This window comes from Triturus cristatus, chromosome 8 (genome assembly GCF_964204655.1).
Source record: "Triturus cristatus chromosome 8, aTriCri1.1, whole genome shotgun sequence".
Classification (NCBI taxonomy): Eukaryota; Metazoa; Chordata; class Amphibia; order Caudata; family Salamandridae; genus Triturus; species Triturus cristatus.
In genome coordinates, this window is record NC_140591.1 from 1051272711 (window position 1) to 1051344799 (window position 72089).

Here is a 72089-nt window from a genome sequence, read left to right on the forward strand (position 1 = left end):
TGAGGTTCCCACACATCCGATTTATAGAAGATATACTTTAAAATCTAAATTACGATGCATTGTTACCTCCAAGCCTTGCAAACATGGTAATTGTAGGCCACCTTCTGTGTGAAGGTGGGGATCATCCAGAGCAAGAGATAGCTGTTACTCAATATTCACACCACCGCAATCTGAGCATATGCTGCATCATACAGGCCTTGTTTACAAGGGTAAAAGGAGTCTTTCTATGCCTCTTAATGCCTCTTACCTTGTTTTATTTAAAAACATTGTGACAATCAATCATAGCTAAACGGATGCACCTGGGAAACACTACGGGGCAGATTTACAAGCCCCGTATGCCACATTTGCACCACCGTTGCGTCACTTTTGTGACACAGCGGCGGCGCAAAGCCAGCACCATGCTGCATGGTATTTACAACGTGACGCATCTAGGGAGATGCGTCACGTTGGAAAGCCCTGTGCCACAAGTGGGTGTTCCGGCTCGGGGTGGCGGCGTTCCTCCTAAAAGTGGCTGAGTTTAATCTACAAGATTTCACTCAGTCACTTTTACGGCCATGCTGCATCAAAACCCTGCACCTGCTTGAAGCAGGCGTAAGGATTGACGCAGCATGTTAGGCATAGGGACACCCCGAGCCTTGCTGGAGCTGCGTCACCTTTACGGCAGCAGATGCGTCACACATCTGTCTGTTCTTGCGCCATGGTACGCACAATAACTGGCGCATCCCTGCTGATATGCAGGGTTGCGCCAGTTATTGTAAATCTGCCCCACAGTTTTTGATGGAAGCATTTAATGATGCTACAGAGAAACCCTGTGGCTACTTACTGTTTGACTTAAAACATAATACTCTAGAAGACTGGAGAATACATGCTGATATTTCCCCTCCTGATCTCCCCATCACTTACACACCTAAGACTAGGCCCAGAGCCTATAAAAAGAGCAGCTAAAGGCATTTTATAACATTTACAATCTAGACCTTCTAATGTAAGGCATTGACCATATCTGGCCATCTACGCCATAATTCATCCCTCCCAATAATGCTTGGTACAGATAGCTCCACCAAAGAAAGGCCATACTGTGCACATCTTTGGACGAGTTAGTGGAATTCATTACAGAAAAAGCCCTAATGCCCTAAAGGGAATGTCCCTATATCCGAGTGCCAGTTACCGGTGCTGAACAAGGAGCATCACCTCATCAAGAAGCTCCATAATATAAGTACTTACCTAATTTCCAAGAAAAACTGGTAAAGCATTTGGATGGTTTTATAGGTTCCCTTTTTGGGCATAGCTATGCCCATAATTACAATCATCATATTTGTGCGGTGATGGAGCCTTCCTTGAAGATGTATCAGGTGACCAGACAGCAGCTGGAACTGCTGTGTCCATCTACAGATGACGCCTGGGATATAAGGAAAAATGAGACGCTTCATCTGTATGTTGAGATTAAAGACATTTTGAACCGGACTGATTTAAAGCTGTACGTCAAAGCAGGTCTTTGCTCCTACTCACTAAAAAGCTTTTACAAATATTACAAACAATGCATTACTGAAAAAATAAGCTAACTGTACATACCCCAGACTCTGAACAACTGCCACCAACCCTGGCAATGCCTCAACAACCACTGCCTCAGGCACCACCCCCAGCCGCAAAATCTTTGTTGACAACCTGTTAAAAAATATAAGCCAAAGGTACCGGGGGTAGAACAATGTTGTTTAGTAAAATTGCAGATTCTGAAGACCTGACATTGTGGAATGAGCAGGGCGAATTCCTCTACAGAGGGCAGCTGATTGTTGCATCCCACACTTACGAACTAGTCAAAGGTCTCACACACCTCAAACCAACATCTCTCAAAAATGATCCTAGAGGCTAAGATCACCTTATGCGAGCCTCTGCGGAACTCAACATCCCTTCGGCGCTCATGGATAATGGCAACCACAGACATATGCTTGAAAGTTTGAAGTTCCCCTTAACTCGATCGCCAGCAGCCTCTGGTGTTCCTCTGCTATCCCCCTCTTGGAGCACTGTGGTTACATCTGCGGAACCTAGAAAAAAGACACTGGCTAAACCGCACACTTGTTTTGCAACCTGATGTTTCTCCAGACATACACGTGTTACACGGCTTTACAATTTTAACAAACAGTGTATTCTGTTTTAACAGAATGTTTTAACAGAATGCACTGTAGCCCTGATGTTTTCTTTTACATATTTCACAACTATACTGTCATTCGAATATAGATTTTAAAAATTTCTAAATGTCATACCCTCTGAAATTTTACTAATAAACTATATACAGTGTTCCCCACATGTGATGGCTAGCGAATTCTGTACCCACATCTTGATATACTCCACCTTAGCATCAGCTTTTTTTACATACTTGAATATATGTTTTGTATAGATTCTATGTTTGGGGAACGTGGCTCGACTGTCAAACACTGTAACCATGGCAATATCCAAGAACAGGGCCGCCCAATCTATTCTACCAAGCGTGTGGGGTACTTCTACACCTATTTATCCAGGTAGTCCTTTGCTTGGAAAAACACATAAAAAGGATTTCTTAGCGTATTTATGAAGGCTTAAGAACTCTTGTATGTGAACCGTGTCCATTTCACAATATTTTAAAGATAGTCAAACAAAATCAGCCAGGCGTGGTTGACCTGAATGATGCTGTCGAATACAGAGAATACAACCACGTTCCCATTTGAGGGCAAGGGTTGACTAAACCATATTTCAGCTTCTAGAATTCCATTTTTGACTGAGTTATAATGGTCGCCATCTTCCATGTCACAAGTCATATCGAATGTGAACAGTGTGTAGCCGGCCCTATATCCTTCTCTTGACATGACTACCCAGAGTCCCGCAGGTGTTTCCCTGTTATCAAAACAAGACCGAGATATTCCCTGGTAAAATTAGTTGTTCCAAAACTTTGAGTGTAGGGTTTTCAGGAATCACAGCTCCCTTGTGGACCAATGCAGCATAGCTGATGTCGTAGTGTTTGAAATTGAAATGTTTCGAGGTATAGAGGCCACCAAAAGATATATTGTCTACAAAACCAAAGATAAAAGATTTAGGTAGTTGCCCCAAAAATACATTTTGCTGTTAGGTTAATGGGTTAATGTTAATGTTAGGTTAGGGGTGTTCGTAGCAGCTTTACAGCGTTTCCTGGGAGCCCTACCTGATCAGCTCAGCCTCAGAGGGGAACCGGGGGTACGTGACTTCTCCCTGCCGCCGCCGCATCCGTTATTCCTTCCAGCGGCCGCAGTGTGCTAGGGGGACCAAACTACACTCCCCAAGCTCCTTTGCGGCGGAAGCCCGCCAACGCTACCACCGTCAACGCCTGGGGGCGTATATCTTCACGGACTTCCCCGGCAGAGCGGGTGTTCGTAGCAGCTTTACAGCGTTTCCTGGGAGCCCTACCTGATCAGCTCAGCCTCAGAGGGGAACCGGGGGTACGTGACTTCTCCCTGCCGCCGCCGCATCCGTTATTCCTTCCAGCGGCCGCAGTGTGCTAGGGGGACCAAACTACACTCCCCAAGCTCCTTTGCGGCGGAAGCCCGCCAACGCTACCACCGTCAACGCCTGGGGGCGTATATCTTCACGGACTTCCCCGGCAGAGCGGGTGTTCGTAGCAGCTTTACAGCGTTTCCTGGGAGCCCTACCTGATCAGCTCATCCTCAGAGGGGAACCGGGGGTACGTGACTTCTCCCTGCCGCCGCCGCATCCGTTATTCCTTCCAGCGCCCGCAGTGTGCTAGGGGGACCAAACTACACTCCCCAAGCTCCTTTGCGGCGGAAGCCCGCCAACGCTACCACCGTCAACGCCTGGGGGCGTATATCTTCACGGACTTCCCCCGCGACGCGGGACGCGCGCGGGCGACGCCGGGCTAAGCCCGGGCAAAGGGCGGGCCGTCTGAGGCCGTCCGAGGTTGGACTAGGTTGGGTTGGGCCAGGGACTTTGCCTGAAATTTCTTTTCTACCATTTACGTACCCATGAGCAGTGCGATCTACACAGGGTAATTATTACTCCTACCTGTATATTGTGCTCTAAGTGTATTGATTATTGTAGTCACTTCATTGGTCTTACTCATGCCTGGGAAAAAACAAACCCCATCAAATAATACTCTAGATAATTATTTGATCCAAGTTGTGGCTAAAATCAATAGTGACAGGAGATCCTCATTGGGATTGGATTCATCCAACCAATCCCATACGGTCGATAAAGAGTATGGGGATTCTTTGGCTTTACACAATAGTAGTGCATCCTGTGTGGCTCATGTCCCTCTATTCGATACAGACCCCATCCTGCCTAGTGGTGTAGTCGCTCTTAATGAACCCAATAGCGATAGTGAAGGGGTGTCAGTGATATCCACCAACATCGAGTCCCCTCCTTTTATTATCCCTGTACCAGCTCCGAGGGTTACTCGGGGTAAAAGTAAGGTTATCCAAAAAAGAGGGGGTCTAAGATCAGGCAGAAACAAAATTGCAACCCCTTCAAGAAAAACATCAGAGGAAGAGGAGGCGGAGGTTGATCTGCTTAGTGAAGCCCATTTTACCCTTTCTAACGCTCAATTTACTAAACTATGGAGTATGATGGATACAAAAATCAAAGGTATAGTCAAACCCCTGGTTAGTAAAATTGATAAATTAACCGCCGAGGTCAACAGACTAGGTGGTCTATTAGAGAAAATCTCGGTGAAGGAAGGAAACATTACTGATGTTGTTGTAGAGCCAGTACTGAGCAAAACAACACTTGCTGAGAATAGGGGATCTGTCTCCAATCATGTATCTTTGCCTAATGTATCTACTGGTGCCTCTGTTGATCCACCACCGGTCGCTCCCATTAACAATTCTAATATAGGGAAAGGGTCTTCCGAGCTTGTAGTTGAAGCCTCTCCATTAGTTCTTGTTCTTGCAAATGTTCCCCCTCTGGCCTCTGGGGAGGTTGAATCTGCACCTTCTCTATTAAACAAATCTTTATCATGGCTTACTAACAACATGATAATAACACCTTGGGGGAAGCAACAACTAGCTGTAGAACTTGCTAATGCCAGAAGGGTTGAGTGGATTGGTAACAGCGTCAAGAGGTTCAGAGGGGATTGTGTTATCTTAACCTTCACTGACCCTGAGGTTTTATTAAATATCTTACCTAACATCTTGCCTCCACAGCGTAGGTCAACTTCAATTGTACCACTGACCCTGGACTTTTTCTATTCTCGGAAAGGTAGAGGCACGAACCCTAACATTCTAAGAACTAAATGGAATGTTGTGACCAGTAGGAATAGTAACGATGTTGGATTTCGTGAATGGGGTCTATGTGTGGAAAATAGGTTTTCTGCCTTGTCAAACCTGAATGCTTGCGATTGACAACCATCCCTCCGTTTATCTGAATCACCCTGTACTGATGAGCTGGGCCAACGAGAAGGTTCCCGTCCTGAGACTGTTAACTCGGAGGCCATAGCTGGTTCAAGATCTGAAAATCTAATATATAATGGTTTAAATCTAATACAGAATGGTTTAAATGATAACACGATGAGTGTACTTACTCTTAGCCCTAAACCTGTAATGGCACATGACTTTGGAAACTTATTATCTTGGAATGTGGCCGGGCTAGGCTCAAAGCAGGGGTGCGGTGATTGGTTTAATTTTGTTAGTAATTTTGACGTTTGTATTTTCCAGGAAACATGGGCGTGTGACCCCGTTTTTGCTTTGGGGTACTTAAACTTCTATGTGCCAGCTTCCAAGGGCCCTAAAGGGCGTCCGATGGGGGGCCTTACTATATGGGTCAAACAATCTTTAAAGGCCGTTGTAAAAAACGTAGAGTCTGGTCAGAAAGATATTCAGCTCATTAGACTCATGAGTAATCTATCCTTGTCCATCGACATTTATAACATCTATGCCAGAGGTGGAAATGTAGGAAAATCTGCGGTTCTTCTTGCTCTGTATAATCTTCTCGAGACACATTCAGGTGGCAATAACATAATAATTGCTGGGGATTTAAACCGTACGTTTGAACCTCTTGATACAGGTGAAGCCTTTCTAGGTGCAGAGGAAGACAAACAATGGGACATCCCCCCCATTAGATACCATCCCAGTAACTCGTTGGTCAGAGGACATTTTGGGTTTGAACGCAATGTGCCTTGAACAAGGATTAAGAGCTTTGAATGGAAGGACAAAGTCAGACAGAGTACCAGCTATGACCTTTGATAATGGGAGAAGCAAAAGTCGTATTGACTATATTATTTGTAGCTTTTCCCTTTGGCCTACTGTTAAAGACATGGTTGTAACAGAAATGCCAGAGAGTGACCATAATCCGTTATGTATCACCCATAAATGGTGGCTGTCTGAATCCAACGCTTCTACTTCTCTGGATGACTGCCTACCCCCGCTCATTGTTCCAACAAACGAAATGCGTAGGCTAAGATGGACAAGTGTTAGGACAGACCAGCAAGCTATAGATAATATAGGAGCTGCGACCGACAAGGCCATTATGGCCCTCGACGGCGAAGCAGGGATTAATATAAACCAAGTTAATATTCCTGAAGTACATGAGTCCCTTTTCCAAGAAATCAAAAGCTACTTCTTGAAGCCAGTAAACCCTAGGGCGAACCGGGTTGACAGAGTAGCCAAATGGTATAATCATGCGTGTAAGGTGGCACGAACTTCTTTGGGAGATGCAATTAAGAGAAAAAACCTGGGGGCTATCCGCTCTGCAAGAAAGTTATATAAAACTTGCATTGCTAAAGCAAAAAAAGATTGGGATGAAGCCCACTGGGAAAAGCTGAAGTGTGCTAGTGATCGAAAAGACTCTAGATTATTTTGGCATATTGTCAAATGGGGGCAAGAAAGGCCTGAAGAGGCTTGCAATAATCATGTCCCGCAGGAAGCCTGGGTAAACTTTTTTAGTGATCAATATGCTAACAGGGTCCAGATTGAAAATAATATCAGCCCTATCTATATAACTTCTGAGGACAATGTCTTTACGACGGGCGAAATTCTGTCGGCTCTCAAAACTGTACACAGTGGACGTGCTCCTGGCATTGATGGAGTTCCAGCGGACGTTTTCTTAAACGACACTGATAGGTGGTGTATATATATTCACTTATTAATAAACCACATAGCGAGGGGATCAGCTATCCCGGCATCATGGCGGGGTGCTGTTATCATCCTTGTGTACAAAAAAGGTGACCGTTCCCAGCCTAGTAACTACCGCCCGATTAGCCTAATCGATACAGTGCAAAAAATCGTTGGGCGAGTGATTGTTAATCGATTGCTCGATTGGGCGGAAGAATTCAATATTCTATCTCCATTTCAGGCTGGGTTTCGAAAGGCCACTAGTACTGTGGACCAAGTTTTTCGGTTCCAGCTGATCCAGTGGAGGACTGTGGTGCTAGGCGGGGGCAGTCTTTACGCGGCCTTTGTCGACTTGAGGGCTGCCTTCGACCTGGTACCAAGGGCGAAACTGTGGGAAGTACTTGCGGCCTTGGGGGTCCCAGGACTCCTGTTGACTATGATCATGAGATTACATGAAGGCACCTATGCTAAAATTCAATGGGGTGGATACGGTAAAGACACTGACGATTTTCCTGTTGAGCGTGGGGTTCGCCAGGGGTGCTCAATGGCACCTACCTTGTTCACCCTGTTTATTAATGGCATAGTCTCCTGTATTCAATCACAGGCAGTTGATGCTCCTTCTCTTGCAGGTGTAAAAGTTCCGATTTTAATGTTCGCCGATGACACGTTAATTTTATCTAAAACTCCAAGTGGATTGCAAAAAGCATTGGATATCTTTGATAAGTTCTGTGGGGATCACGGTCTGGAGGTGAACGCATCTAAAACAAAACTCATGGCTTTTAATCCGTATCGTAATTTTAAATCTAATATTACCATGAGTGGACGCACACTTGAGGTCGTATCATCTTTCACATACCTGGGTATCCTTATTTCTAACGATAATAGGTGGAACCAGCATTTAAATATTGCAACTTTGAGGCACAAGCAATTAGCTGGAACCATTATAAAGGAGCACAGGAAATCATTAACGAAACCAATTAAACCACCCCTTATCATATACGAGGCAAAAGCAATTGGGTCGGCAATATACGGGGCCGAGTTATGGGGGCATGATAACCTACAGGAGTTGCAAACCTCAGAGAATAAATTTCTTAGGATACTAACGGGTACTCCTCAGAGTAGTCCGTTACTGCCTCTGAGATACGAGCTTGGAAGAAAAAAAATCACGGAAATGGCCAAACTCCGACCAATTCTATACTGGCGTAGGTTATGGACCACACCTGAGCTCATTCATTATGCATCCGGGTTTACTGATGTTGTTAGAGCAGATTGCTCTAACAAAATCAGATGGTTCAAATTATTAAAACTAGCACTATTTGAACTAGGCCTGAACGCATTATGGTCCGACCCAGCTGGGGCATCATTCCCGAATAAGGCAACCTTAAAAAATATCTTTTGGGATAATGTTGCTAACAAAAGTCTCGCCAGCATCAATTGTGGGGCCATGACTGCTAGTTTTCTCGAGGTTAAATTGTACCCCATGTATGAACTGTATTGGGATTATATATCCAAACCTTTGGACAGGAAATTGCTTTTTCAATTAAGGGCGGGCTCTCTCCCTCTTCGTTACCTAACATCTAAATGGAGGGAAGGAGACCCTGCTATATGCCCAGCTTGTGGGGAAGGTAATGAAACGCTTGGTCACTTCTTGTTTTCCTGTAAACCATACTCTGCTCCAAGGTGTGTATGGTTGGCACCTATGTGTAGGAATCTGGGTACCAAGAGTAGTATGGTGGCTTTGCGCATATTAAGATCGACTACTTTAACTTGGATTATAATCGCCACCGCCAAGTATTTGGGGTGGGCATGGATATTCAGGCAGAGATTGCTAGTCCGGAGATTACTCTCTGCCTAGATGAACAGAGACTGCTAGAGTATTGTCTATTCTCTGTTTAGTGTAATTTATCGTGTCATCTGGAAAGATAATTATAAATGACTCTTTTTAGAATATAGATTTTATAAAATTATATTTAATTGTACTAATTACACTAATGAACTCTACACCTGTGATATGTATGTCTAAATGGTTCTATCACTAGCACAAAGACTGTATAAATTGTACATAATTGCATCTTCTATAATAATGAATTTTATTATTGTGATTAATTTTATTTTTTGAAAATACTCTGTATCCTTTATGAACTGTGCGTCTGTCAATATGACATCTCAGATTTAATCGTTTTTTATTATATGTTTGTATGTTTGCTTTTATGAGTAATTCTCGAATAAAGCACTTTTGAATTGAATTGAATTGTTAGGTTAATCTAGTAAAGGCCAGGATGAAGAATATCATCAGAGCTACTCTTTCAATGGTATACTTGGCTTCCGATGGCTGTAAAGCATTGATGTGAGTTAGTCTGATGCTTGGGGACACTTTCACTCTCTGTACAAACAGGGTCGGGCCAGTTTGGCCAGTTTAAACTGTTCTGCATCCCCACTGATTGACAGAATGATTCCTTATTGCAGTTAAGCTTAATCTTAAGATCAATACCATTGACGAGCAGTTTATCTTGGAAGAAAAGGTCTGAATGTATACAGCCTAGGACGTGAAACTGTCTACTGCCTGCGGCAAAGCTTGCTCTTTTTACAAAAGCGTGATTGTCAACATCCATTTCCTTTTCTTCAAACTGCACATATGTGTCCTTGTAGAAGAGACCCGCTGAAAGCTGCGTGTCAAGGGCATCGCTACTGTAATTTTGAATAGTCTTGATGTAAGACTTAGTAGGCAAACATATTAGCACTCTGCATAATGAATTGATCGCTGAGGGTGAAATCCAACTGATTAAACATTGTTGCAATGCGGTAAGCGAGCGTCACCACTTTAACGGCTGTGGCTATGTTGGTACCGTGCACTTTTACTATTTTACATACAAGATGCAGCAGTGTGTTGTTGAGATCCAGATACATATTCATGGATCCTGACACAGAAAACTCTATCGGCACCAACGGCGTCAAAGCAGCTATCGACGATACCTCCATAAAAAAGTGCTTTTGATATTCTTCTGCGTGGGTTTTAGAGAAAACAAGTCCAACTCCTTTTTGGCGCATTCGCCCAATTCGCTATGTACGAAGGCCATGTTTCAGGTTGTGCAGCTTTAAACAATATTTACTTTAGAGGCTGTTCTCTTCTGCTTCAAGCTCTCTGCTGTCTTGGTGTTCATCTTTTGTGAGCGCTTTTTAAACAACGCCTCCTTCTTTTATAAGGAGCTGGCAGCCCCCTGCATTTCAAAGACCTTCACTTCCTTTTAATATTTGGGCGCGGCTAGTACACAAGTCTTGCTTCTTCGTGGGATTGTTTTTTCATGTGTTTGGCGACAGCCGACGTCACAGAACCTACCACAATATGGGCAATGTTCATAGCCGCCGCTTTAACATGGGGTTTTGCACTTCCATGGCCTCTTCTCAAGAAAGGCATAGCTCTTCTGAACAAACTATGGTAGAAACCTCCCAAACCGGCCCGTATATAATGGGTGCCCCTTGAAAGTATGGTGGCCCTCCATATCTGGCCTGGTTTCTGTAAAAGCTCCTGTACATAGAGAGGTCGCTGTATGTTTTCTTGATCACCATGATATCTTTTTAATAGTCGCTGTTGTGTCGCGGTCTTAAATGAAGCTTAACAATAACTTTCCCATATTGACAGGACACCAGCTCAGATTGATCGTCGAAGATCATGATTGAAATAGTGTCAAAGTGGTCTTTAGAAATTGCTACATAGTCTGCCTTGTTAAATTGAATATTAACCATTGTATTATTTTCGCCCTTCACCTGGACACTGGTTACCACATAGAGTGAAGGCAAGATGGCTAGAACACTAGTCTCCCAGCGATGAAGCAATACTTCCCTTCCATTAATAAAAATATGGATTTTTCTGACTTTCTTCTGGGGCCATGTCCACAAAGAAATAAAAGATTCCTTGCTATGAGATTACGTGCTATATACATTGAATTAAATAAATATTCTGAAACGGAAGCTAAAGAAATAATTTGGTAAATAGATTAAGAAAACACGCAAACAGTTTTAAAACTATTGATAATGGAATGCACTCACTTCCTAGAAGAATATATTCATTGTCACATCTTGTTCTCAAACCTAGACCTCATGAAAGGAGATCTAAATTTGTTACAACACTTAGGAGCAGTTATAGAAATAAATTGAGCAATACAAATACTCAGATCAGAATCTGACCCTTGCCAACTTTGAAATGAAACAGCCTTATTTTAAGCATATAATTTGACACTCCCGCAAAAAAATAATGGCCAAGTAAGAATCCACATACACTTTATTAGGTATAGAACAAGTTGAAGATGCACCATTTACAGTCAGTGACACGCAGCCTATTTCCTGGTTAATACTGGTGAATGCCCAAAATATAAACCAATTGGGACACTCCCTTCTGTGTGACACTAAGGGCCTTATTACGATGTTGGTCAGACCCACCGCTGTGGATTGCAACCCCCTGACCATAGGTCAGCGGTTCTGCTAGAAGAATTTGGATGCGACTTCCCTATGGGTGGTCAAAATAATACATTTTTCAATGGCAGCTTGTGCAGCGAGTGAAGAAAGCCTGCAGCACAAGCTGCATTGAAAAATGGATGTCTGTAAACATCCCTGGACTGTGTGGCAGGCTCCATGAGGGGCCTGCCGCACGGTGCAGGGATGTTTAGGGGAGCACCATAGGTGCCGCCCAGGTGTCCACAGCAGAGGGCCAGGGGGAAAGGGTGGGCTGCTAAGGGCCCCCAAAGACACTTTCCGCCAGCCTTTCTATGTTGTAAAGGCCGACATGGAAATGTTGTGGGAAAGTGACATTATAATCCCGATGGCGGAGCCCAGGCTGGCTCCGTCATCATTATGGAGTTATATGTCATTCTAATGCTCCGACAGGCTCCTTGAGCCAGTCGGAAGATCAGCAAAATTCCCCTTGGGTTTTGCTCTGACCGCTGGTATTGTCAGAGGGAAACAATTTATGTCGGGCGAAAAGCCTCCAACTAGCTGTCAGAAGGCTTTCCACCTGACATAGGAATCGGGCTCTAAATCTTTGCACGTAATGTGTAGCGCTTTGATGGCAGGGTTAAGTTATGTTTTATCTGTTTACCCTTTGACGTCTATTCCCACACACTATGAACTTTTGAATAATAGTTCTCATTGATTTTTAACAAATGCTACTTGCTGTGGATTAGAATCCAGCCAACCATACCTGATATTGGTGTCAGAAACAATACAGTGTTGTAGAAGGACCTTCTATCCTAATCCTAGAACCATTATTATTATCATCCCTTGGCCTAGTATTAGTAAGAAATCTATGCATTTTGGCAATTTAAAAAACTATTTTCTGTTCTCCTACAAAAAGAAGTCCCTTTGACTTCAGCGGCTGAATTTTAAAATCTGCAGACAGCCAAGACTGTTTCAGAAATTTAGAGTCTGTTACACACACACTACCCAAAGCATTCAAAATATTTAATGAATCTGTAACAACTGGTGCTGTGTATGTTTTTAAGAACTTTGGCTCTGATCTAGTGACTGTATTTATGTTAAAGCAGTGTTTGGACTTATTCTGTCATTTTTTCATTCTCCCTTCTCCAGCCTTTTTGAAGGATTTCCGATCATAATACTGCTAATGGGCTGTTATCATCTTCTTCCCCCTGTTCTGCCAAGGAAACCAACACAGTGGTGTACCCATGTTCAACTGATCAAAGTTGCAGATAGACTCTAGCATGCTACCAGGGACAGGCTTGGCTATCTGAGCTCAGTGAGCACTGTAGGCTTATCTTTCGCAAAGTGAATGCTACACAAGTAAAACCTGTTTTCTTGCCAATAAGCTGTCTGTTGGACATCCTCTTAGATTTACATCTGCAAAAGCTCCCTATCCTTTCTAGCTACACTGTATTGATGGCTTTTGTTTTATTCTACAAGTACATTGTATAAATTATTCAGATCTGTATTTTAGTCTAAATGTTTTTAGATGATAATAAATTGAGAGCATGGATTTCCCTGCACGTTATTTGAATTCCTATTGGCCGGGTATGCCCCTATGAAGTCACATTTAGACGTAGATGCCTTTGATGACATAAAGTCACTATGGCCCAACTCCATCTTATGTATACCTGACTCCATCTCAGTCCATGAAAGCCACCATCTTCCTCCACTTAAACAGTGGACACAACCATATTCCTTGATTAAAGCAGAATCATTTTCATATCTGCCTTTCAACGTAGATGACATCAGCCCTTATCTTTCTAAGAACTGTGATATTGTCAAGTTCTGTGATTCATGACATAGATACAACATCTACGGCGACATTCGTCTGGGACAAATGTCTTCTCCTCATCATGTCAAGATTTATCAAAAACACATACAGACATATATATCCAAAATAATGTAGTCTGAATTGACATTTGTTAGCCTTCTATGTCCACTAGGAGACGTCTGAAATGCTTACCCTGATGCACATAATCTATGTCAGGCATTCCTAAACTTATGCCAGAAATTCAAATCTCTAATAAGATTTAGGATGTAAGGACTGTCTCTTGAAGGCTTGTCAGGAGAGGTATTTCACCCAGATTATTGTTCTGAATAACATGTAAAGGATATTTTAACAATGTAGGAAATGTTAATCTTGTTCTCAGTATTTATAACATGTCTAGTTGCTGTTGTTATAATATTCTGTGTAGTTGTTTAAGATGTACTGAGAAATAGATTGTTCCTGTAGTAATAAATGAATGAATGAATGAAATAATCTTTATTTCGATAAAACATATCTTAAAAAGCACATACAAGTGTGAGATACAGAACAAAATTTGTGAGACCGAAAGACAGGCCATGTGAGTACAATGTCGTCATGCTTCACAGAATAAACAAGAGGTTAAAAATACATGTAAACATTATAAATAAGACAATTTAAAAAGAGAGTTTATACAAACAATAAAAACAATCAGCCTACTTAATTTAGGGCTACAAGGGCTTTAGTTCTTATGAGCCAAGACCACCTCAGAAATTTCGATAGAGCACAGACGTGCAGAGATCGCGCGTCTGATTTCAGGATGCTCAAAGCTATGAGATGGTCGCGTGTACCCAGGGTTCTACATAGGGGTTTAAGCCAATAAGATCTTGGGATTTTGTATTTGGGGCATGCAAATAAAACATGTGCAGTTGACTCAACTTTGGTCTCGCAAAAAGGGCAAAATGGTGATGTCTGGGAAGGTGGTTTCCAACGTGCGGTCAGCTCGCGGACCGGAAGAGTACCAACCCTAAACTTGAAATAGAGGGCTCGGTCGTACGATTTTTGGATAATGTCAAGATAAGGCTCATAACACACTTCGTCTTTGAGCATAAGAAACTCAATAGTTCTACTGCCACCTTGGGAGATAGAGTTCCTTTTTGCAATCACCCAGCTCCAGTATAATTTCTTTAGCTCTGCTTTCGGGGGTGAAGTTCTATTTACCCATGCATCTTTAAGGCCGAGGTCAAAAAGCAGGGCCTTTACGTCTTTCAGCCATTTGATTTTATGCCAAGAAGGCATAGACAGTATTTCGGATAGGCCTTCCGCATACTTGGCTAGCTCAGGAGTCCGCCAAAGCCAGGCCCAAAGGAGTAAGGGGCGTAATTTTGCCAAGTCTTTCATTGCATGGCACCCTAGATCCATTAGTAAGGACACTATAGGAGTGCTCTGTGGAAGTGCCATCAGTTTCTTATAGAAACTAGAGTCGGACTTGGCAAGCTCGTCAATATTATTTAAGCCCCATAGTTTGGCACCGTAGAGTGCCGAGCTCACACCTTTTGCTTTATATATATCCAGGGCTGGAGCTATTGGCCTAGACGTAGAAGAACGATGTTCCCTAAGGAGGGCACCAGTAACCCTCTTATGGGTTAGAAGCATATTTTGTAAGTGGGATGACCAGCGCATAGTGTCTGTAATACGAATGCCCAGATAGTCGAATTCTTTTACCCTTTCAAGGGTAACCGCATTCAAGACTGGGGGTCGCCCTAACTTTCTAGGTGGATTCAGAATTAGGTATTTTGTTTTAGTAGCGTTTATGATAAGGCCTCTAGCACTACAGAAGGTTTGAAAACTATCAAGAAGAGTTTGTAAACCCATGGGTGATTTGGACAACAGAAGAGTGTCGTCAGCAAACAGGAGAGTTGGAATGCGTTCGCCCGCCAGGGATGGTGCATCAGAAGGAACTATTTTCAGATGGTCCACTACACCGTTCACATAAAGTGAAAAAAGGGTAGGGGCAAGAACGCATCCCTGGCGGACGTCCCTGTTCCCTGGGATTCTCTCTGTTTTCTGGCCCTGAGGGCCCCAGCGCACTTGAGCGTAATTTCCCTCATGAATTTTTATTAATAGAGCCAGCAAATAAGAAGGAATATTCATGTTGGCCAGGACACGCCACAAGGTATCACGGGTAACGAGGTCGAATGCTGTTTTGAGGTCTATAAAAGCAAGATAGAGGCTGCCCTTTCCAAGAAGGACAACCTTCCAATAGATGAGAAACAGTCTAAAGACCTGTTCGATGGTGCCTGTCCCGACCCTAAAGCCTGCTTGATAGTCTGAGAGGATATTATTGTCATTCGCCCAGGATAAGATCCTCTCCAAAATCACTTTCCCGGTCACCTTCTGGGATGAGTCGATCAGACTAATTGGGCGATAGTTAGCTGGATCGTCTCTAGCGCCCCTTTTGAAAATGGGAACGACCTCGGCCCCCTTCCAGGATTCGGGGACCGGGGCACCATTATTGATGGCATTGATTAGGGTAGAGAGGAGCTTCCCCCATCTGGATGGATCTAATTTAAGAACGTCACCAGGAATGCCATCCGGGCCAGCTGCCTTCAGGGGGACAATGGACTTGATAGCATAGAGCACTTCCCTATCAGTAAAGGGGTCAATGCTCAGTGCGTCCATAGAGGAGGGCACCCCTTCAGAAGGGGACATCCCCACATCTTCGGGCCGAGAAGAATAAAGTTTGAGAAAATGCTCAAACCAGGCCGTGCTAGTAATATTACACGTTAAGAGTACGTGGGCTGGTCTGTTTTTAGATCTAATTGTATCCCAGAAGGAGCCAGGGTCACGTTTAAGGGAAGCCTCCCTTAATGCCTGCCAGTACTGTTCTTCCCAAGACTTTTTGGCATTAGAAACAGTGATCCTATAGTCCTTCCTAGCCATCTGGATCTTGGGTATAATCCTGGTTTTAAGAGCCGCAATTAGGGCATATTTCTTCTTCCTGCAATTTTGCGTGTACCAACCGTCCATAGGGGTACGTTTGGCCTCACCTCTCGGTGGGCCACCTTTGCTATGTACTCGAAATAGGTTTCCCAGCTTATTAATAGTGTCTTGGAAGACAAATGAAGCCTTATCACAAGCAATCTCATGGGTGCTTGGTGAGGCCAGCTCATCTTGTGCTGCATGCAGTGTTGACCTTATCAAATCGACTTTCTCATCATCCAACCTCACTTTACGCCATTTAAGGTGCCTCTCGCAATTGGCAGGGCATACCTCATGGGTTTGCATAGGGCTGGCTGCTGAGGGGAGCAGAGACCCATATGCATCCTCCCATAGCGATTTAATACTGAGGGATAGCTGGTTGTGGTCGCTATCGTGTGAGGGGATTATTTCCATATCCACCTCATATGCCCAGAGATTAAGATCGAGGAGTATATAATCGATCCGAGATGTGTGGTTTATCCTATTATAGGTATGTGTGCCTTGGAGATCAGAAGGTGTTCTACCATTTGCCGCCCTTAATCCAAACTCTAGAGTCATAGTGTTCATAAATACAACTGATTTGGTCCATCTCTTGATAGGGGGCAATGATAGTATTGGGATGCCTCTTTTGGTGTCGTCCTCAAGAAGATCAGGGAGATCTAGTGAGGCAAGGGGCTCAAAGGAGCAATTAAAGTCTCCTGCTACCAAAATGTGGGATGCATGGTGACACTTACGTAATTCACCCTCAAGGAGTGTAAGTGCAGGTGACAGGGCACCACCATTAAGACCCCTGGCATAGACATTAAGGATATCAAGAGACCTCCTTCCCTGGGTTCCCTTTAGAGTGAGCCTTAAGATGTCAGGAGAAGCAATGTGGGCCTGCCTAATAGTGCACCCAAGGGAAATACTGACCCAAATCAGGAGACCACCCGAGGGGCGTCCTCTTCCTGTCAAGGGTAAAGTGGCCGGTACAAAGAAAGTAGTGTAACCGACCATGTGGTAGGGCACTATGCTCCATGTCTCCTGGAAAATACAGATGCTATAGGGCACTATTAGAGAGTTCCAATATGGGAGATCTAATTTGCTGGCGAGGCCGGCTACATTCCAACTTAGAACCCTAAAAGAAGAAACGTCAGTGGCTACATCTCGTGTTATGGAAGGAATAGGAGAATTAGGAATAGCCTGTGGCAAGCTGTGTAAGGAGGGCGGCAAAGAGTAGTTGCTATCCTGATGAATTGGGATGGGCTGTGGACTACGCTGCTGAATGTTTTGGGGGGAATCCCCGGCTAGATCAATAAACACATTAACATCTTCAGTATTTTGGACGCCTGCAAAAAGGTGAGTGCCGTCCCCAGCAAAAGTTCCATGTCAATAAGAATCGTAGCGACCATAAGGTTCACAATATCTATTTGGAACAGATGAAAAATAGGCATTTTCGCTGGGGATCCAATCTCCCTTAAAATGTCCATCATGAGGCAAGTGGAGAAGGGAGTGTGAGTGATGGAAATACACAGAGTCTGAATAGAATTGGCTTAAATCTGCACATCCTATGCCATTGATATTAAAACCTGATTGTCCATGGTTACAGATTAGCTTGGTTACACAGGGGATCCCTAAAGTTTACAATGACACAATCGCCAGACATTTTCTTTGGTCTGTTACCCACCCAAGAAACCCTTCTAACATGAAGAACGTGACCATCCAGATGTCTAGGGAGTGGCCTATTAATATTCAGCCAGTGTGTTGTTTTGTTTTTTAACTCGGTGAAAGATTCTGGCTTACCAGCTTTAAGGTGTGGGACTCCTGTTAAAACGGCAACAAAGGGTAGGCACTCCGGTGGAAGATTGATATGGGGTAAATTTTGTTCAGGATAGGTAGCAACGTCATTCAATTGGTCTTGCACAGGGTCTTTGCTAGGTAATTTAGAAGAGTTCTGTGCGGGTTTTACCCCGCATCCCGATCCTTCAAGGGTTATGGGACTATCAATCGGACCAGAGACCGATTTTTTATTTGTAGATGGGGTGCCCAGGTTGGATGTGGATGCTGGGGGCTTGGTACCGGAGGAAGTAGCTCCATTCTTTGGTCCTGGACATGAGGCAGCATTTGGATGCGGTGGAATGGCTTGGGAGGTAGGGTCATTGTGGATAATTTGAGGGGGATCAACAATAGCACGATTATCCTGGCCCATCTTTGAATATAACTTGATCAAGGATTTGAGAGAAAAGAAGTTGTCCAGAGAGGCCTGCTCAAATTTCTCAAGCCTCTCGGACAATGCTCTTACTCTTTCCATCAAGGGAAGTATGAGGGATTTGATGAGTAGCTCGAGTTGACCAACAAGAGAAACTTGGGATTCTAGATCTTCTTGTGATTCAGGATGTGAGGAGGGCTGCTCTACAGAGTTTTTGGGAACCAAATTGGTGGACTGTACAGAGGATAATCTAGTCCTCTGTTGGTGAAGTTTGGGAGGGGCTATACGACCTACTTTCTTGTCAAGGTTATTGCGCAATTTACTTTTGCATTTCTTGGGTGCTTTTGTATGGTCCTCGTTATTGCCGCTACCCACTCTTTTTCTTTTACTTGGAGCGGATTTTGGGCCTGCTATAGTAGATGGCTCGGGGGGGACAAACATTTCAGGAGAGGGAGTTATAATGCTAATAGATTCAGGGGCGACTAGAGGAGTGACCAAGAGGGGAGAGTATGATAAGTCAAGCTGTGTTTGGGGGCCATAGTCTGTAGAACTAGCAGGAATTGCATCCGCACTAGTCAGCATGTGTTGTGTGTTCCCCATTATAATTCCATCTAGTTGAATATTATCTGGGACAGGGGAAACAGCTGATGCAATTTTGCCCATTGAGGAACGTTTGTCTTTAAGCAGGTCGAGAGAAAGTCGGCGTTCTGTGATGGCAATTTCTTTTTCAAGCACAGAACAAGCACGTATTATGAAATGATCTAAAGTGCCACTCACTGACGCCCCGCCTGACGCACCTCCCTTACCCGAACGCGTAGACATTGCCATTAAAAGAATATCTACATGCAAATCACAACGTGTGATGTAACAAACAATATGCTACACGTATGATACACCAGGTCAGTTAGAGTGAAAAGCCAAGAGTCACGTTACCAGGAGTGGCAGAGTCGCAGGGCCAAGAGGGGTGGCCCGGCCCAACCTCCTTTGGCCTCTGACGGCCACAGACGGTCCCGCCCTTGTCCCGGGCTTACCCCGGCGCCACCCGCGCTCGATCCCGCGACGCGGAGAATATCCTCGAGATTTGAACGCCTCCTGGGGCGAAATCAGTGCTGGCGGTGGCGGCTTCCTGCCGCAAAGGCTCGTGGGGCTTGTGGTCCTTCCCTCACTGCGGCCGCGCTGGTGGGAAAGAATGCGGCGGCGGGGAGAGACCTTCGGCAATGCCCGGAGCCCAGAGCAACAGTAGGAGGTATTGGCGAGGCAGGGACCAAACAATTAGTGATTCCGCAAAGCGCCCGCTCGGCCGAGAATGTCCTCGAGATTTGAACGCCTCCTGGCGCGAAATCAGTGCTGGCGGTGGCGGCTTCCTGCCGCAAAGGCTCGTGGGGCTTGTGGTCCTTCCCTCACTGCGGCCGCGCTGGTGGGAAAGAATGCGGCGGCAGGGAGAGACCTTCGGCAATGCCCGGAGCCCAGAGCAACAGTAGGAGGTATTGGCGAGGTAGGGACCAAACAATTAGTGATTCCGCAAAGCGCCAAATACTTTTAACATAACGGTGTTCATACTTCTTAGTGCAGTGTGCGTGATACTAGGAATAACAAAATATGAACTGCTGCTATTTTCATGGTGCCCCTGATCCCTTCATCGTGGTGTGTTGAACCAAGTTCACCCTTGTCACCCGTGGGTGGGAAAGCACCCCTTGTAGAGTGACACCAAACAATAGTTTGAAATTGTATTTTACATTCGTGGGGGTAGAGAAGCATACTGTTAAAAAGTGCATGAAGTGATGTAATGTAACTTTACTGTACAGACAATCCTCTGACATACACAGATAGGACATAGCATTGCCATATATAATTATCTGTAGCTGAATGGTGAAATGAACTTGATAGAATTGTGTGTTAACTGGCAGCATCACAGTTGTTTGCTGTCTGAATGGAATCTGTGGCATCAACTGCTCAACGCCGCCTCCTACAGATGGCTGTGGACATGTGTCTGTTGATGAAGAGCCTGCAGTAAAAGACAATAAGAAACATCAAAGTTATGACAGTGTGAGTGAGAAAAACTGCTATAAGCGTGAAAATCGGTGTTTACACTGACCAATGTCAAAGGTGTACTGTAGTATATCCTGTACAATTGGACAACGTAATCAGAACAGACACTTAGGATAAGAAAGGGGGTTAATTAAATGCAGGAGGTTGTGCAATGCAGTGGATGTGCTTGGGCCACAGATTTCTCTGAGAAGTGGATGACAGAGGACTAAATTGCTGCTTGCAGGTTTTCCCCTGATGCGTAGGGTGCAGGCTGGTCACAACACAAGCAGAATCTGGATGCGGGAAATTGTCAGTGTTACACAGGCGATTTAACATCCACAGAGTTGTGTTGAGGGTAACAGCCCCTGGAACAATGATGTCACTTTTAAGCACACAACCATGTGACATGCAACAGTAGTGGATACTATGCCTTCATTTGGTATATGGAAGCATTGAGAGGCTGTCAGAAGACAGGTACAAATACTTACAGTAGAGTCAAGGTTGTATGTTGTGTTTTAATGACACAGACATCAGCCCTGTCACTTCACCCATTAAATCTGTTGCAGAAACATTTTGACTTTGGGTTCCTTTGTGAATTCATGATTTATATTCTCACTGCCCTCCAACACATGCAGAGGTATATGTGTGGAAAATATAACTGATTAACTTGGATGTTTCATATGTAAAAATATATGCATTTTGGGATCTCTGCACATAGATTACTTTTGTGAATTGTCTAATTAGAATTTATTTGAAAAAGAATTGGGAATAGCTCATGCATGCAGCATTTGCACCCATTTTACGTATGTTATTTTAGTTGTTTCTGTTTTGTGTCTGCAGTTACTGCCATCTAAAAGTTGTGGTAAGTTTCAGTTTAGAATAGCAAATAAACTATAAAAATGCTCCCATTTCAACATTATTGCAAGGGACTGCATGAGTCAATATGGGCAGAGGATTATTAAACCACAAGAAATTCCAGGGGCATAGTGATTATAGAATACAGATAACAGCATCAAGACTCACCATATTGATGAGTCTTGATGCTGTTATCTGTAGGGTGAGCTTTCAGAGGCTCCCTTACATGTTGAATAATCACAGACACATAAGAGGCCATGACCTAACAACTGTATCTGCTCATTAGCATCAACACCACTGATGTGCAATTTCCAACCACAACCACAACAAACAGTGTAAGAAAGGATATGTCCCCTCATTTTGTTCCTAGTTGCACACTATGCACTCTTTAAATGCTGCGGCCCATGCCACTGCTAAACCATGGCAAACATTAACTTGCTTACGAAATGATGGTCAATGTGAAAGAAATACACCATTGGCATGGATGTTAAATGTCAACATATGGGCTGCAACCTGAGTTTACCCAACCCAAATATATGACAAAAATATGTGGCTGCCGGGTGTACCGGTGTTCTCTGGCATGACTAAAGTTTTAAAGCGCTGCAGTGGCACATGCTTGGAAAAGTGTCTTAGACATTTAGCGCTTTAGCTAGTGTAAAGCTGTGGGTCTGGGACCTCAATATATGAATATGCGGCATCTACATGTTCAGAATAGCATGCCCTCACAGCGAACAATAACACAAACGCTGTTTGCACTGTGTAGGTAAAGATACATTTTCAAGCAACAGACCTAGATTGTATTAAAAACCTTGGGGGATATGTACAAGGACTGGCGATAACTACCGCTAACGATAGTTAGCGGCAGTTTTCTTACTGCTGTGTACCACTGAAAACTATTGTCATGTTAGTAACGTATGTACAAGACATCGCTACATCGCGATAGCCTCAGGGATCATCGGTGAAAACTGCTGCTAACATTAGCGTAATGGCGGTAGGAATTCCGGCGTTAGTAGGTGAAAACCAACAAAAGGCCTAAAAAAACTCACGTTAGTCAGTCCAACGTGAGTTTTAATTTGCCTCAATAGCCAAAAATAGCCTATCAATCGACCTCCAATGAAAAATAGGCAAAAAACTATGGAAAGTAGAATGGAGCAGCTAGGGCCAAGTGCAGCACAGATCAATAACCCCCTCAAGCCCCCAACATCCAGGATGACCAGCCAGAGTCCCAGGAGAAGAGGAAATGCAGGTCTGCATCAATGAAAAGAGGTGCATCGCAGTGCAACACCAGTGATGCATCACTTCTCATTGCGCACTCTTCGCAACACCATGGCATCCAAAACCTTGAAAGCGCAGACAGTCCCGGGGGCCTGGAGGCCCTGCTGGTCCTGCTTCTGGAGCCGGGATGCCTTGCTGGTCCTGTGTCTGGAGCATTGATGCCTCACTGGTCCTACGTCTGGAGCCTGGATACCTCACTGGTCCTGCATCTGGAGCCTGGATGCCTCGCTGGTCCTGCGTCTGGAGCCTGGATGCCTCACTGGTCCTGCGTCTGGAGCCTGGATGCCTCACTGGTCCTGCGTCTGGAGCCTGGATGCCTCGCTGTTCCTGCATCTGGAGCCTGGATGCCTTGCTGTTCCTGTATCTAGAACCTGGATGCCTCGCTGGTCCTGCGTCTGGAGCCTGGATGCCTTGCTGGTCCTGCGTCTGGAGCGTGGCTGCCTCGCTGGTCCTGCATCTGGAGCCTGGATGCCTCACTGGACCTGCGTCTGGAGCCTGGAGTGGGATACGGTGGTGCTGTGGAGTTGATGAGCCGTGACGGTAGACATTGAGGCTCAGCCATACCCTTACCTGGTGCTGAAGTCTGGCAGGGCGCACAGAGACACATTGCTGACTTGTGTGAGAAGATCGCCTTGAGCCCCTTGGAGCTGTGAATGGTAGAGGCGCTCCTTTGCAGCAATGTAGGGAGGTCTGCATCGCATAATACGATCCATGACTACTCTGCATTGCACAAAGGAGATTACCAACTGTGGGCAGCACCTCTCTGCATCACAGGCCAGATGAATTTGCGCCGGCCAGACGCTGTGTAGGGTGAGGCTCCTGAGCTGCGCCAAACATTTGTGGTGGGAACGCTGCAACTTCACGCCTAAGGGGGCCCTGCTGCATCACCTGCATTGGGAGGGTCCCCAGCTGACTTGGTGGTGACTGCTGTACCCAGGCTTGTGAAATCCCACCTGGCTGAGGCTCCTGCACTGAAACCTTGGCACCCCTCAAGAAAAGACCAGTCAAACAACACTCCAAGAAGGCCAATTGGTTCCCTCCCGCCCTCCACTAGTCAAGACGCACCTGCAGACGTCTCAAGAAGTGATGGAACCACAACATCAATCAACTCCGCAACACAGTCCCCCTTGCACCATGGCCCAAGGGTGCCTGTGTTGGCGCATGGCAGCCATTGTGCGGCAGCATAGGGGAAAAGACAGGGGGGCTTATTCATGAGCCCCTTATGACAGTTCCACCCTGCCACTGCATCATTTTCTTGACGTACTTGTAGCGTGATTCTTGCACCACGTTGCGTCGTATTTGCAAAGTGAAGCATTTAGACATATGCGTGACCAAGTGAAGCCCTGTGCCACATCATACCTGCATCAGGTATGATGTATGCAGGGTGGGCGTTTCCACGCAACAAAGACACATAGGAGTGGCGCAGTGAAACCCATCAGTTTTCACTGCAACAAGTGTAGGATGCCACTGCATATGGCAGGCGTAAGTGTGATGCTCTGCCAAAGGGATAGACTGGCCTCATGCATTGCTGGAGTTGCGTCATGCGTGTGACACAACTGCAGCAATGCATGAATTCAGTGCTGACAGATAGGTCAGGATTTCAGGTGTATCTGTCATTAATTGCGACATGGAGCGCTGTACAGTGAATACAGCGCCTCCATGGTGTCGCAAGAAGGGCATAGTGAAAAGTGTTGCAACGCTGTTTTGTTACAGTGCTGCAACACGTTTCATGGCTGAGGCCCAGGAATGCGCATTATCTTATTGATGGTGCACATTTCTGCCTTGTAGTTTTGTCGCAGGGCAGCGCAGCAACATTGCTTGCAGCGCTGTCCAGCACCAAAACCTGCTGAAATGAGGCCCCAGGTGTTATCTCCATTTTTAAGACCAGCTATTTTCTGTTCTTAATAAACTGCCTCTAACTGAAGTTAGAGGCAGTTTTTTGGGTCCTCTTACCTTCAAGGATTCCCTTGTACATATCGTGATGTTGGGTTAGCAGCCGTTTTTGCACGTGAACACCTCCCTTGCATATCATTATCGCTAACAGAAGTGGCAGTCTTTTCTATGGACGTTTTTCCGGAAAACTGCCGCTAACAGAGGTTAGCGACAGCTTGTACATATGGCGATGTAAATATTGCAGCAAAACTATCCGAAAAATGCTGCTAAGGCGGTGTTAACTCCTTGCACATATGCCCCCTTATTTCTTATATCTGCTCACAGAAGTTCTGGAAAATTTCTATGGATACTTTCTTTTAGTTTTAAAAATCAATTTTATATGTCAATATAAATGTTTGGAAATTTAGTTGAAAAGTACATTTTAAAACATGCTCTTTGTCTAGCTTGAGAAAAAACTGGTCAGGGACCAGCTTTCAGCCCTCCTCCACAGGCCTAATACGTATTCCTGGTCGGGTGTTCATGACCCTGCTCCAAGAAGACACTGGCTTTGCCTGTGGACACTGTAAAGCAGGGGTGTTTAGAACAACTAGTCTTGTAATATTGGTTAGCCATCTGCAAGGAAAATAGTTAACAGTTGACAAAAGAAAGGAGTATCTTAAAAAATTTCGGGACTTGGAATATCCAAAATGGTCCTGCAGTGACTGCTCCCATTCACTCCCACTGCCATTCAAGATTTTGTGGTGCGACTCCAGCAGATGGGAAACCCAGTTAGGAGACTGACAGAGGGAATAGTATCTCGTTTGAATAGAGGAGAGGCAAGGCAAGAACCAGGGCCCCTTCTAGAAGAAGTAACATGATAACCATCATGGGTTTAGAGATTCCGGCAATTTTTACAGTGAACATAAATAAAAGTACTGATAAAGGGGGTGAAAATGGGGAAGGACATAGATATGATTGGTTAGGGGAAATTCTGTATTGTGGCTAGTGCCCAGGTAACGACTGGCACCTCATCACCACCTCCTCAAAACACTCTAGGACCTGGGAAAAAAACATCTTAAAAGAAGAAAACTCTGCCGGTCTGCTGGAAGAACAAGATTATTAATTCTTGCTGGCACTCAGGGACTGGAACTTCTCTTCAGGTTTCAACTGGATGGCCTTCTGTTGCAGGGACTCAAAAAGCAGAAGGTGTCCTGACCTAAGGAAGGTCCATTTAACACTGAAGACTGAAATCTGCATGAGCCCAGGTGGGACAGAAATGTGGTGCTTGAAGCCTGGGCAGAGGACAAGAGGGCTGCAGAAGTTGCCAGGAGTTGGAGGACATTAGGACTTGATCATTTTTCCATCTCTACAGGACAAGGACAAAATGCTGAGGCATACCCAGATAGGGTACACAAAATTCAGGGAAGAAAATTGGTTTGTCACACAAAGAAATCAGGTTCAATAGAACTTCCTGGAAAAGGTTTTTGGCCTTGTGTACACCTCCCAGCTACAACTTTCATCCTTGTCTAGCTGGTGGATATTGAGAAGATAAACAATAACTAAGCCCTAATGTAAGATCTTGGATTGGGACAAGAAAACACATCTATCCCATCCATGAAAAGACATTGATGACTAAGCAGCTTCAGAGGGGAAATGCCTTCTGCTTGTGCCACAGCTCCAAGGAGTTGTTGCTATGTCAGGAGTGTGTTCAGTCTCGCCCTGCACTGTTAAACATCCTCCTGGAGAGATGACACTGACTAGCGATGAGGTGCCCCTGCTGCTTTGGAGTGGTACTGACCTGATACATAAAATAAAAGTAGCATTTCCAGTACCCTGAAAAAGATGTACTGTTGTCTATTGAAAAACGACAATTACTCAGAAAAATGGGTCCAGAAATACCAGCAAAGGCTGCAATCACTGATGGTCAACACTTAATTAATTATGAGTTACTAAAATTATCATGAAATGCATGTACCAGAATGCACTGAGGAACCTTGGCTGAGATGCCAGCAGCGTGCTCCCACACCTCTGCACTTGCTTGAATGCTGACTTATAATCACGATAGCAACCAACTGCAGGCTGTACTACGAGTATCATCATGCCAGTTTACCTCATGGTTCCTGAATTAAATTCTGTTTCGATAACAATGGCAGCAGGGGATGAAAAGACACACCTCAATATATTTAGTCAGGTCGTTTAGGTTGGCCTGAGAAGATTCTACACACTCTATGTTGTATCAATAGCACTTAATTGGGAGGAAGAGGCAAACATGCACCAGTCTTACTGGGCTGTACATCAATAAATGGAAGTTTTTAGGTTTGGGGGACTTTCACATTTGATTATGTTTTCACCTTGTCACCACAGATAAAGGTATTGTCTAGCGGAAAGTCCAATATCAAAGAAATCCCCTGTGCATATTTCATGGCTAAGTAATAAATCTCTCACTCGCCATATTAATGGTCATTTTGATGGGAGTAAGCTTAGTCGCCACCTATAAATTACCTCATATACTAGGCCTCATTCTACATTACCAATCTTTCACTGCAGAGTTTTGACTGACACCTGAACATTCTTAGCACGTTAGACTCTGTCTTCCTATCAGAGAAAGGTTTCCCGCGACTTCTGGCACAAAGTATCACCTGTACACGCCCCACTATTGTACCTCTATGTATTGCCCACCACAGATATGCACTCTTCGAACATGGGCACCAAACATCGCTGTGCCCTCCTCATTCTTGATCAGAACCAATGTGCCACTTGGGCATATCCTTCCCTTGGGGTGTTTGTAGGATTTCTGTGTTCGGATTCTTCTAAAGGAGTGCGTGGAAGAATCATCATATGTCTTCATGTTAGAGCGGATGGCTTAGGTCATTTACATCACAATAAGTGTACATGCATCCAACTACCCTTCCCTAATGCTGCAAGTATAAGCAATATTGCTTTAGAAGGTTCCTTTTTTTAATTTTCATGCAACTTACCATGACAATTTTGTTGTATCTTGGAAAAGTGATGAGAAATGTATAACCGCTCAAAAATGTGCTTATATTACTGTTAACCTATCTGCACATCAAAGACTATCCTCTGGGTTAAATGGTCATATGTGATTAATAGGGATACAGGATCAGAAGTGTTTGTTGGGACATTGCGTGTTGTACATACAAGAATGATATCCTCTGTCATCAGTAAATGAGAGCTTTTGCTGTGTTAATAAATGTGCAGCAATGGAGAAACAATTATCTTACTAGATGCACATCTGTGTTTACTAGTCCCTATTCACATGTTACTTTACAATTGGGGTAAAAGTAAGACACGTGATCTGTTATGGTGGAATATGACTTATTACATCGCATACCAATACCACGCGTGCCATTACAACGCGGGTATTACTACGTGATGTCAATGACAATGACATACCATTACATCGCAAACTTTTACCACAACTATACCCTTACCACGCATGCCATTACAACGCAAAGGCATGCGTGGTAAAGGTATACTCATGGTAAAAGTTTCAAAGGTAAGTGACTCTACCCTGCCCTACCATAACCCCAATTTAGTACCCCTGCATGACCTCCCAGACCCTCAGCCCTCTCCCTACATTTACACTACCCCGCACGACCTCCCAACACTACCCTAAACCCTAAAACACTACCCTACACAACACAAGCACCACAACACTACCCAAACCCCAAAACACTACTCCCAGCACATCCCTCCCCCACCCCTAGTCCAGTCCCTACACTCAAACACTACCCTGCACGACCCCCAAGCACTACCATAAACCCTATAACACCACCCTATACTACACAAACACCACAACACTACCCTAAACCCTAAAACACCACACCTAGCATGACCCTCCCCTGCCCCCCAGTCCGGTCCCTACACTGAAACACTACCCTACATGACCCCCCAACACTACCCTAAACCCTAAAACACTACCCTACACTACTCAAACACCACAACACTACCCTAAACCCTAAAACACTACCCCAGCACATCCCTTCCCTGACCCCCAGTCTGGTCCCTACACTCAAACACTACCCTGCACGACCCCCCGACACTACCCTAAACCCTAAAACATTACCCTAGACTACACAAACACCCCAACACTACCCTAAACCCTAAAACACTACACCCAGCACGACCATCGCCCGGCCCCAAGTCCGTTCTCTACACTGAAACACTACCCCCAGCACGACCTTCCCCCTTACCTCTCTCTCCTCGTGGTTCCTCTCTCCTGATTCCAGCGTCATCTGAGGGGCAGTGCACGTTGATGTGAGGAAACGGAAGAGCCTCAGTTTCCTCACAACAATGTGGATACCCAATACATAGCATGTGTTGTAAAAGCGCATGCGATGTAATGGTATGCGTAGTAATGGTTTGTGTTGAAACAGCTGCTTTGTAATGGCTGTTATGGTGGTTTACATACTTAGGCGACAACCACATGGCATTTTCAGCATGCCTAGTGTGGCTGCATAACAACCATATTATTAAAGAAAACATGGTTTTCAAAGTTGCAGTCAATTTTCATGTGATTCCTATTTACATTTGTCTGGCAAACCAATGATCGACTGAAAAATTCTTGTGTAGGACTGGTTTGCTTGGCATTTTGTTAAACACACTTTTCGGTTAACATCGATACTTTATGCAGCACTGCAACTACGACTTACACATGAAAGCCACTTGGGATCACTCAGGTCTGTCAAATTATTCATCCCAACGAGTAAATTATGTTCAGGCCATAGTCGTTTCTCAATGTGACTGGGGATTTTTAGTTTTCCAAGTCTTCTCATATGACATACCAGCAACACGGCAGTGTTACATTTTATACATGCAAATTAACCTCCAGCACCAGGAAATGGACCACACATCTACTTTATTAAAAACACTCAAATGGGTTTGATGAAGCAGGGTTTTCGCGAAACAAAACCTGCTCGGATTGAACCTCTCATTTTGCAAAATAATCATTAAAAAGTTAACTGTGTGCTATTAACTGTGTTTGAACTTAACTGCGCATGCGTAAATGAGAACGCTTTTAGAGTAAATCGGGGATAGGCCGGAAGCCTGCATATGACTAATGCAGAAAATAATGACTAAAGGGCTGCAAGTTAATGATCATACTAATGCTTTTTGAAATCATCTGCACAACATTAATATTGGTAAGCCAAACACTTTTAGAGAATTAAACTCATTCAAAGATGTCATATTCACGTTGTATTTGTCGTTTTCTAGACAATTGCATTTTCTGTGCTGGAGAGAAAGGCCTCAGAAAATGCAGAATGAAATATTAAATCATGGAGTGAGGACGGAAGAGTGCTTAATCACTTTTCTGTGTGTCTTCGTTGATGACCAAGGTTACGGAGGAAACAATGAGCCTTTGAAAAGCGAGTTCCTCTGGAAGCGGACAGAAAAAGTTACATTAAACATGAACGAAATGTGAAAATGCTGTGGAAGAGAAAGATACAGAAGCCTGTAAATGACGTATTGAGTTTGGACAATAGTGTGTTTGAAAATCATAACTTGCTTGGAGTGGTGTGACAAAGACACCCCTTGTTTTAGCCAATTAGAATCTTTAGTCAGGGGGATGGATAGAGTAGGGGCTGAATTAGTATGAATTTGGGGGTATAATTATACCTAGGAAGTAAATGGGGTTAGGTGGCGTATTCCTAACTTTACGAGAGCAGAGAGCTGTATCGCTGTTTCTTATTCTTGTCGGATGGCTGATGATCTGCTGTTCCTGACTCTTAAACTTTGCATTTCAAATTCTTCTTTGAAGTGCCCTGCTTACTCTCATGGCCAGAGGGTAGCATTTCTAATCTTAAGACTTGAATGATAGGTAACTGTAATCAGTCTCTGGTTTGCATAATTGTTTGACAATGATTTATCTTCTTTTATCTTTCTACCTATCCACTCTCTTATTGCGTTGTTCATGAAATGTATACTGATTTGATTGAAATCAAATGTTCTTTTATGTGAATTACTCTGATTTGTGCTGTATTTGTACTTGATGAGCATCACATTATTTTAGATAAAGATTATTGTTATTAATGGAAAAGTGTCTGTTGTTATTATGGTATGATATCAAATCACGGTGTAAATTCTGATTACTATTTACCAAATCCCTGCCTTCTTAAAAAGATCCATCATTTAGAGGTAATACATAAGTTGAAAAGTTTGTCTAAACTCATACTTTTTGGGGGGAACTATAATTATTTAGTCCAGGTTATTAATGATTTTCTCTGAGTTCCCGAAACGCTGCATCAGGTTACTCTTAAAGTCTGATGCATTATTATATATGCATGAATCATGACCAAATAAAACTCAAAACATCTGGGTCCATATTATCCATACGGAGCTGTGTGCCAGTTTGCCACATGTGCACCTTTCAAAAGTTGTACCTGAAACAGACAAGACAGTGCACCCTATTATCATAAATGTACTCACCCATGGCTGCTGCGAAGTCAAACATGGTCTGGGGTAACGCAGTCGCTGAAATACTGAGCAACTGCGTATAAGTTACTCTGTGCTTCACAGTGTAGGTGGAAACCACCTCTAAGATGCCACTGAGATTCTCACGCAGGCAGGTGCAGTGAGTAAATGCATCAAATTGCAGTGGGTTGTATGGGGGTCCATGGGACACCCTTCAAACCCCTCCAAAGGCCTGCTGTCAGGGGGTGTACCGATAGTGTGCCATCTTTTTGTGTCATGCTGTCAGTGTACCTCCTGAGAGAGTGTTTGCCCCTGCGCACGTATCCGTAATAGGGCACGGGTGGAGACACAAAATGCTTCTCTCATTACCATGTGGTCACACTCCCAAGCAAATGAGGGAACACCCTCTCAAGGTAGCATGGGTGCTACATGTGCACCAGAGCTATCAATACTATAGGTGGAGTCACAAGTGTCTGCAGCCTCTTCTGTAAAACCATCGTACCCCGGGGGCGCACAATGTGGATGCACACTCCTGTTGGGAGCCTGGGGCACTATGAGAATTACTGCCCATGGTGGCTTGATGAAGCTCTGTAACTCCAGTTCAGTGTTCTGTGTAGTGCCCAGATATGTACAATCCCCTACTTCAGCTTGCAAATTTTAGGTTTATTCTACCTCAACTGCCTGGAAAGAGATATTCTCATCATGCAAAAAAACACAACAGACATCATACACATACATATATAGAGACAAAGGTTTTTGAGGACAGCATCATTCAGCGATTGGCTACTATAGTTTTACTCAATTTGGTCACCAGTTAAGAGGGATGTCCATAATTGTTGATATTAGCTCATAACATTTCACAAATGCAATATTCCCAGAAGAAGTTCCTCTTGTCTTTGTCACATACAATCAGGGTACCGTTCACTGAGTGCAGCAAAGCCAGGGTACGCTTCCTTGAGTAAGGGCACTCCTCTCTGTGTGTGCCTAGAATGCTCCTTGATGCAACTCACACTGCTCTCCCTTCTTTCACCAGAGTGTGCGTCTCAAGCACGCCTGGAAGATTTTTATCTACAGCTTGTACTGCTCTCGTCACTCCCACTAGTGACTGCCTTTAATGAATGCCTTGCAGCTTCCTTTATGCAGCTCTCACTCCTCCACAAGGCTGCTCCTTTAATTCATGCCTTGTGGGTTACATGATGCAGCTCCAGTTGCTCTCTTTCTCCTGGCAGGTGGCTCCTTTCTTGTGCACTTAGCAGGTCCCTTAATGCTGCTCCTACAGCTCTCCTTTCTCTTGTAGGGCCACATATCTTATACAGCTCTCTCCCTTCTCACTTTCCGCCATCTGGGCCTCTTCACTCTGAGTATGCCCAGAGAATTCCATAATGCAGCTCCCTTTGCTCTACCGCCTCCTGCAGGACCAGGGGTGGACTGGCCCTAGCGGGCATTAGATGTTTGCCCGGAAGGCTGGGGCCAGGTTTTGGAGTTGTGGGGGGCCTGTTTTGGAGCGGTGGGGCCGGTGTTGCATCAATGCTGAAATACAGGCCCCCAATATTAAGTCCTGGGGCCACTTTTGTTAAGCAGCAGTGCTTCACACTTTGCCCCCCCCCCGGGGGTGGTGTCTGGTCTGACAAAATTGCCAGGGATGATCTGGGTTTACAGTCTGGCCCTGTGCAGGACCACTGCTACCCATGCACACTGGGGTCCCCCATATCTCTTCTGGACTTTATCATATTCAAAGCATTTTGCTTGTCTAAAACTCTTCTGACTCTCTTTTGTTTGAGATTCTCTCTTCCCTCTTTATCTCGTCTGATACCCTTTTTCTCTATTTCAGTATCCCCTTCAGCTCTCCCTTGTTTGATGCATCTCCACCATCGCTATCTCTTCCTTCGTCTCAAATGCCATTGTATAAATGTCTTCAGTTTCAGTCTCTCCATGACTGTCCCTGGCACCTGCTCCATGATTGCCTGACTAATCCTCTCCCAAAGGGATCAAATTATAGCCTGTGTTCCTGTCATTTAGCAATAGGACTTTGCTCCAATCAAGAAAAAGCAAGGATTCTTGTCCAACTGAGGACCACCTCAGGAGAGGTGGGGAGGGGAGAAAGTTCAGAGGGTAATTCACTTGCAACAGAAACGTGTGTGGAAGCTTCTTGCTTAAGCTAGTTCAATGATGTCATACACTTGCTGCAGGGATCTAGGTGCAATCTGTTGGTCACAGGTTCAACTATCAGTTACAATAATCAGTAGTGTAATTCACCTGCTGCAGTCATCCCTATGTAACGTGTGGATCACAGATCTGTGTCTAGATAATGCAGCTCAGTGTATTAACATGCCCTGTAGTCTATAGCACTTCACTGGTTCACTACTGCAACCACCACATACACTGCTCTGCCAATGTACCCAAATTCTCACTTTTATTACTGGCTGCTTTTCCAGTTCTGAAACCCTTAGTCATGCACAGACCTGCTGATGTAACTCAATTCTAACATGCATCCACATGCACTTCCACAATCCTAACTTCGCTGACAACCCTCCTCCCTGTTTTTTTCCCTTTATTAATTTCCCTTATCACATCTACCTAATGTTGCTCCCCGGAGCTCCTCAAGCTTTTTCACCACCTGCAGTGCTATCATTGGTCAACAATGTTAAAATTATCTTGTAACCCTTTCAAGATGGCCATATGCCCATGCCCATCCACATGCATTTGTAGTAGGCATTTGTAAATGCATTTTGCTATGTGGAGGGTATCTGTTACTACTGAAAACTCTTATAACACATCACGAGCATGTGGTTAGTTTCCATGCACAGAGGTCAATCAATCAGGGGTTTGCAAAGCATGCTACTCACCCGTGAGGGTCTCAAGGCGCTGAGGGGGGAGGGGTGCAGCTCCAGATCAGTCAAAAAGCCAGGTCTTGAGGCACTTCCTGAAGGTGTGCAGAGTGGGGCACCGTCTGATATTGACTGGGAGCTCATTCCAGGTCTTTACTGTGACGTAGGAGAAGGCTCTTCCCCCTGCTCTGGTTGCCACACATATTCAATGTTCAGCATTACCAACATTCATAATGCCTGGGATTGGTCTTCAAGTCTGCTGCCAGAATGACCTGATTAGTGTACCAGATAGAGAGGGCTTCAAGGGCAACCATAAGTTGTGGTGCTTCATTTTCAGCTGTTCAAGAGTCCAGATGTCTAGCAAATACAGATTCAGCTTACACAATTTGATTTTTTTCGAAAGCATAATATGGACCTTCTTCGTGCAATGCCACAGTTTCATATGACAGCATAAATAACCATGGAATTGTAGTGAAATCCTTCATTTGACAACCTCAAACTAATACATCTATCTTGTGCTATTCCTTGATTGCTAATTTAAGCTACAATTACTCTTGGATTCTTCTGGTGCAGTAGTACTTTGTAGGATATTTCCTCTGGGGAGCCAGTATGTATCAAATTTCAGGCACACTGTTCTGATTAGTCTGTATGGATCATAGGTGTTGCCCTATGAACTGCTGTTGTGCTTCTGGTCCTGTCCTGTTGTTGATGCAGTAATAGAGTTCGAGGTGAGTTCTTTGGTAATTTTCTTCCTAAGGCAGATTTTGCTTGTATCAGTCTAGAGATTCCTATGCCAATAAATAGAAATTAGAACTGGCTCCTGCGCTGAGTAGGAATCAAGCTAGATGGGATGGGGGCAACTCTACATGTGGACACGCGCTGGAAACTCAGTCGTGCTAGCAGTTACAGGTGTGCCGCTGTTTTATTTTTTACTTTTAAAAAGTGCTTTTAACTTTGCCTCTCATTTTAAAAATTGTAATTTACCACTGTTGTGCTTCGTCACTCAGCTCCTACCCCGGTCCACCACGGGCTTGCCTGATTTTTGTGGAGGGTTGGGTGGCCAATCACCACGCTGGGAGGGTGGAGCCAGGGGTCAGCGCGTCAGCCACTTAAGGCAAGGCTGCTTCCTGTTTGCTGTGGCCAAGCGCTGGAAACTCAGTCGCGCTAGCAGCTACAGGTGTGCCGCTGTTTTATTCTTTGCTTTTAAAAAGTGCTTTTAACTTTGCCTCGCATTTGAAAAATTGGGGTCAGCGTGTCAGCCACTTAAGGAGATGCACTTCCGGACGCGCAGCGGATGTGCGCAGCGGGCGCGCCGAAGGCGCGCCGAAGGCGCGCCTAAGGCAAGCCCGTCTGCGCCCGTCCGACCGGCGCCGGGATTACTGCCGGTGGCCCCCCAAACCGGGCGAATCTGCTTGTCAAGGTCACAACTATCAGCACTAAGGCCATCGCCCGGCTGTGGTAATACCAAAAGCAAACCCTTCTCAGCTACTCACTAAGCATTTTTCATGTAAGAACTGCTCCTTCTCGCTCGCCCATGTACCAGACTGCCCGCGAGTTCGCAGCTCAGTGAATCCTTATCAAGCACCACCCAGAAAAATAAACGCCTGCCTACTAAACTGCCGATCTCTCCCAAAACACGCGGGTGATATCTGGCTATCTCTTACATCTCACTCTTGGGACCTAATGTTCCTGACTGAGACTTGGCTCAAAGACACTTCCAAACCTGATATCACCCTAGCAATTCCCCTGGACTACCATTTCGCAGGAATCAGTCGGCCAGGTACCAAAGTGGGTGGGGGGATTGCCATAATATTGCGAAAAGAATGGAACATCACATCTAGGAAATTAGCCAATTCCGGCCCTATTGAAGCCATGTATTTTAGCATCTCAGACGCTATGCATCTGATTCTGGCAGGAGTCTTGATCTACAACCCTCCTGGCACACAACCATCTTACCTCTCGGAGCTACTAGTGACCCTAGCAGACCTATCACTGAAACACTCCCACTTTACCATTTTAGGTGATTTCAACCTACATGTTGATGATATGTCATGTCCAAAAGCGAGATTTCTATTAGAAACTCTTGAGGGTATAAACTTAGAGCAGAGAATCCATGGTCCTACGCGTAAGGCGGGTTACATCCTAGACCTTATATTTACAAACCTACCGGCCCTCACTACCCTGCAGCTGCTTCCCTTGACTTGGTCTGACCACTTTCTTATCCCATTCTACCTGACCTCCAGCCCCCAGCTGACCAATGACAGTAGAAAGGAGGGTATGGGGAGAAAATGGTATAAAGTCACCTGTGACAAAATCAAGCCCACTCTGCCACCCCAGTTCAGACATGGCCATATGCAAATCAGTCTGACCCTGTGCCTCATGGGAAAAGTCCAGCCCAAACTGCCAAGCCATGTCTTCCCTGGACCGGAAACAAGCTTCCTAGGACCGGTTTCTGGATTCAAACAAGCCTGGCTGAAGACGGCTGAAATGCCAGAAACCGGTCCTAGGAAGCTTGTTTCCGGTCCAGGGAAGGCATGGCTTGGCAGTTCGGGCTGGACTGTTCCCATAAGGCACAGGGTCAGACTGATTTGCATATGGCCATGTCTGAACTGGGGTGGCAGAGTGGGCTAAAGAACGGTGATGGGTTAAACCCAGATCAGTTGACTGGGGGTGAGTGCTTGCAATGTTCAACACTCCGTCCATCATTTCCTTTGGAATTAACCTTTGAGTGACTTATAAGGAACGTACTCCTATGGCTAATGCTAAGTACACGTATGCTATACTTCTCACTCTGCATGCAGCCTTTAAATACCAAGTATTTTTATATTACAAACACATGTTTGCTTTTATTACAGCGTTTTATAGAAGATCGGTTTGCATGTTCCTGTCTTGCTACTTGGTCAGTATTTTACCATCACACCCATGATCGTGTATTAATTAACAGTCACTACACAGAAGGTTCTGCATGGCTTTACTACATCACAGTGACTTCAGCATGGAGATTTTTTACTTGGCTTCTCTCACAGATCTCAGAATTGTCAGTCTGTTATTAAATCATAATTTATTCATTTTTTTTATTTTTGTCTTTCCCTTTCCTTTTTTCTTTCTTCTTTTCCACCATTTTGCCTTTCATTTAACTGGTTTTTCACTTGTGTTTTTGTATATTCGCCCCAGGCAATCATTGTTTTGTCTTGATGATGATCCCAGAATTTTGAGTAGATTGAAACATTGTTGACTTAAATGCTTTCAGCCAATTGATTATATGCATTTGATTAAGGATTCAGTAATGTGGTGTTGTACAAAGGTGTGACTTTGATCTTGTGGATTTTTCTGTGTATTGTGCTCCTCGGGGTTCGCTACCCCCACAAGACCAAATTAATTGTATTTACCAACAAAATTGAATTTTAACCGTTGATTGGGTGTACCCTGGGCATTATTTTAGTCCCCAGTGTATTACTTTTTCGATCATTGATGAACGACCTCTACTCCTAGTAACAAAGACTACCCTTGGTCTCTATATATCCTTAGGTTTCCCTTGTGATTGTGAAACATTTTTAGAAAGTTGGCATGTTCTTGCCTTAGCCATTTAGTGCCTGTAGCCTACTCTTTGGTCACAATGCTGGGTCACATGGCCTACTCTTTGGTCACATGGCTGGGTGTAGCTGTCTGGGTGAGATTTTTGTATTTGTCCCAGAAAGCCACATACAACTGGGAGCTAAGGTGTGCCTGGATGAGCCATCACTGGAAAGATGGGAGGGAGGACCTGGGCACAGCGCTACTTACACCTGAATAGGCGGTGCCCTGCCTCCACACAAAAGGGGGTATAGTACCTGTAGTTAGTCTGGAGCCAGGCCAGGCAAGGTTGGATGCCTAGGGACTTCAAAAGGAAAACCTCCAGAAAATTCTTCTCCACTTCAGAGGCACAACTGGCTATAAAAACTGACCTCTGACACCAACTCTTCAGTACACTTGGAACCTGTGTATACTCTGTCAGAAAGAACGTTTGCTGTGCTGTCGAAAGACTGCCACTCTGCTGGCCTGCACTTTGCTGGACTCCTGCTTTGCTATGTTGACCTGCTGCCTGCTTCCCTCTTGCCTGGGTGAGGAGTGGACTTGCATTTTTTTAACCCAGACCCCAAAGTGACTTAAAAATACCTTTATTATACTCTTGAGACTCCCCACCAGCGCACCGACTCTGTCAATTAGATTTCACCTAAACCTAAGATTGATCACCGACATTGCCATGTTGAGACCTATCCAATATTAGCTAAGACATTGGACCAATGAGGATCTAGGTCCCTATAGGAAATGCATTAGAGTCATACTAGATAACCACCATATTGTGAAGAGCCCCTGTCTTGTCCATATTAAAATTTGGTTACTCAAGTTAGATCTGGAAGGTGTTTGGCTACCTCCCTTTGTATTACCCGAAGGTGATTGGGAGAATCTGAAAATCTCCTATTGGAATTATGTTGGCTACCATACAAAGCAAGAATCCAACTGCTTGCATAACACACAAAGCATTACATTTTAACACACGTTACCTGGCCCAAAAGCTAGAAAAATCAGGGGCCGGCAGATCCTCTCGAAGTGCGTTCACCTTGCTTCTGAAACCTCAATGAACTCACAAAAAGAAAACTAGGGCCAAAGCATTCTCGGCTATCGCACCCAAGATATGGAACTCTTTACCACCAGAACTTTGCCAAATTCCCTCTACCTCCGCCTTCAAAAGAGAAACCAAATCTTATCTATTGACTAAGTTCTTACCCTAAGCCAATATATCGGCAGTGGCGGATGGTGACATTTGAAAGTGGTGGGCGTAAACTTTCTGTCGGAGTGCACCGTGTAGAGCGAACGCAGCGAGCGAGCTCGACCACCTTAGAGGGGGTTCGGGGGTGTTTTTCCCCCCGAGACAATTTTGAAAAAAAAGTGGGTAAAGGGTGCATTTTCAAGCAAATTTGAGAAGCACAGAGACTAGAGCTGCAAACACACATAGAGCCCACTGCAGAGGGTATGTTCTTAGGTGAAGTCCTGCTGAAACTTAAATGCATTAACATTATAATCTCAGTTTCCCCACTTAACAAAGAGAGTCATCCCCAGAAAATGAGTTCCCCATCCTGTTTCTTCACTACATTTTCAGACAAAATTAGGAACATTCATAGACCATCCACACATGCATTAAGCACATTGTAAAAACAAAACAAAAATCACGTACAATAAAGCACAAATACACACACACAGTCGCACATACAGACATACATACCATAACACACACATACAGACATACACAGGCACATCTTGAGACTCAACATAATGAAGAATATGACAAAGAGACAGAGGGAGCAAAAATGTTTTGTGCTGATGGAGAGTTAATGTACTCACATCATGCCAGGAAATGGGAAGGCAAGAAACCAGAACACCAGCCAAATGCTTCGAGAAGAACGTTGGCCACAGCAATAACACTAATCGACCTATCAATGATTAAAAGACAACTGCAAACAACAGCAGAACCATCAGACACCGGTGATATGACAGCTCTTAGGAAGGAAACTCCATGACTGTGCAGTCCTGTCTCCAGTTGTTCAGCATCTATTTAAATTCTGCTTCAGTTCTAAAGATAGTAAGTGACAACAAAGGAACCTGGCATATACTAGTATCCAAGCGAAAGAAGCATTGTCCAAGTCATAGTCAGTATACCAGAAGCTCATAAAATATTAAAATATTTTTTACCCTTGACTTCTAGTGCTAAGACCATAGCAGTAGGAACAAAATATCAGCAAGTGAAACATGTCGCTTCTACTGGCCACTTCACTTACTTCGTTTTATGGATAAAGCACTGTTTGACTAATGACACCAGATCTTTTAATAAAGCACACATTTGCCTCAGGCTCACACATTTTGCTATCACCCCACTTGGTGGTGCTCATTTTATCTGTAAGCATCAACGAATAGGTGAAAAGCACCAAACATTAAAACAGATAGTACGTTAACCCAAAACCTGTTACAGAAGCCTTTTCTGCGTAAACTAATGATTAACTCGAATGGGAAATATGTAAAAATAAAAATGAAACCGTCTATCTTTGCTTGCCATGGTTCTGTTTACATTTTTCTAACATCTGCTTACATGTTCAGCACTCTCGCCATAAAAATAGTCTGTGCCCTGGCCTTCCTGGTCAGCAATGTGTGCTGCTTAAGTTCCCATGAAATGAGGTAAGGCTGGTACTCTTGCTTACAGACCAAAAAGAGTATTTATGCTGAAGTTGTGCACAATCAAGAAATCCTTTATCAACTAAAATGATATACATTAGTGAAGGGTCTATATACAATCTACTGAATCTAGGGTACCTAGAATGGGAAGAAATATATAGTGATAAACACAGAAATCTACACATATAGAAGTGCACATAGGTAGTTAACAACAAGGCTGTGTTATCCACTGTAGGGCTGTGAGTGTCACCATAGACAAGGAGACCAAAACAAGTAGATCCAACATCGTGGACTGATCATGAAAATTGCCACCACGGTGGACAATCTACTTAAATTATTGAAAATAGAGAGCTGGTATTGTCTCAAAGTGTAAACTACAATAACTATAGCATGGGCTCTTTACAGAGTGACAACATTGCTGATTACTACCTTTCACATGCACACATTCCGATATGGGGAAGTAACGCATACGTTGTAATTTACCATCATGGCCTGCAGAAGAAAAAGACAAGCATTTTTTTCGAAAATTACCTCAGACTATGCAGATGAAAATGTCAAATTCTTTGAACAATATGCGCATAATGCCACATCATATCCTAATACAAAGTGCGCAATCGGACGAACCTCTTTTCACAAGTGAATAACAATGTAATTCTGATTAAGATAATAAGGCACGTAACGTTACAACTGTTCACTTCAAGGCTCTCCCGAAGGCGCCGCTAGATCACTAAACAGAGGGGATTTTTGAAGCAATCAAGTGAACCGGCCTCTGACATTTAATGAAGAATTAAGGCCGGGGAAAGTCAATATTCTTCTGTTGAGAAAAAAACCACACTTTAGCACAAAAATCACTCACAATGACACACATCACATTAACTTTCGCCCAGAAAAGGATCCCATTTGAAGCCAGCCCTCAATGCTTCTGCTCCACTATGACTCTGACCACAAAAGCTGGAGGCTTGGCATGCCTCAGCAATACCTTGTCTGCGCGTTCGTGTTCCGAGAAGCGGTCTGCAGCATGTAAACACAGACTGATGACAAAGGCCTCTGAACTGAAAAGGGTGTTATATAAACCAGAAAGGGAGCAAGATGTGACGCATATCTATCACCACACATATATTCACGTTTTGGCAGAATACACTTGGGGAGAATATCTCCCGAACCCTCCAGGAATGTACAGAAGATGCCCTGTGTTCAGATTTCAAAACCATGCCCCAGTGACAGTTCTAAAACATGGCACAGAGTTCCTGCTTCTGGATTTCAGAGAGCGGAGTATCTGCCAGCTCTGATAAGACTCAAGGCCGCTTCATGGCAGGGGCTCCGGCCAGAAGTCTGTGATTTACGTTTCTGACTTCTGTTTTATGTGTCTGCCCTTGTTTCGCTGCTGTGCGTGTCCTTTCACACAGTTTAAAACGGAATCAAAAGTAGCATTTCCTGCCGTTGTGAGGGCTTTCGCATGAGCAAGCCCAGGCCAGCAGGTAAGGGACTTGAAACTTCATTTGAAAAACTTTAACTAAAAGATAAAGCAAGGGGCCTGGGCAGTAAGGTTGTCGTGGTGTGGGAGTTTGATGAGAAAAAGAACACTTGTAAACGCAAATAAAAGCCTGCTTCCAGACATCTGTGTTGCTGTGTTGTGTCTGACAAAGTGTAACTTTATGAAAATGCGCACACGGACGGCTCTGAGCCATATATAGCAGACAGTCGCGGCCCGCGGGCAGCATGACAGGTAGCTGGTGGGGGATCGCGGGGTGGTGCACGTGGTGGGGGGAGGGGTTTACAAAATATTACAAAACAACTTGCTTGCACACTGCCCCTACACTGTACAAGTTAAATTATTTTTACTGGGACACATCCGCATCTCTGTCTGTCCAGATTCTCCCCTCTAATATTATCAGGTAAACCGCGTCACCCCTTTTAAGAAATGCAAACATCAATACAAACGTAATTGTGATCAAACGGTGAATATTATAGTGAACAGAAGGGGCCAGTCTTTGAGTTTCGACTCAGGAGACCTGTAGTTCGAACCCTGTACAGTGCTGGCCGCTCAGTCTAATCGTCCTTAGTGCGTCGGTCTAATTGTTACCAATTGAAAACTGTTCTGGTGTCCTGCAGGGAGCACAGTGCACGTCTACTTCGGAAGGGCGTATGTGTACGATGGAACTGTTCAGGCCCAGATCTTTACAACCTGTGCCGGAGGGGGGCACTAATGTCTCACATATACGCATGGTTGGAATAAACATGAACATTAGCCACCTCGAACACCACAAGATAAGACGAGGGAATGACTGACACTTCTGGAGTGCGCGTTTAAGAGGAATGATAGTGATGAATGCGGTAGTCCCGACTCCCGAGCTTGGACAGATGAATGATTCGAATAACAGGAGTGAAGGCTCTTGTACATAAAATATGACTTGTTGTTGGTCAGTGCACTTTAATGCATGGTCCTGTAAAGTTACAATGGGACTGTGACATACACACACAAGGTGCGGGGCACTAGGTTTTGTACACACAGAGCGGGTGGGGGCTCCACACAAAGGAACCCTGGAGGCTGTTGGTATTAAGGGCGTGAGTGCTGCCCTCCAGTACAAGGAGAGTAGCTGCTTCGCTGCCATGCTGTACAAACCCTGAAGAAACACGCTACGTATGCATGATGTGGCAGACTTTGATCCCAAGTAGAAGGAAAACTTCAAGAGAGTGCTCCTACCGCTCTTCGCATGTTAATCCCGTACGTCACATGGTCATGGAAGACTCAAGATATTCAGGTATTCGGCTTTTTTTCCCCTTGATTTGCGCCCTCGGGTCTGAGTAGGTCTTATTTACAGTCGCGGCTCGCGGGGGGGGAGTCGCGCACGGGGGAAATGAAATATTAAACAAAAAACTAAACTTACCTTACAGCCGGTCCACGCCACCTCTCAGACCTCTGCTCCCCTTGGCGCCTTCATGAACGGCACTGGAGGGGCCTGCCAACCCCTCTCAGCCAATCCTGGCGATGCCAGCAGCGCCAGGATTGGCTGAGGGTACAGCTTACGCTACGCCCGCCGCCTGCCCATTAGGAGACCGAGGGGCTCCTAATGGGCATGCGCAAGCCAGTGCAAACACAAGTGCGCATGACTGGGCATGGGTGAAAATTCGCTCACCTTCCCCACTCATGCGCACTTGTGCTGCTGCCTGTTGCCCCTGGTCTGACAATCATGTCAGTCAACATGACGCCGGACCGCCCACCCCCTTCAGACTCTGAAGGGGGTGGGCGGTCCGACGTCATGCTGACTGACATGATTGTCAGTTGGTTCTCCCTCGGCGTCTTTGAACTTAAGTGTTTACTTAAGTTTCGAAACGCCGAGGGAGCTACGGGCGGGAGCTACGGGCGGGGGGGCTACGCCCCAACGCCCCCAATGGACGCACCGCCACTGTATATCGGTGACACTGCAAAAGGTATAGATACCAATCTCTTATTGTTGGAAACGGCCCTTTTTGCAGGGTTATCCCCAAACTTTTTGCTTCTTCCTCCTTTATTTTTTCTGACCCATGGTTGTTGGCAATAGGACTCTGGGCACTTTACCACTGCTGATCAGTGCTAAAGTGCATATGCTCCCTGTATAAATTGTTATATTGATTGGTTATCCATGATTGGTATATTGTTTCACCTGTTAGCCCCTAGTAAAGTGCACTGGGTGTGCCAGGGCTGGTGATTCAAATGCTACTAGTGGGCTGCAGCACTGATTGTGCCACCCACAGGAGTAGCGCTAAAATGATGTCTTAAGGCCTGCTTGCAGTGCCTATGTGCAGTCCAGGACTGCCATGTCGACCTGGCCAGTGTACCCACTGACCAGGCCTTATCCTTCCCTTTCTGTACATGTCAGGCATCCCTATGGTGGCCCTAGGTACCCCCCTGGGCTGGGTGCAGTGTATCTGAAAGGTAGGGCATGTACTGAGGTGTGTAACATGCCCTGGTAGTGAATTACAGCCATTTTCGTTTTTCACTGCTGAGAGGCTATCTTGCCCATAGGATAGAATGGGGAAGGCTGTTTACATGCCTATCTTCCCATAAGGGCAAGATAGAAAATCCAAGTTTGGTATCTCTGTGTTCAGAATTTAATTATACATCTTTTTAGCAAGATGGTTTTTAAATTCACGGTGTGAGAATAGCACTTTTTAGAAAGTAGCTATTCTCCTGTTTAACCTTCCTGTGTGCCTGTGTGCTGGTTGGCTGAAGGGTGTCATGTGATGGGCTAGGTGGCTCCAGGAGCCTGGATGAGTCAGCAGCAGGGTGAATAGGGAGATCTGCTTTAGATGGGTGGGAGGAGTAGTCCCTGGGTTTGAATAGGGCTGCCCCTGACAAACACAAAGCTGGCTCCACCCCCTGCTGGCCAGGCTGAGGACTCTGCCTCTGCTGGCACAAAGAAGGCTCCACCTCCTGCTGAGCGTCTAACGACCCTGCCCCTCACTCTGAAAGGAACCAGGTGCTCCAGAGCAGAGCACACCCAGGAACCGGTTTGAGCAGGGGAATTCCCCCACTGCAACACAAGAGACAAAGACTTGGAGGGGTATAAGAAGAGGACCCCAGACACCTAAACTTTAGATCACTTTGGAACTAAGAAGAAACCTCTGCCAAGGAGAAAGCTGAAAAGGACTGAAGAGGAGAAGACTGCCTGCTTGCTGTTTTGCTTTGCTGCCAAGGAGAGGGGAAGGACTTTGCTGTGTCCCCTTCTTTTGATTCTGATCTCCAAGAGCCTGAGAAGAGCTGGCTCCCTGTTAAGAAGTCCCAGGAACAAAAGGACTTCACCACCAGCTCCCCTGGAACTCTGCTGAGAGAGTTCTGACCTGCCTTGGAGTGCTTGCCCAGTCTTGGGGCCTCAGGAGGTCGTTTTGCTGTGTTTTGGGAGCTGGGAAGCAGAAGCGTGAACAAGAGTGACTGGTACCCAACGCATCATCCGATTGCGTGTCGCAAGACGAGAGTGTGAGGAAAATTTCATCGCGGCACCATCGCAACACGCAGGGTCCCCGCATCGCCGAGTGCATCGAGCATCGTCCCGGTGCGAGAAGATTCCTGACGCTGCGAGGGTCATCGCAGAACCAGTTTGCGGGCCGCACCACTGCCGGTGCGTGAAAAGTCTCCAGTCGCTGCGTGCGTCGACGCAGAGTCCCGTTCCGTGGCGCATCGAGAGTTGCGGCGCCAGAAGGCAACGCTGCGCCACGCATCGCACCACATCGAAGAGTGTCGCATCGAACCTGTGCGTGAAGCTTCCCCCCAAGAAACCTACGCAATGAAAGCCAAAGGTATCGCATCCTCCCCCTACAGATCGGAGCCGGCGCATCCACCTCTGCTGCGTGAAGCAGGGCTGCTGCAAAGCCTCCCCAGGATCTCAGGAGTATCGCATCGCCTTTGCCATCTTCCTTGTTATGTCGCATTTTGTGCATTGAGAGTCGCATTGTGCAGGACACTGACTTTTACATCCTGGAGTACTTTCTGCAAACTCTGAACTATCTTTAAAGTAACCGTTTGAATTATATGTTGGTTTGTCTGTAGTATTTGGTCTTGTGAAGTTTTTAGTAAAGATTCCTTATTTTTCTAAAACTGGTGTGGAGTAAATCTGTGGTGTTTTCACTGTGTTACTGTGAGTGTTGGTACAAATACTTTACACATTGCCTTTGATAGCCTAGACTGCTCAGGCCAAGCTACCTAGAGGGTGAGCAGGGGTTATCTTAACAGTGTATCCCCCTTTCCCTGACTAGAAGCAAGGGTCCCTACTTGGACAGTGGTATCTACCCTGCCAACTAGAGACCCCCAGATCTAACACTTATGTACACCGTTCTTCCTGGTACTAACGATATTTCAGACCAACCACTCTTTATCCTATTTGCATTTTATGATATGTGTTCGGCTCTCACACTTATGTTTGCATGTTGATCAGACCTATGATTAATTTGTATTCTCTTCATGTAAAGCGCTCTGAAAACCCTCTCGGGTCACATTCGCGCTATACAAAACTTTCTAAATAAATAAAAAATAAAATAATAAAATGTTTTAGGCATAAAACATTCTGCTGCATCCCCTGGTACCCTGGTAGATTAATTCTTGATGTTCAAATATGTACCTAAGTATAAGCAAGTCCTGAATATGGTTCTCAACCCTGCTGCATGTACACTTTATATTAAATTCAGATTGGGAATATTCCTGTTGACTGTGTTTACCCATTCCTGGACATAAAAGGGAAACATATCGTATCTGTGTCCCATGGGTGGTCATGTTACAGAGAATATTGAACACATGCTAGTTCTCTGTAAGGCCTATGTTAAAACAGGTAAACTTCTTGGGTTTAGAGACTGTCACGCAGATCTTAGAACATGTAAAACCAACACCAGAGACTGTGTGGTGTATTCAATTGCTAGATACCTGTGGGCCATATGGCACATTAGGTCGAACGCTTTTTAAAATACTTAGCACTTTCATGCACTCTCAATGTACTGCCTCAATTGTATTTATGAATGTTTTTGTTTTTTTTTCATCTAGGAGTTAACTTGTCCTCCGTGTAAATCACTTCAGCTTTGGGATGGCTCACCTAAACCTCTTTTAACATTTCTTTACTATAATATTTTGGATTAAAAAAAAAAATCTAAGATGAGATTTGTATTGTTTGACCGAAAATTCCCACACAACTCAGTACTATTTTGAAACTCTTTTGTATAATGAATTTGCACGTTTTATTACATTTTATATTTAATCGTTTACACTTTACCTTTTATGGTTTTTATTCAACCTAAATAATGGAACTATGATGATGACTCCATCTATTTGGCTGACCTCCTGTTCTGAAGCCTAAGGGACATAAAACGCTTTCAACAACATCTGCACTCTGTCATTTGTGAATTTACCCTGCCAAGTGGTGCCAGCCTAGTCCTGGACCCTTGAAAGTGGGCTGAAAATACTTTGCCACCCTCCTGGGATCCAGTGGAACTGACGGATCTCTTCTGCTACGTGGCGTAACCCCGAGCAGAACCAACACATCTCCACTGCAGCATGGATTGGGCTTATGGCAAAGACTCGCATCGCCACTGCATCACCTTTAGAACTGCCACTGCGTGGCGCATCCTCGGCACAGGCCCTCACATCCATCGTCGACAGCAGCCTTCACGGAGATGCTGGACACCACATCACGCAAAACCAATAGAGGGTTTGGCTGCTACACAGCAAGGCCAAGCCTACTATACTTAAATAACAAAAGAACGCCAGTACTGTCACTGCCTTCAAACTCTGATCATGACTTATTGAACCAAAATCAATGTCACCAAAACCACTGTTTCTGTTGGATTTAATCAAAAAAGTTTTTTTTAAAAAGAATTTTAGGACCATCTCACAATAACATCAACATTTTCAATTTGAATCAACAAACTTAAGACAATGTCAAACCTCACACTCTGACATAAAAATATTTCACTCTTCATCTAACTTCACTTTTGCGCATTCTCAACAACCCATTCATTCCATCATGCACTTCAACACTGTCACACTTTCACTGCACTCTTTTCATACGGCTCAACACTCTCAAACATACATCTGTACAATTTTTTGAGACAAACAAGTCTTTGAAAATATTTATTACAAAAAATCAAGAACAAGCCATCAACAAAATAGATTAAACCAAGTTGTCAATGTGGACAAAGTTCATATTTGATTGGCCTAAACACTGTGGTCTACGTGTTTTGAATCCCTCCAGAAAAGGGGATTCTCATCAGGGGATCACTGACATAATATCGACTACAAAAATATAGACTTACAAAAATATCGATGCCAAAATATAGAATGCCAAAATATCGACTCCCTATCTCCAAACAGGAAACTACAAAAATATAGAATCCAAAATATCGTTGTAAATAATATAGTTAGTCAAAATATCGAATTTTTTAAATGTTTTAAAAGTAATGTAAAATTAATGAAATAATACATATAATTAACTGACACATACTTAAAAATACTTAAATAGCATTAAAATTAATAAATAATTAATGTAAGTAAAAAAAAAAATTAATACATATATATTAACGTAATATTTATTAAAAATATTCAATATTTTCTGCGTAGGATAGCGGGCGGGTAAAATTTACTATTACCACTCCAGTAAGTGCAATAGTAGGGAAAGCGTTGGATAGCGGGAGGGTAAAAATTACTATTCCCACTCCAGAGAATGCAACAGTAGAGAAAGCGTTGGATAGCGGAAGAGTAAAAATTACTATTCCGACTCCAAAGAGTGCAACAGTAGGGAAAGCGTTGGATAGCGTAGGGGTAAAAATTACTATTCCCACTCCAGAGAGTGCAAACGTAGGGAAAGCATTGGATAGCGGGAGGATAAAATTTACTATTCCCACTCCAGTGAGTGCAACAGTAGAGAAAGCGTTGGATAGCGTAGGGGTAAAAATTACTATTCCCACTTCAGAGAGTGCAACAGTAGGGAAAGCGTTGGATAGCGGGAGGGTAAAATTTACTATTCCCACTCCAGTGAGTGCAACAGTAGGGAAAGCGTTGGATAGCGTAGGGGTAAAAATTACTATTCCCACTCCAGTGAGTGCAACAGTAGGGAAAGCATTGGATAGCGTAGGGGTAAAAATTACTATTCCCACTCCAGAGAGTGCAACAGTAGGGAAAGCGTTGGATAGCGGGAGGGTAAAATTTACTATTCCCACTCCAGTGAGTGCAACAGTAGGGAAAGCGTTGGATAGCGTAGGGGTAAAAATAACTATTCCCACTCCAGTGAGTGCAACAGTAGGGAAAGCATTGGATAGCGTAGGGGTAAAAATTACTATTCCCACTCCAGAGAGTGCAACAGTAGGGAAAGCGTTGGATAGCGTAGGGATAAAAATTACTATTCCCACTCCAGAGAGTGCAACAGTAGGGAAAGCGTTGGATAGCGGGAGGGTAAAATTTACTATTCCCACTCCAGCGAGTGCAACAGTAGGGAAAGCGTTGGATAGCGTAGGGGTAAAAATTACTATTCCCACTCCAGAGAGTGCAACAGTAGGGAAAGCATTGGATAGCGTAGGGATACAAATTACTATTCCCACTCCAGAGAGTGCAACAGTAGGGAAAGCGTTGCAAAGCAGTAGGGTAAAAATTACTATTACCACTCAAGTAAGTGCAAAAGTAGGGAAAATAATAAATTAATATTTTGTTAACAATTAAATAATTATTAATACCAAAACAAGTATTACAATTAATTACCAATCACACAAGATTTAATAATTGATTATTTATAAATACCAATATATTTTTGTTTAATTAATTACCTATTAATAATTAATTAACAACCAATTGTTTTTCAATTACAAACATTAATAAATGCTAATAATACCAATTAATCATTAATTAATAATATATTGATTAACGATATACACAAATTATTTAAATAAGTAATTTTTTACAATTATATTACTTCCCACCATATTCCCCTATAAACACACTACCCACTACAAATATTAAATAAATACAATTAATATAATTATCAATTAAACAATTAATACAAATTAATTACCAATTAATACAAATTATTTACCAATAAATAATTATTCAACCACCAATTAATTTTCAATACCAATTAATAATTAACTAATAACATTTAAATTACTTCCCACCCTATTCCCCTATAAACCCACAACCCGCTACAGAATTAAAACGCTAAATTAAATTAATGATATATTAATTAACAATATACACACATCAATTAAACAATTAATTATTTACAATTATATTACTTCCCACCATATTCCCCTATAAACACACTACACACTACAATTATTAAATAAATACAATTAACATAATTATCAATTAAACAATTAATGCAAATTAATTACCAATTAATACTAATTATTTACCAATTAATAATTAATCAACAACCAATAATTTTCAATACCAATTAATAATTAAATAATAACAATTAAATTACTTCCCACCCTATTCCCCTATAAACCCACAACCCGCTACAGAAGTAAAACGCTAAATTAAATTAATTATATATTAATTAACAATATACACACATCAATTAAATAATTAATTATTTACAATTATATTACTTCCCACCATATTCCCCTATAAACACACTACCCACTACAATTATTAAATAAATACAATTAACATAATTATCAATTAAACAATTAATACAAATTAATTACCAATTAATACTAATTATTTACCAATTAATAATTAATCAACAACCAATTAATTTTCAATACCAATTAATAATTAACTAATAACAATTAAATTACTTCCCACCCTATTCCCCTATAAACCCACAACCCGCTACAGAAGTAAAACGCAAAATTAAATTAAAAATTATTAATAATTCCAAAAAATTATTATTTAATGTATTATAATTAAATTACTTCCCACCCTACTCCCCTATAAACCCACAACCCGCTACGGAATTAAATTACACAAAAATAAAATAACATAAAATTCATTACTTTAAAAATATTCTAACATACATTACAATATTAATACATACTTTTAACACATATACTAACACTTAAAACACTATAAAAAAATCGATATTTTTAACAACTATATTATTGCAATCGATATTTCTTACCTGTTTTTCGATATTCTTCACCACTATATTTTTGCAAGTCGATATTCTGTCCATTCGATATTTAAAACTCGATATTCTTGCTACTCGATATTTTTTTTTCGATATTATGTCTAGTTACCCTCATCAGGACCAATATAGTTGAAAGACATAAAAGGGAAATCCTTGTCTTAATTGATGACCTCATATAGACCCCTGCCTCTTCAGCGCATAGGCTCTTACCTTCATCACTGCAAAACGATCAATCATTCAAATGTCAGTCCTAGAAAAATAATAAAAGTCAAAGTCATCCTATCTACATCCTGTAACTAAGTGTGGTAAATGACTGGATAGACCAAATGGTAACAGGAAATCAGAATCTTACTTGAGACATGCTGGGGCGATAAACGCCGGCGGCGGATTGAAATTGTTATTGGGAAATCTGTAGAGAGAATGCCCATTATTAGACACTAAGTTATTTGGTGATTGCAATACTCCAAATAGAATGCTCATGCAATGGAGTCTACCTGATTCCGTTTCGGTCTTCTCCTGTCCTATTTTGAACGGCACAACGTGAGAACAGCCCAACTTAAGCGGAGGCGCATAGCGTAAATCTGCAATGAACAATACGAAAGCGTTCTTTGAAGTTTGAATTTAACATTGCACCTAAGCGTGGTGTCCGTGTCCTTGATGCAATATTCTTACCTCCTACGTTTATATGAATTCTCATGCGCCGAAGTCTCTCTGTTACTTCTTACCGGATTCGATTTTGACGGGACGCGCTGTAGCTCAACTCTTAAGCGTCCAGAAGAAATGACGTCAGACCAGGATTCTGGGAAGTGTAGTCAAAAGCTAATTTCGTAGTCCATTGAAGGAATGCACCTTCCTTTTTTTAAAAACTCACTAAATGCTTTTGGGTCCGTATTTGGCTAACATAAAAGCCATTAAAAACTGGGGAGATTTTAATTAAAGACAACTTAATAGAATTTTTGCCCCACGGTAGTTCCCGGAAACTCAGATAGAGCATATCATTGCAAAACTCCTAACAAGATAAAATACACTAATAATGTTATTATGGCGACTGAATAGGAACATATCATAACAAAACTCCTAACATAATGGAAGAAGCAGTCAATGTAATTGTGGTCGCCATTGTTGTACCATAGGATGGTGTATATTCGTTATACTTCTTCTAAAGAATTATAGAGGTTCTTAGAAATGTTAGAGTTATGATCCGAGATATGGTATATTAAAAGACCACCTAATGTAGACTGTCTTAAACTTAAAGCAGTTCGCCGCTGGCAGTGACACATTCTGAGTTTTCCCCAAAAATGTATTATGTCCAGCTTTTTAATAAAGATCACTCTTACCAGATGAACTAGATGTAAAGGACCGGCTGCATGGCTTTACGTGTAGTCCTAGTAACCAGAAATAGATTGGACAAATCATAATATGTAAATTTCAGAAATTTAATTAAGTCCTTCAACTGCTGTATTGAATTTGATGATCAACATTGCTTCTCTTTTTATCAATTTAGCGTCTAGGTCTCCACCTCTCTCATCTTGCTCAACCTTGGAAATAACTGTCCATCTTAGATCTTTCTCTGTATGTGTCTTACTACGCCAGTGATTCACTAAGGGTGCTGTTTGCACATTTTTCCTGATTCTCGATTTATGTTGCAAAATCCTATGGCGAATTTCCTGGTTGGTTTTGCCAATATATAGTTTTTTGCACGTGCAAATTATCCCATACACTACATACTTGGTTTTACAATTGGAAAACTTCTTGTGTTTCCAATGAATGGCATTATCTGAAAACAATTCTCCTTCCATTGTAGATTCGCCAAACATGCACGTGCCACATTTATGATGTCTTTTTATTGGCGGCAACCCTACATAGTCTCGGAGGGTTGCTTGTTTCAGTTTTGGTAATGCTGCTCGAACTATCTGGTTTGCGATACTTTGATCATTTCTAAATGCAAACAATGGAACATCTGTCAGTCTTTTGTCCACATTTTTCACTAGATGTCAGTTTTGATAAATTGTTTTCTTTAGCCAGTTTGATGTAGGACAATAGGTTATCACACAGACAATCCTATCAATCGTTGTTTTTTGGTTTCTCTCAAGGAGAGTTTCCCTTGGCGTCCACCATGCTCTCTTCATCACTCTTTTTAAGAGTTTTTTGGGATAGCCACGGGCTTGGAGCTTCTCTTTCAAATTATTCGCATGGAGTGTATATTCTTCTTTGAAGAAACAATTTCTTCTTATCCGTAAAAATTGCCCATAGGGCAGATTCTCTTTCAGGCTTCGTGGGTGATTGCTTGTAAAATGGAGAGCTTTATTTCTGTCTGTTTTTTTCTTGAACAGTTTTGTGACCAGTTGTCCTTTTGTCACACATTTCTCAACATCCAAAAACGACATTTTATGGTTTTAGTAATTGATGTTGAATTTTATATCTGCTGTTCTATTGTTCAGCCAGTCATGGAAGGATTTTAGTTCTTCTTCATCTCCTGTCCATACCATAAAAATGTCATCAATATAACGAACCCAGCTTCCAATCCACTTACCAAAGGGGTTGATATTATAGACACGTTTTTCTTCATATTTTGACATGAACAGAACTGCTAGCTCAGGGGCGAAGGGACACTCCATCGCTACTCATTTTATCTGGTAGTAAAACTCATCTCCAAACTTGAAATAATTCCTTTTAAGGGCAAAACTTACCAGTTGAATAATGAATTCTGTTGGAATTTGTACTGGTTTTGTCCTGTTTTCTAAAAATGCTGTTAATACTGCCAGTCCTTCATCTTGAGGTATCTGGTTATATAAAGATACCATGTCTAAACAAACAAGAAAATGTTTATTTTCTTCAAAGGCCATTGTCTCAAGTTTATTGATAAATCCGTAGTGTCCTGTTAAAAAGATTTATCTTCTACCATGAATGGTTTCAGAAAATAATCTACTAATTTTGAAATGGGTTCCATTAAGGACTCGCACCCGGAGATGATTGGTCTCCCTGGCGGATGTTTTTCATCCTTATGTACTTTGGGAAGTACATAGAAAATTGGTATTGTTGGATGTTTATTCTGTAGGTAATCATATTCCTTTTTGCCTAGGAAACCTTGTTAATATCCATTTTTAAGAATCTTAAAGAGTAATCCTTGGAGTTCCCATGTGGGATCAATTGATATTTTCTTGTAACATTCATTGTCTCCTAATTGTCTATTCACTTCGGCTGAATACTATGGAACTCCCAACACCACAATTGAACAGCCTTTATCGGTCTACTTTATCGTTATTTTCATGCCACATCACAGCCTCACAGCTCCTTGGAATCGACGCATCGCCCGGTCTAGCAAACCCATCCCCAACTCTGGACTTCACATCCCAAGCCCTCATCAACAGGATCCCAGACATCGACGCAAACAGGACCTTGCACAGCAGCCTCACTGCATCTCTGAACTGACGAATTGCATGGCTGCACAACGCATCTTCAATGCGGATCCTCCCAATGCTCAACAAACCAGGATTTAAAAGGTACTTTGTTCAGTGGGCCTAACAGGGTCCCTGTAGCAGGCCAGTGCTCCATTGCAGTTGGCCTGAACTTGTGACTTTGCTGACCGGATATCCGTAGTTGGCTGTTTACACCTTTTGGCGCTATTTTATCTCAAATCTTTCAGTCCAATTCTATTGATTTGATTTGTTCCCATTTGGTCTTGTTTTTTTTATTAAAATGTATTCTATTTTTCTAACTCTGCTGTGGGCTCCTTTTGTGGCATGTGTTCACTGTGTTATCACTGTGTTACTGTTTGAAGTGTTGTTGCACAAATACTTTACACATTGCCTCTGACTTAAGCCTGACTGCTCTGTGCCAAGCTACCGGAGGGTTGAGCATGGGTTGATTTAGGATTTGCTTGAGACTTCACCTTGAAGAGAATTGTGTTTGCTGGATGAGACGGGATTAACCAACTCAACCAGCAACCAAATTTCTTACAAGTGATCGATTTTCTCATGATATTCAGACATGGCACCATCCTCAACTGAAAGCCTAGATACAAAATCTTCTAAGACTACAAATTATACGTGGTAAAAAAAATGCTCTTATTAATGAAAATGTTCACATTATGATGAAACTATACCAAACAACAATCCTTCTTGTAAAAAAGCTTTGGGTCTGGCACATTTACCTTGCCAAAAAGTAGAGGGGTGTGGCATAGGAGCCAAGCATGGTGGACGCGTCTCATTAGAGCTCGGTCGCTTATCCTGACCCCAGAGACCATTTGGCCCACAGCACGCTAAGTGCGGATCACGCCGCTCATCACGGAGCCCGAATTCGGTTGCGACCGGCTTTGTCCGCCTGGGTCCGGCCCGACGTGACCATAGCCCAGAAGGAGAGGGTGAAGAGCGTGAGGCGGGCTGAGGTGTCGCGCCCCCGAGATAGCGCGCAGCTGTGGAGGCTCACAGCCGCGCAGTACATGTGCACTCTTCTGCTGCAGCAGGTGACTCCTGGTTGGAGAGCCCTTCCAGTCCCGCGGGTGGAGGACCCCCCAGTGCAAGATCAAGGTGCCGGTAAGGCCTAGAGGCTGGGTGGAGCCTGCCAGCAGGCGAGAACAGGGATTGCTGGGCCTTGCTTCAGCCGGGCGCGAGCGCCTCTCACATTCCTCAGGAGTTCCCTTGGTGCAACAAGTCTGCTGCCCCCATCTCCGAAAAGGTGGGCCCAGAACTGGACCGGGACCATCATTGGCGCTGAGGTGGGTCCGAGGTGTGCTGGGCCTGGAGGCAGAACCCCTGATCAGCATAATAGCCCCCTCCTATATATGGCTTCAACTGGACTTGCTGCCGGGGAGGCCAGATTCCGTGAGGACTGGCCTAGAGCTCTGCCCTGGATCGGATTGGGATGCCACAGATGGTGCAATGGACCCGGCCTGGAAGATCCATATCCGTAAGACACGCACAGCTGGTGCCGTGAAGGGGAGCCACCTATCCCTGTTCTAAGCTCTCCGCCGCATACCTTCGCCTACACCATCCTCCAACCATGGGCATGGATAAACAGGGACCCGCTTCCTCCAAGCAACCCACGATGGACTAGTATACCACCACAGATCCAGATAAGGATGGCGCAGAGGGTTCATCCCTAGACAACGCGGCCCTGCTAGTGGCCATTACCCAGTCGCAGACAGCGCTCGAGGCCCAGGTCGGGGCAGTCAGATCAGAGGTGTCTTTTCTTTGCCAAGACCTCCGAAAGGCTGTGGATAGGATAACAGAGGCGGAAATCAGGGTATCCACAGTGGAAGACACAGTCACTACCCTTCGGCAGAAGGTCGACAAGCTTACAGTTGTCTCACGGGAGTTGGCCTCACGGGTTGAAGACACTTAAGGCAGGGTGCTGCGCAACAACATCTGCCTGATGGGCATTCCAGAGGGATGCGAGGGAACCTCCATGGATGGCTTTCCCACTGGTTGGCCCATATCGGTGCTGCTGTCTAATGTTATGTCCCCCTGCTTTGTGACTGAGCGGGCCCAGCGCACCCTGGCCAAGGAGCCACCCCCCGGGGAGCGCCATGGGGCTGTGATCGCCCGGCTCCTCAACTATGCTGTCCGCGACACTATCCTTCAATTTGCCCGGTCTCACAAGGACAAAATGGTCTATAACTCCCATTCAAATATGGTCTTCCCAGACTATACCAGACTGGTGCAGCAGCAGCAACAATCCTTCGCAGCTGCCAAACGCAGACTTCGAGAAATAAATCTGTCCTATGCGCTGTTGTTCCCTGCCAGGATGAAAGTAATTTTTTATGCCAAAAATGTACTTCTTCAACTCCCATGAGGAGGTATTTGCCTGGACTGACGAGAGGCACCATCTCAAGCCACACTTGCCGCCACTGGTGGATTCAGACTCCTCTCAGGGGTCCAACAGGAGCCGTCAGAACAGAGGCACGTTGAGACAACGGCATAGATCACGCTCCAACTGGAGAGCCCTTGAGCAGTCTGCAACCACTGAGTAACGTGGTCCCCATGTGCCCTCCCTTGGGGTATGATCTACACAGTACTGGGTTATGTTTCGTAATATTGGGTTGGGTGGGGTTGGTTGGAGGGACTTTGTGGGTCTTCACGTTTGGGGCCTGAGTTATGTTTACACCGCGACAGGTACTCCTTGTTTTTGGATGTATTGGGTTGGGGGGCTGGTGGACGCTATGGGTTGGGGGTTTATTGTTATAAATGTTTTATGCACCAGACACACCTGCACATTTCACACCACGGATATTGCATCAACAGTTATAGATGGCGACGTGGGGGGATGACGCAATATAAAGGTAACACTCCATTGAGAGAACTAAACATAATCTCTTGGAATGTACGAGGGCTGCTGAACAAGGTCAAGCTAGGGGCAGTGGTCCAACTGGCAAAGCGCTATGAGGCCGATGTCCTTCTGTTACAGGGGACACATCTCCTTGGCAACAAAGTTTCTTGCCTCAACAGGTTTGGCTTCTCCACTACATATTATTCCGGATTTTCATGGGGTGCACGAGGCACAGCGATCTTATTCACAGATGCGTGCCGCTCCACATCTCTAAACACTGGTTAGACCCTGATGGGCGCTTGATCATAGTCTCGGGCACAGTGGCAGGGGAGCAAATTACGATTGGGAGTGTTTATGCCCCCCTCCGTTGGGCCAAACATTTGCCGACAAAATTATGCAACTATTGGCAAGCTTCCTGAAGGCTTAACGATTCTGGGTGGTGACCAGAACAATATCATGGCCCACCAAGGTAGATGACGGGCGGCGCAACCTGACAGACCCCCTTCTACGTCCAAGTTGCATATACTCGTGCACACTTTAGGATGGTCCAACACATGGTGCGCGCTTCACCCTACAGAGGCGGGGTTTTCATATATGCATCGGCTGTCCATCACACACTCTCGCGGCTCGATTACATATTCCTTCCACACAGTTATTCACACAGACTAGTGCAGGCCTCGATCTTGGCTAGAGGACTCTCGGATCACTTGCCCGTTCAAATTAAACTGCACCTACAGGCCCCCTGGACCTCGTGTAGGTGGTGCATGTCCCTGTGGCTCCTCCAGGATGCTACGTATCAGGAGACGCTACGTCTCGTCATTGTAGAATATCTCTGGTTTAACGTAGCTACCTCTCCATCGCGGTAACATTATGGGAGGCTCTCAAGCCGACGATAAAGGGGACTGACATTAGCTTTCGTATGGGGGAGAAACATAAGCACCTGGCACAAGTGCTGGAATTAGAGGACCGCCAAAGCCAGCTGAAGTCTCAAATATTAGAAGGGTCGGACCCCAGCTCACGACGTAACCTGCTACATGTTCAACAACAAATTCGTCAGCTCCTTACTGACGAGGCCAAGGTGGCGTGGCTGGCAACCCAGCACAGGATTTATCAATGGGGTGATAAGTCCAGCCAAATGCTTCATCGGCTGTGCCAGGTTAGATCAGCTCCGGTACAGGTTCCTCTTTTGAGGGCCCCGGATGGCACACTATGCACCTCCCCAGAAGCGGTGGTCCAAGTGTTTGCCTCCTTCTATTTCAACCTTTACCCGGAGCATGAGTTGGTAGCAGAGCCTCTCATAGATGAATTTATCGCAGATATTCCTCCCTGCAGCCTGTCAGATCAAATGCGTGACCAGCTGGATAGCCCTATTTCGGTCGACGACCTGCAGGCTGTGTTGGCTAGTATCCACCCGGGTAAAGCTCCAGGCCCGAATTTCTTTCCAAGCGACCTTTAGCGTCCTCACATGGTGACTCTGGGCCCCCACTTCCTAAAGGCCCTGCGTGAAGCCTTAGAACAGCGTATCTTACCAATGGATTGGCATCACACCGAGATCATGGTCATTCGGCCTATCTCTTTGCTGAACTTTGAGCCTAAGCTCCTAGGAAAGGTCCTGGCAGACAGCCTCCGGTCTTGCATCCACAACCTTTTACACCTTGACCAGGCGGGCTTTATGCCACAGCACTCCAACAGGCATAACATCAGGTGCGTCTACAATGCCATCACAGGAGCGCCCAGCTTAGATCGCCTGGCGGCTGTCTTACTCACTGATATTTACAAGGCGTTCATCTCCCTGAGTTGGACTTACCTCTTCAAGCTCTTAGCGGCTGTGAATCTGAGCCCTCGGTTTATAGCCTATACATGGCGGCTGTACACAGACTTCACCGCATCGGTTCACACCGCGGGACATGATTCTGCTCCCTTTCCCATCTGTTGGGGCACGAGGCAGGGTTGCCCCCTGTCCCCTCTTCTGTTTGCCCTTACGATAGAGCCCCTGGCAGCATGGGTGCGTCAGGACCCGATGATTCGGGGGTTGGATTGGACACAGGAGAACTCCGATAGAATTGCACTTTATGCGAATGATGCTCTCTTCTTCATGTCGGACCCATGGTTCTCGGGGCCACGCATCCTCCGAATTCTTTGAGTTTTCAGCGAAACCACTGGGTTGTGCACCAATCCATCCAAATCCACACATTTTTCTATTTGCGGGGATCAGAGGAGTCAAGCCTGGGCCTCGGAACTGCGCATTGCCGATACTGGCTTCGAATACCTGGGGGTTTTCATTTTGCTGTGTTCCACCGTCTCTTGGACACACAATATTGCTCCACTGCTCTCTGCTGTCCGTAATGAGACGACGGTCTGGTCCCAGCTACCTCTCTCCCTATATAGAAGGTCTGGCATTTTCAAGATGGTGTCCTTACCGCGCCTACTATATCGGCGCCAAAACTTTCCGTACTCCATCCCTCCATCATGGTTTACACAGCTTAATGCTCTTCTGAACAGGTTCCAATGACAGGGGGGTGCGATTCGGGTAGCGCTGTCCACGTGTACAAAATCTACATATTGCGGGGCACTGCAGAAGCGGATGTCCAAGCGTATTATCCCGCCTCAAATCTCTTGGTGATAAACGAGTGGTGGTATGGGTCTCAGTCGGACCCAGCCTACGCAGTCGAGCGGATCGCCTTGTCCGGCACATCCTTGCTGCACCTCTTGTATAGTAATGTGCCTCTAGACACTCTGCCTCCGGCTTGCTGGACAGTCATACAGATCTGAAGGCGGGCGGTTCAATCCATGGGATGGTGGGGTAGACTGACTTGCTCCACTCCCCTATGGCATGGCACCTTTCTTCGGTCTGTTGCAGTGCTCTGCGGTTTCCGTAAATGGGACCTCATCGGGTTTTCCATGCTGGGGATGTCATGCAGGGCACCACCCTTAAATCCTTTCAAAGGCTGCAGTCAGATTATGAGTTCCATAATTCAGTTTCACCATTACCTACAGCTTCGACATGCCCTAGACCTCTGGAGGCTCTGCCTGAGTTTCACCCGCTAGAAGGTCGCCTACTGATGGGGGACATGGGGGAACACAAAATTAGGCAAATATACCAGACACTCAACACACATGCTAAAACAACTGTCCATAAAACCAGAGCAGCATGGGCTACGGATCTGCCGGTCCTCACAGATGATGACTGGGCCGAAGCCTTGGCCAGTCCCCGTTATTCAGCGGTGTCTGCTAGATACAGGCTCAACCAGTTTTAGTACCTCCAACGAGTGTATTACATTTGTCATCGGTTGTGGAAAATAGGTACATAGGTATAGGTGCTGCTAAGAGGCGGGATCCTTTTTGCATACGGTATGGAGCCATGTGGTGATTCAGCCATTCTGGACCGGTGCGGCGTCTTGTCTGGGTCAGGTCCTGGCGAGGACTATTCCGCTCGACCCCTACTTCTACATGGCACAGACGACATTGGAGGGAATCGCTATAAACAGCACCTTTTATTTCTTGGCCTTACTTTAGCCAAGAAATACTCCCCGCCCAGTGTGACTAAATGAAAAAAGGCTTTAAACGGATGTATGATGGCTGAACTTGTGGTGTTTCAGGTGAGAGGGTGCCCATAGAAGCACAGGAAGATATGGGCCCGCTGGGCCACATACAGAGGTATAGATCTCCACCCAATGTCTGCCTCTCATGACCCTATTGAATGATTGGTGGTTAGCAACTCACCTGTGTAGTGTACTGATCTTGTATCTCTGTGGATGGAAATTGATATACATTGTATGTGTAATACTTCACAAGGGTGTTTGGTGCTGTTTAAATTCTGTTTGGTCTTTTATTCTGCAGACCATACAGGTTTTATCTACATACTTTATCACATGCATTTTGTATGTATTTTCCCTGCTGGGCTTCGCCCTTTTGGTACAATGGATACTCAAAAAAAATGTATTGTTAATTAAAAAAAAAACAATGCCAAAAAGTAGCTGGTTGTTATTTCTAATGTAGATGCAGCAGCTTGTAGACTCTATGCATGCTTTTCAGACATAAACTGTGCAATAAAACAACATAATTTTTTCATTGAAAAAATCAATAAAATGGGCAATGCCCATGACTAACGACAAGCTATGATTCAGAAATTAATCATCCCTAATAAGAGCCCAAATCTCGATAGAATAAACTCTTCCTCTCTGAGGAATTGCCTTTTGAGAACATTCGAACTGATTTGGCTGCATTAAACAAACAAACTCTCTATCTAAACCTGGTACCTCTTTTTTATTCTTGCCACACTCTTTCCTTTTTACCCCAGTCATCTAACATCTGATCAATAATTTCTTCAAAAGGTTTTAGGTATCTAGTCAAATGAAAGAAAGGTTGATAACTCCCATGCTTAAGAGAGCTAACCTTTCTTTAGAAGAGCCTACTAGCTGGTGACCTGTTACTAATTCTCCAGTGTATATCAAGGTCAAGGGAAAAGCTGCTACTGAACAACTCCAAACATTCATTCCCCACATGATCCTATTATGGCGTTCGTCTCTCCCCGTGGCAGCTATAACCCAGAAATGCTCTCCTCCTCAGGAGGCAAGCGGACACTGACTCTGGCCTCAAGCTGCTCCATTGCACAACCCCCGCCCCCTTGAGCAAAAGACTAAAATGGAAACCGGCTGTTTCTAACTCCAAGGTCAGAATCCCTTGCCTGGCCCCAAGATGGCTGCCATAGTGTTCCCTATCACGTCATGCTACTCCTCTGAGAAAAAAACAGACTTCAACCAGACCTCGATCACATCCCCCATCCGGCCTACCCTTCAGGATACTGAATCTGTGAACCTACCTATGACTGTGGAGACCTAGCTTTTTGGCAGATGCCCGGTGGAGCTACTTGATAGCTAAAGAGGAGATGGGCAGTGGACTTCCCCTTCGGCCGTCACCTACCCAGCCAGACTTTGGGCAGACTCTCCTTTGTCTCTCCATCTATCCTATCTCTAACCTTTCTCCCGCCTACACCTTTACCCCTTTTCTTGTAACTGATGTAACTTGTAACTAATGTAATTTTGTGGAACCTTATGTAAAGCGCTCTGATACCTCCAGGTCTGCCCAGCGCTATATAAATATCAAATAAATACATTAATAAATAACCACCAGGGTCCGATTTCAAGCTCATCATTGAACCAAGGCTCTACTCTGAGGGTTGGCACAAACTATTTAATTTGTTAACTCAGATAATAATTTTATTCCTAACATAAATTGCCTTTAGTCATAGTGGTGGTTAGTGGATTCTTGAATTAAATAATAGCAGATTGGTGATCAATGCCTCAATAGCACCTTAAATGGTAGCCAAATGAACAGAAGGTGAGCTTATCCATTAATTTTTGTAACATATCACGATTCAAGATTTACTATTTTAAGGAGGGTAAATTATCTGTAAAGCAATATGAAATTATATGTCTACAAAAGTTCTGGCTCACTGAGTCTTATGAACTGGCAGGTTGTAGCTGTAATGCTAAAAAGGCCTTCAAAGCACTCATGCAGTTTTCCTATATACATACAAATGTCCTTGAGTTATCTTATGAATGAATCATAACACTGCAATAAAGGTTGTTTTTATGCAGTATCTAACTTCCCCAGGTAAAAAAGTATGTGGGTGAACAAACAGTTATTCTAGGTAAGATGGTTGTAAACTGAGGTATGATTAATTTCAGGTTTTTACTAGTAATCTGGTTGCTGCTTTGCCTGGGAATAAAGAAGTTGTATTTATATTTGATCAATTGTGGGAAATCCCACCTTTGATGTGTCATATGATTACAAAGAGTAGACCTGTAAGAGGTCCCGGGGAACTGTAGAGCAATTTAGATGTTAGAAACTTGTATGGAAGGTCAAATGGAGATCAGCCAGCTATGCAAACTCACATTTCACCTGTGGGTAACTCCTTTAGTAGTTGTTTTTGTTTAATTTATCTTCATTAAGATTGATCTCAAATTTTGTTTTTTGTTTTCTTCCATAGGTTGTAAAAAACAATTGCTCTTACCTAATCATGCCAGTAGCATAACATATTTGGATATTAATATAAATATTAATAGAAGCAAGGTAACAAGTAGGTAGAAATTATTTTGGCTTGGATAAACTACTCGTTTTGTATAGGCTTTATTATTGATCCTTGATTGAGCCATGTTCTATTGTTAACCTTGAAGATGCGAAAAGAATTATTAAAGAGGCATATTACGGCAGGGCAAATACCAGTCGTTCCCAACCAGAGGTAGCAGGTCCTCTGTGCTTATTTCTGGCCCAAGGAAAGAATATAAAAGACCACCTTGTGAGATCTGCAACAGACATAAAAGTGACTCCACCCAATACACTTATCGAAGCATGGGGCCTGCCCAAAATAAAGGGACATCATAAATGTGGCAATTGTGTCTCATGTGATTTCACATTCAATACCACCACATTTGAGCATGGCAACCTCAAACACTATCTAGAAACCTTCTCTAACTGCAACACACGGAACGTAGTGTACTGTATCTGGTGCCCTTGCAATCTTCCATACATTGGTCAGACAAAACAACCAGTTAAGGCTAGGATCAGCCAGCATCTCAGTCGCATTCGCAGATCCGTACCCAATGCTCCCTTAGTATCACACTATAATGAGAAAAAACACACGGCAGATGATGTCAAGTGGCAAGTGATTGACATTGCAACCCTACCAGAAAGAGGAGGTGATATCACTAACATACTCCAATGCATCGAATGCCGTTGGATAGACAGAGTCAACTCCATAGAAGAAGGCCATAACTCTCTTGAGGAATGGAGAGGCTTTGTAACAACACTACATTGACAAATCCCCTTAAAATGAATCATTGCCATCAATGTACACTTTCAGCCAGAGACCCCTTCCGCTTGCAAAGTAAATGTGCAACACACTTTGGATTGAATAATACTGTCAATAGATCTATATAGTATGTCTAGCGCAGCCATAGTACAGTTCATTGTGCTCGCGCTTTGGGAATATTAAAACTAGCTTAATGTCTAACAGACTCTGCCTCAATAGAATGTATACTACATGCTGTATTTAACTTGGTTGAATTTAATAATTGTAGATGTAAATAACGAACTAGTGCCATTTTTTACACATGTAATGTTGAATATGATGTTTTAAAAAATTGTAAAACCAGTAACAGTACAGCACACACAAATCACTGGGTATAGCAACTATCTCCAGACCCCATCCCAGACAGTATCTCTTCTGTTTCCATCGCTTAATGGAAACCAAGCACCAGATGGATCGGTGGCACGGTTTTCCATTGGGAAGCCTGCCGGTTCCCAGATCAGAGAGGCGGGAAACCGAGATAAAACAGAGCGTCCCGCAGGCGCTCTGTGTCATTGCACCCGGAGCCTACTTGGGCGGCCTCACTGCAGCTGACACACGCTGCTGCCTAAGAAATTGATTTATCCAGACAAGAACAACAAGTAAGTCCCGAGCCCCGGTTTCTCAGCTCCCCACCTTTTCCACTCTGAACCCATCCCTAAAGCTTAACTCTCCGTATGCCTTATTTCACAGTACCCTACAGTGCACCGTCACTGTAATCAGCACCACGCTGTCAAACAGAACACTACGGCTGTAGCGAACTTAAAGAAGAGCTTACCGGCCATCTAACATCCTGAAGTGCCGTCCTGACCTCACTTTGAGGTAAATATCATTTCTTCAACCACGACATGTTATAACCAGCTATCTCTATGTCCTTACTATAATGCAGTAACTGACATGCATTCTCTTGTCTTTTCACTGAAGAACCCGGCCGGGTCCTCACGTGAGTTTTTACCTTCACCTTTCACTTCACTGTCACAGAGGCAGCACTCTCTTCATCCAGGTAATTCCCTATAGATGCCTTCTCATTAGTTTTTCCTGCATCTGTGCCGGTATATGGGCCTTATGCTTTCCTTATTTTGTTTTAGATGTCCCTACATCGTTAGTCCTGAGGAGACCCCCATTGATAGAAGGGTCGAAACGCCGTCGACAAGTAAAAAACAGACCATTACCCACCCCGTATCATTGTGTACTGATGCTGTAAAAAATACTGTAAAAGAATGGTCGTTTTTCACAACTGATGGAAACCGTGTATATAATAATTCACTTTGTATATTCACTTATTGGTTCCATTTCTTCACTTGGGGACACAATGCACAAACAGTACTACTTTTGACTGAAAGAAGTGTACCTATTGTTTATTTATTTACTTATTTTTTCATAAAATAGGTTATACCGAGCAAACTGTGTAGAAAGTTTTTCTTGCCCTCTGACATTAGATGGTCCTTTTATTGCGAATGTGCACAAGTATTTCAAATATTAGTTCTATTTATCCACATGAACCATTGTTTTCTTATATATTTCTGGCCCAACAGCAATTTTATTTAACGTTTACCTCAAATATTCAGACTCGCTTTTACCTAAAAAGATTACGGCTATTGACCCTGCATTTTTTAGTAGCTTTTCCGACACAAGCTGGTTGGACAGACAACCTAGTGCCCTGCCTCTGCTACAATTTGGCAGTTCAAAGCACATTGCACCTTATGCTTTTTTGCACCCTATATAAGGAGCCTAGGAGCAGATTTTTAGTTCCAATTTTAAAAAGCTCTTGGCCAAGCTCTTATAGTGAAGGTTTTAATCTCTTGTATTCTTTGGCCACATAAGACATATGTATTGGGGTTTCCAATTTTATTAAGGTGGTAATTGCTATCAGAAAACGATATTGACATCTGTAATTGATTCACATTAATTAGAATTAATAATGAATTTACTTTTAGTGTTGTTTTAGATTTTCAGGATGGTATTCTTAATTTGTATTCCTTTTAAAAATTGAAATAACCGAAGTGATTATCATGTGTATGTAATTGGGCTATGGTAACTACAAAATGTATAGTTGATTGTATGCGCTTTTATGTTTTTTTTCTCTGAAACCGAATAAAGTTACCTTGATGATGATGATGAACTCAATATTTTACTGCAGTGTGCTGCCATACAAAGACAAACGTAACGGTTCTTTGAATGTAATACTGATTTATAATGTTATGGATTGTTTGAAAATCAAATGTATGTTTATCATTGACATAAATTAAATTAACTTGTATCTGGTACCAGAACTTCGTAGCCTAACGATCATCTGTCAAAATATAACATTTCAAATTTCTTTTACAAAAATATCACCACATTTGGGGTTAATAATGGAAAATCTACGCCCAATCAAGCTAGATTTTGGGACATTTATGTTATATGATTTTCATGTTACCTGTATTGGGACATACATCCAATGAAAGCAATATTGTTCTGTTAAATAAACAAATAGGCACTTCTGAAATAACATTTTTCTTTAAGTGCATTTCTTACACATTGCCCTTTTCAGTTTGTGTGTCAAATGTATAGTCTTTTCACTTATTATGTCAAGGTTCTTACATAATTATGCTTTATTAGCCAATTGCTTGTCTTTCTATACCAATACTAAACTCTTTCTACCTCAAACCAAAGTCCTCTGGTCCACGGAAAGTAGTTCTAAGCACACCTTTCAACCTAAAGTCCTTTTATAACTAAAAGGTTTTGCTGTCTAGCTTGATCTATTTTTGTTAATACTACTAGAATATTTTTTTTAGAATCCTCTAAAATTACTACTGCGTTTAGGTTGTCAGAGAGTGATGGAGGTGATTTCATTCAAAATTTCATATGAAACCAACTTTTTTCGATTTACACACAGGCAGGGTCCACTGAGACAACTCCCACCCATTTATGCGGTTGGTGCAAAATAAATATCTCATTATATCGAGATACCGAGAGAAAATGTATATTTTCTCTCTTTTGTCCCTTCTGATTTTCTTGCATCTACTTTATCATTACAATGAAAATGCTACTAGTGTTGAAATAATCCAGTGCTGTACTGTATAAGACTGCATAGAAACCCATACGCAGCAGTATATCTAAAATGCTAAAACATCATGGTGGTAAGGGTGGAGTAAACTGATGAACATATAATAGAAAATCCTAAACTGCTTTACATTTGGAGCATCTGTGGAAGGACCCAAGCAGGATTGAGACAGATTATTGAGTTGGAAATGTTAATTTACACAAATATCGAGTTGGAAATATCATGACACAGAAATATCGACAGCAAGAATATTGTGGTCAAGAATATCGAATTTAAGGTAAGAAATATATCATTTTCAAAAATATAGAAGTCATTAATATTATTTGCAAAATATAGGGGGATATTCTCAAGAACGTGTGATAATTATCGCAAAATTAGCTTAACGTAACTTTGCACATCGCAGTCTAGTGCGGGAAAATAACGCCCTGTTAACATTGTATTCTCAACACGGCGGTACCGTGCGATAGTCTCACGCTAACGCGTCAAATGACAGCAATAAAATTACCATGATGGTAAAAAACGCGAAACACAAACACAAAAAAAGTTCTGATGTGGCAAACCGCAATAGAAAAAACAGTGATAACCAGCGACAGGCCTGCAAGTACCACGCATCATGTGGGAAAATGCACTATAAAAGCACAGAAAAACACAAACAAAATAATTCAAACTGCGTAGCACCATGGAGGAAGCCTGAGTAAGTACAGAGGACGACCAGAACCCCACAAGCCCCCATGAGGACCAGCCTGGGACCTCGGGCTCATGAAAGGGCAAGGAGAAGAAGACGAAGACGAAGAAGAGGAGGTTCAGTCCGCAGGAAAACAGGATCATCATCACCGAGGTGATAGAACACCCCCAACAACTGTTCGTCACCTCCAACGTGTCATTGGCAAATAAAATGCAATATGACAGGCCATCCTGGACAAGGTGAATGCAGTCAGAGTGAGGAGGAGGACAATTGAAGCGCAAAACCAAGAAGAAACTCGCTGACAACCATCGGGCAGCAATGCAGACTGGAGGTGGCAGTCCAGCGGAACACCAGGAGCTTGATGCGATGGAGGAAATGGTGTCTACAGTCATCAGTGGGGTGACGGTGGCAGGAGTTGGGGGTCTGGACACTGCTCGACATGACCTGACACAACAGCACCAGGGTGAGTACCCAACAGGGACTGGGTGGGACGGGAGAGATGGGCACAATGGTACACATGCACAATTAAGTAGCGCACACTGCACACCCACAATGACTCTGGATCATGTCCCTCACCCCTTTGGCACACTGTAGCACACATACAAACACCAAGCAGGCCCCCGTTCACTATGGGCACAAAGGGGCCCCTCCCCACACAGCACCAATCTCACAACTAACACATGCACACGTGTTAAAACCAGCAAAGCTGCATGTCTGTGAGCCACACTGACAATGCAAGTGACACTGCTTGAGGAATAGCATGGCTGCAGTACAGTTACCATGACATGGTGCATGCCATGACACTGAGATGGCTGAGTGTGGAACACATCCGGAAAGGAGCAGGTCACACTCTGAAACATCCACATGCACATAAAACCCCTGACGGCAACAACACATCTGCAGATAAACCATGCCCAAGAGTCCCAACACCCACCAAGAGCCAAAATTAGCCAAGTCTGCAACATCTCAGCACCGTAGAAGCACAGAAGTCAAAGGCACACCGCCTCAAAGGGATAAGGGGGAGCAAAATCACAGCTGCAGGGGCGACTCACTCACGATGCAGCACACACACATAGCAACAACAGCACATCAATATTGACGACAATGTGGTACAAAGTGCAACACTTTCACTACAGAACTGAGAACACAACTGGTTCCGCTTGTGTGTAAAAACTGGCCAATTACATCTGGCATAGCAGGAAACTGTGAGATGAGAATGTATGTGTACAACCTCACAGCCGTGATGTAGTTCAAATTTCCACTGTCCCGCATCAATTAGACAGCTCCTCCCGAACAGCCACAATGTACATTATCATGCAGTCTGTATGTAAACTTGAACAATGCGTCAACATACATGTTAACACAATGTTAAAATGCACCTCCCCTTCACATTGCAGAGGGACAATCAACACCTCCTGCAGAGCAGACCAAGAAACTATCAGTGATGATGAAGAGGACCCCCACACCTTCGACACCGACACCCTACAACAGCTCATAGACAGCTAAGGCAAACCACCTCCAGGAGCAGGGCAGCCCAGCTGCATCGAGGAAACCCCACCCCCTGCACAGACCACACAACAGGAAGCACCCACTACCACGGCTGGCTCCCAGCACTTCACCGAAGTACACATCGCATTCCAAGGCCAGGTGTTCGACTGCCAGAAGGAGGTGGCTGAACAGGTGCGGGTGTGGTTCGACCACATGGCAGCCAAACGAGATGACATACATGGGTATCTAAGTCACATCTGGGACCACATACACTCCCTAACGAACACCCACAGTTCGCTCCATGATATCCAACAATCCATCCCGACACCGCTGGAGTCATACCTCTGAGAGGAGAACAACTGTCAAGTCAGAGTGGCCTCAGCGATGTCAGCCGAGAGTTGGCACAGATGCTGAGGATAATGGAGTACATGGAGCGGATGCATGCAGAAAAAAAGGCTGCCATGGATGCACACCAGCGAAAAGTTGTTGGGATCGTCCATGCCCTGCAGATCCTGGTCATCGCATTGCTGACACTAAGGCAGTCGCAGATGAAGGCTGCAGGTACTTCCATACACACATCTCCGGCCCCTGATGTGTCAGTGGCACACAGTGCTACAGACCAAACATCAGCACCCACATGTCAGACAGATGACATAGAGGACGAAGTGGCTGGTGATTCCACCTGTGTAGTAAGAAGGAGCCAGTAGCAATCTTCTCCGCCATATGCCCTGTTTCAGCTTGGTTCTGCCCCCTGCATCATGCCCTGTAACAACAACTCCCACTGTCGCCCAAAACACTCTGCGACACTCACCTTGGACCTTGACATGGACTGCCGTATTCTGTTTGCTTAACAATGACACAGCAATCACACTGCGAACTGTACTCTTCCTCTTCCGATGTACTTGTCAATCCCTAAATGACTCTGGCTGGCCCTCCACTGGGCTACAATATAATGTGGGGTTTACCTAGCCACATACTGCTCCAGCTCCGACACTGCACCGAATGTGAATAAATCATTAAAATTCACAGATGTGTCATGTCCATAATCGATTAAGTATGAAAGTATGGATGAATGTAAGGACATTGGTTGCACAAAAAAGTAAACCCTGGGAAATGAAAGCAATGCGCATGTGTGACCATGGCACACATAGGCAGTGAGATGACTGGGAATGTGTGCACTAGCTGTGGCCTCATTGCTCTAAAACAACAATTGCGCAATTTCACAACTTTGCCCCACGCAATGTTAGAAATAGGGCTATGTATAAAATGTCAAAGTCGTTGGCAGGCCTAAAGTAGTGTCCCCATCACATTTATCAACAGAACATCTCTTCGCATACCTACTCACACTCAACTGGGTGGACACAGCCTGTAGTGATGGATCACATGGATCCACATGGCAAGAAGTTGGACACCATACTCATATTGCTGATGACACATAAGAGCACAGGTCTATCAGCAACTATCCCAACCACAATGTCTGGCTCACAGAGATGGAGCTGGCAATAGGGACTCACCCCTAAGTGAAAGGCGTCAGTCAGTCCCTCACTGTGTACGGACAATACTCATTGAGGCACACAATTTGTTTTTCTAATGAACACTCTCATCACAGTTGAACACTAGTGAAGTTGCTTAGAGTTAATTAGCATGTGTGTGTCAGTACAGGCAAGACAAGGGCCACAACATGCAGGCCAATGTACCAGACACTAACAGGCAGCTTTCAGTCACGGTACAGTTCCACGTGACAGGCGTTGTGCATGTGCCCAGGATGTTCTGCCATTGCGTTGGTGGCTCTCGTAGAACCGGCACTCTTGTGACCTGCGGCAGTTATGTAGATGATATGCCACAACTCAGAGCAATGAATTGTGTGTGTGTGCAATGTTTGGATGTATGGGTTCCTTTGTATAGAAGTGTCAAGGGCATTCCATGCAAGAGTACCTCGGGTAAAGACTTCTGTGGGTGGGGTGTGGATATGTTGCTCTTTTATTGGCGCTGTGTGTAGTGTGGGAGTCGTCATCATCTGCTATGGTATCTCTCTCAGGGGGTGCCTGTCACATGCAAGACCAAGGTCGGAGGTGCAGATATCCTTCCAACTTATATATTGAGACAATGGTGCTTTCATCCCTAATGTTAGTCTGACTACTGCTTGCGTTCTGGAAATGTGATGTGGCTTTCGCGCTGCAAATGAGGCAAGGCCTTAGGCTTATGGTGCACCAATAGCGATACACACACAACAGTTGGCATGTATGAGCCAAGAGTCCGAGCGGTCTTGCGCTCCTTGTACAATCCCTTTGTGCGCGGCCGCCCTCCGGGTGCATGCAACATTGTCGATTGCGGGCCGTGTGGCGCCGACACTGCAACAGAGACACACGGATCAGTTAGTTTCCTGTACAGCCCAGAAACGAATCACGCCCAGAGCCCAGGGATAAATATTCACACCCCTATGCTGGTCTGGCATACGCCAACCCAGCTCACTCGGCTTACATATAAAGGTGGGGATGATGTTGCTACATGTCCCAGTTCTTTCCCACTGCCGGAGGTGATATGGCTGCGTCCGCCCGGCACATCACGAGACTCAATCATAAAGGGTCCATGACTTGCGTTGCACAGACTTGGTGGCACCGGATACACTGCGTCCAGCACGGGCCTACCGCCACGGCACGATGACTTTCGGCGCACTGAGGTAGGGGCACCTTAAGTGCTGAGAGGGTGTGCAGCCTGCGATGATGCACCGTCCTGGCGGTCCGGACTGGTAAGGATTTATGTGAGCCCTGCTGGACTGCAGTGTAGGCCTGAGCCACCAGGCAGCGCGGGCCTACTGCCACGTGGCGTTGCCTCTCGGTTCACAGAGTTAGTGGCATCTAAAGAGCTGGGCGGGTGTGCAGCCTGTGATGATGCCGTATGCACTGATATGATCTTTGACATTGCAAAATCAAGACCCAGAATCACGTGTGTGACCTTGTGGCCCGTGGTGCAGGGCTGCATGATGTGGAGGCTGCAAAGGTCGCAGGCCCCGGGCTTGGAGCTTGCACCGGCAAGAGGTGGGCCCTCTTGGAGACATGCCGGTGGCGGAAGGTGAGAAGTGAGGCCTGGGTGTGCAGGGGCAGGCAATCGATGATGGTGTGTGCAATGGTATGAACTCTGTCATTCATAATACTGGACTCTGTTTCAGATAAGGGACCTGGTGGACTGCGGTGAATACCGGCAGGTGGTTGGAAACAC